The sequence below is a fragment of the Martes martes genome, assembly GCF_963455335.1.
Source record: "Martes martes genome assembly, chromosome: 7".
NCBI classification, from domain to species: domain Eukaryota; kingdom Metazoa; phylum Chordata; class Mammalia; order Carnivora; family Mustelidae; genus Martes; species Martes martes.
Window position 1 is genome coordinate 63,965,255 of NC_137894.1, and position 71,518 is coordinate 64,036,772.

General features: G+C 44.6%; 1 protein-coding gene across 3 annotated transcripts; it reads left to right on the top strand.

The window, feature by feature from the left end:
• The first annotated feature begins 348 nt into the window (after positions 1–348).
• On the top strand, positions 349–50,774 carry SQOR (sulfide quinone oxidoreductase). 3 transcript variants are annotated; one of them, XM_080808947.1, is made up of 10 exons: positions 349–715; positions 21,789–22,039; positions 25,381–25,551; positions 32,516–32,569; positions 34,663–34,857; positions 37,327–37,536; positions 43,302–43,485; positions 48,621–48,688; positions 48,983–49,161; positions 50,455–50,774. In XM_080808947.1, the coding sequence occupies exons 2-10, from the start codon at positions 21,806–21,808 to the stop codon at positions 50,510–50,512; spliced, it is 1,353 nt and encodes a 450-aa protein (XP_080665073.1). In that variant the 5' UTR covers positions 349–715; positions 21,789–21,805; the 3' UTR covers positions 50,513–50,774. The 3 variants fall into 3 exon arrangements, with proteins under 3 accessions (XP_080665073.1, XP_080665074.1, XP_080665075.1); XM_080808948.1 differs by having other exon boundaries at positions 608–994; XM_080808949.1 differs by lacking the exon at positions 349–715 and adding an exon at positions 15,921–16,059.
• The last annotated feature ends 20,744 nt before the right edge of the window (positions 50,775–71,518 follow it).

Below are 71,518 nucleotides of genomic sequence, written 5' to 3' on the forward strand. Positions count from 1 at the left end.
ATGGAAGATGGTGTGAAGGCCAGTGCTGAAGCCAGCTGGCCCCAGCCTGCTCCCCGAGCTAAGAGAGAGGCTCCATCCAGTCTTTACCAAAGCGAGTCGTTGGGCTGCTCTGGGCCAGGGTGGCCTTATCTGTTAAGTGTGCGCAGGGGTCGCTGTTTTCCTGGGACGCGCTGGGAACCAGGCAGAAGCACGCCCAGGAGGACTTAACCCAAACTGCCGGACCTTTATCCAGAGCCCGGCCTCCCCTTCGCCCCTCCCAGTTACGCGGCGCCGGCCGGCAGAAGGGGTGGGGCAGGAGGGCGCGGGGGGAAGGGGAGGCGGGAGTAACAGGTGGCCTCCGTGCCCTTCGCTGACTACCGTGAGGACGCCAGCCGCCCTCCGGAGTGCGCGAGGGGTAGGGGGCAGCGTGTCCGCAGCGTCCCGGGCCGGCTGGACCCGCGTCCCTGGCTCTGTCCTCCGGTCGCACTCAAAGCCCTGGTGCCCTTTGCACTTGGCCTCGGTCTCGGGCTGGGGCGCCAGGCGGGGCAGCGGCTGGACCTTTCCGGACCTTTCCTGGGGGAAGCCCCGCTGTCCCCGCCCCTAGCATCCGCCCGGAGGCCGGGCGGGCAGGCAGGAGGGCGGGCGGGCGGAGCCCCAGCGGAGGCGGTGAGCCCGGGCAGGGAGCAGCCCCTCTTGCTGTGCCAACACTGTGGCCGGAAGCTCCGCTCGCCCCTGGGTAAGAGGCCATCTCGGGCCGTGGGCCAGGGGAGGGGGCCGGGCGGGGACAGATCACCCCGGAGGCTGGTTGGTGGCCCAGCTCTGCCCACGCAGCCGGGACTGTGCGCGGACCGTCGCTTCACGCTCCTTCCCCACCCGCGACGCCCGCAGCTCTTGCTGCCCTTGCCTGGAACTTGGCTGTGGGGACTCGTGCTTCCTTCCCGGAGTGTCGGGTTTCGGGGGCGCGGAGACGCCAACCTGCGAGCGGCGGTTGGAAACCCAAGGATCCGTGGTCTTGGTGCGTGGGAATTTCTTGGCGGCTTGGTCTGCGGGGATTGGTGACGCCCTCCACTTGTTGAATATGTCACTTAGCGCTGTCGCGGCACACAGTGCCCGGTCTCAGGGATCCGAGGTTGACATCAGCTCGCAGCGGAGACACTTTATCCACCGACGCCGAGCGTCGGACTGAGGGGGACGCTCAAGGAATCAGCTTTGGCTGGAACAAGATAGCATTTAGGTCACGTACTGAACGGGAATTGGTGGAAAGGAGAGAGAATTGTGGCTTTTACCGTTTGCTCTTCATCTCTCTGTTAAATATGAAAATCCCAGCCTCCTTCTTGCTCAAAGACGCAGTGAGAAGAGCCTCTGCATCTGCCTGGGCTTATTTGCTGTAATGCGGGGTTCTGACCCGTTTCTGTGCCATGTAGCCCTTCGGCAGGCCGTTCCGGGGAGAGTAAGGATGCTTCTCAGAACAATACTTTTAAAGCTATAAAACAAAAGTATTGTAAAGGGAACTATTTCCAAAGCACTTATCAAAATATTAAAAGAATTTATAATGTAGTAATATATGTGCTTTAAAGAAAACCTAATGCGTTAAAGATCTAGCAGCAGGTCTAGCTACCATAATTTTGGAATAGTGATGAGCATAAACTATTTCAAGATATAGGCAACACCTGTGATATAAGAAAACACCTGTGTGTTTTTGTTTTTTTTTTTAGATTTTATTTATTTATTTGACAGAGATCACAAGTAGGCAGAAAGGCAGGCAGAGAGAGGAAGAGAAGCAGGCTCCCTGCTGAGCAGAGAGCCGGATGGGATGCGTGGCTGGATCCCAGGACCCTGAGATCTTGACCTGAGCGGAAGGCAGAGGCCCAACCCACTGAGCCACCCAGGCGCGCCCTGGGTTTTGTTTTGTTTTGTTTTTAAGATTTTATTTATTTTTGAGGGAGAGAGACAGAGAACACAAGAGAGAAAGAGAGAGCACACAAGCCAGGTGGAGGGGTAGAGGGAGAAGCAGACTTCCCACTGAGCATGGAGCCAGAGGCAGGGATCCATCTGGGGATCATGACCTGAGCCAGAGGCTGATGCCTACCTGACAGTGCCACCCAGGTGCCCTACCACCTGTGATTTCTGTTGGCAATCATAGGTACCACTGATATTGCTGTGGTTTTTTGCCTACATGTATAACTGAAGAAAATGTTAAATTTTAGCTAGAGATTAGTGAAAATAAAGATGTGATTTTTTTTTTTCCATTCAAGTTGACAGGCCTCAGGTTAAGATCCCTGCAGAGTGCAAAGAGCACTCCCGGAGGTCAGGTGACATGGCTATGTCTTGACACTTGCTTTGACTGGCAGCTTGACCTTGGCTTTTGAACTTCTTTCCACCTTAGCTTTTTCATTGCACGGTGGAGATTATTGTGTCTTCCCATCTGTTTAAGTACTTAGCACCACACCTGGCACAGAGATGTGAAATAAATACCATTTATTAGAACCTGTCTCCCTCACACTTATGGCCATCATGGTTGGTATGCCCAGCCCTGGTATATGGAAGGTACTCAGTAAACATTTATTGAATGAATAAGCAGGTTGGAGGGGGTTGCTTGTGATTACATCTAAAAAACCGAAAATTCATTGAGGAGACAGCTGGTGGTTTGAGATATGACTATTCAAAATTTGGGTGGCTTTTTTTTTTTTTTATAGGCTAAACAAATATATAAACACATCTGGAGCTGAGTGCTTGGGATGTCAGTCAGGGCTGATCGATCATGTGAGTGGGTCTGTGCAGCTGGTGTTCTGCCCGAGAAAATGATTTTGAATGTTGTTGGGAAACCCGCATTCCTCTGCAGAACAGTTCTCTTGCATCTTTACTGTGTCTAAACTTGTTAATCCCGTATGTTGTAACACAGGAAATGTCTAATAGGGAATGGAGACAGACCCATGATGAGGCATTTCTGGGCATAGATGCACATTTCTTTTTCCTCTTTTCTTCTTAACTTTCCCTGCCCTACCACCCACTACATAAGTCTGACCCTGAAGACTTGGTAAATAGCAGTAGTGGTGGGAAGAAGTTGCTAGAAGCTGCCCGGATTAGGCCTGAAGCCAACTAATTGCTTCTTTTTCTTTTCTTTTCTTTTTTTTTTTTTTAAGATCTTATTTATTTACTTAAGAGAGAGAGAGCCTACGAGCAGGGAAAGGGTAGAGGGAGAAAGATAAGCAGATTCCTAATGCAGTGCGGAGCCCGAGGTGGGGGGCTCCATCCCAGGACCCAAAGATCATGATCTGAGCCAAAGTCTCAAAGCTTAATCGACTGAGCCACCCCGCTGCTTCCTAACTAGTTGCTTCTTAATTCCCAGCCTTTAAAGTCTATGTAATCCAGCAAATGTGGATGGTAACAGGAAGAAGAAAAGTCAGTCTAGCCAGCCAGCCTTGAGGTTTACTTTGTAAACGTGCTAAATTGGGGACTGGAAGATGGGGAGAGAACTTTGAAAGGAATAGGAAATTTAGAACACACTGGGGCTAACTCTGGTGTTATGGACTGAATTGTGTCTGCTCAAAATTCCTATGTTGAAGCCCTAACCCCCAGGGCCTTGGCATATGACTGTATTTGGAGATAGAGCCCTTAAAAAAATTAAGATTAAATGAGGTCATAGGGTGGGACCTAATCCAATATGACTGATGTTCTTACAAAAGGAAGAGATACCAGGGGCAGGCCTGGTTATATCTTTGGGATTCTGTGCTTCAATAATTCACAGCTGGGATCAATCTCAGGCGTTAGAAGAAAAAATATTCCCATTTGAGTCCTGCTTGTGAACCTCCCTTTCCCTTTCCCCCCTTCATTTGGAAGATCACAGTGTTTTGTAAAGGAAGGGACTTTTGGAGACTCCCAGTCCAATCCTTTATCCATTGCTGAAGAAAGCAGGGCCCAGAATGGTTCAGGATGAGCCCTGCCTGGCACTGCCTGGAATGTGGACCCACTCTTCTGACTCCCTGACTCCTGACACACCCTCAAACAGAGCTTCACCAGGATGAGGAACTGCGTCATTGGGTTAGACATAGGACAGACACCAGCTTAGGCGACTTGGCACACCTGTTACCTAGCCTACCCCTCGTTCTGTTCTAACCATTAAAGGATTGAGTTTGGCGTCTCTTCAGTCATGTTCAAACAACAGATATATAACTTGTAATTAAAGAGTCTTTTCTTATTGTGTTAAGACCTCACACACTGGATTCCAGGGACTAATACACCTGGTTAATTGGCCAGTCCTTGTTTATAATGAAATTCTACCCTTCAGAGCCTTCTTGTATGGGAGACTGAGCAGGAGGCCCAGCACTCCTGAGCCTGTTGAGTAATTTTATTGTGACCATTTATCAGATTCAGCCTAAGCTGACCCTGCTGTGTGACCGGGAGCAAATTAATCTCACATCAGGCCTCCTTCTCCAGTGTGTCCTGTTCTACAGTCTGGGGATGGGCACACACACATAGGCATATGCAGACGTTGAAAGGAAGCCTGCAGTATACTTGACTAGAGGCCAACTGTGAATGATGGACTTGAAGGAAAGCTAAAGGGTGATTATTCATACACCAGAACACGTGTGGCCACACTCCCATTGGCTAACTCAAGCAGGGAAGCAAGGCATTCCCCCACCTGCCAATAGCTCAATCAAAACCTCTAACTTTCCGTTGAAATAATCCAGTTGACAGACTTATTTCTTCCTTGTCTGAAGTCAGAGTGCAAGCATTTTCCTTTTGTAAGTGGAATTTTTATTTTCTGCAAATATATGGCTTGGTGAAATTGTCAATCCCTCATTATAAGGCTTTCTTGATTATAAAATGAGTATAGGCAAGGGAAACTGGTAGGAAATTCCTTAGCAGCCAAGGGGACTGCTGTTTTGTGGCCAGCTCCTCACTGATAACTCTGTCAGTCACTCTTCAAAGACATTTCTTACGCTTTGTTCTTAGAGTTAGGGAACTAATGAGCCCCAATGTGGCTCTGACCCCTGAGTCATGAGGGAGCAGTACATGATATTTGTTTCCTGGATGATTTTCTCTTGGTCCACAACCAGAGCATTTGCTGCACGGCTTAATACTTAATGTTAAAATATTAAAATATTTAATTTTTATAGCAGCTCTGGAGAGTTCTGCTGTGGCCCTGCAGGCCTAAACGAAGATTGCTCCATTTTGTTTATTTGCTAGCAATATAGTAATCCAGTTCGCAAACACACAGGTGGTGACAGCGCTGCCATTACTCAAGGGGACGTGTGCCAAGAGGAAGGGCGCAGCTGACATTGGTCTTCACAGAACACTGCTCCCTGCCCTTTTCGAGGTGTGGTTTCCTTCTCTCCCACCCTGCTTTGGACCTTGACTGTGCTCTGAGTAATCTAGCACTGTTACTTACAGCCTCTCTTCATTAGAGCCACCCGAGCAGGGTCATTGCTCAATTCTTCCTCCTCGGTCCCCTATAGCCCGTGTGTCACACAAAGTCCACTCAGCCTGTGTTTCGTATCTGCGCCTTCAGCTCTGTTTGCATTGTCTCTTCCGGGCCCTCGCTGGTGCCTGAGTTTCTGAAGCAGCCACTTAGTGGGGGCTTGTATTCCCGGTCTCTTCTAGTAAAACAGACAGATTGTACAGTTTCGTGGTGGTCCCAATAGCATCTAGCATGACGCTCCGCACAGAGCACACACTCTGAAATGCTGAACTCAACCGAATTGCTCCGGTTCATCCTCGGTGCTTCCCACAGGGCATCTCCGTTGTTGAGAACTTCCAAGGGCTCTCATTGCCATTTGTGGGGAGCATGAGCTCAAATGCTGGCTAGGGCGGGGCGGGTGACACAGATGAGCAACCAAGACTGGGTGGAGCTGGGGTGAACTGGAACCGGTGACTGCTCAGCTCCAGGTGAGTGTCGGCACGTGAGAATGTGGGCCTGGTGCTATCAGGCCTAGACTCTGGAGTTTTGTGGGGGTGGGGGGGGATTAGCTCCGGTCTGCGTTTGGCCTGCAGACTGCTGCTCTGTGACCTGTGACCCCTAGATGGGATTGCAGTCATCTGGGGTTAAGCTCCCAGCCTGATCTTCAGTGCCATATGCTTCTCCAATCTTATTTCTTCCCAGGGGACACCTGTCAGCCGCAGGCTGCCCTCCTCCTCTCCACAGTTACATAATGCTCGTTCTAGGTGATTTTCCTTCCCCTGCCCGATTGCCCTGTTTCCTGCTTCATGTACTTCCTTTCTCTTCTGCTTCTTGGGTGTCAACTTTGACTTCCCCCAGGGTGCCCTTCCCACCTCTAACTCAATTCATTCCCTTTCCTCCACCTCATTCTTATCTGAATCTTTATTTGCATTTCTAATGCGAGTACCTGATCAGGCCCTTATCACTCACACCTAGACCACTGCACTTGTCTCCAAAACCAACTTCCGAGACTGGTTTGATTCTCCCCTTATTTAAATTGCTTCCTGAGGGGCGCCTGGGTGGTTTGTCAGTTGGGCATCCACTTTTGATTTCCGCTCAGGTCTTGATCCCAGGGTTGTGGGACTGAGCCCTGCGACAGATTCTGCGCTGAGCACGGAGTCTGCTTGTCCCTCCCTCCCTCCCTCTGCTCCTCCCCCTGCTTGCACGCTCTCAAATAAATAAGTAAATAATAAAATCTTAAAAAAAAAAAATTGCCCCCTGAGACCAGGTTCATTTTCTCAAAACTATTCCCTCGATTCTGTTACTTCTCAAAGGTGATTTTTCGGTAGAAAACCTCAGTTCCCTAGTGTGACCCTTCGGAATTGGACTATAATATTTCTTTCTTGTCTACTCTTCTACTCCTCTGAACAGCAGCCAAATCTGGTTGGTCTTCCATTGCCCAGACAGGTTCTGGGCCTTTCCGCCTTATCAGCCAGGGTCTCTGGGAAACAGTCGGCACATTCAAACATTTTATTAAGAAGGGTTTAATATAGTAACTGTTTACAAAGGTGTGGGCAAGGTTAAGAGAAACCAGTGGGAGTGGTGAAGTGATTGTATTGGTTCGAGGCCTGAAAAAGCAGAGGGTGTGATTACCAGAACCCTGAGAGGGGCACCTGGGTGGCTCAGTCGGTTCTCAGGCCGTGATCTCAGGGTCCTGGGGTTCAGCACCGCATAGGGGGGGTTCCTGCTCAGTGGGGCATCTGCTTCTCCCTCTCTCCTTCTGCTCATGCTCACTCTCTCCCTGTCTCTTTCTCAAATACATAAAATCTTGAAAACAAAAAACCCCGAGGAAAGAGCTGAGCTGTAGCTGAGAGCCTCCCCATAGGAATTAAGGCTTTGGGTGGAGCAGGCCAGTTGATATCAACTTCCCAGGTCAGCTCTCAGGGCTCAGCACAGGGCAGAGAAGGCTGGAGTGAGAGGCGCTCTTTGATTCATTGATTTGAGCTCTTCCCTTCCCTAACATGTCCACTTGCCAACTCCTGCCTGCTCCTGCTCAGATTCTGTTTCACCATGTTTTCATAGATTACTTTTTCATCAAAACTCCTAAGGTGTTCGGCTCCTTTTGACTACACTGCACTTTGTTCTGTCACTAAAGGGTGAAGTGGGAAGTGTGCACAGCATTCTTACTAGCTCAAGAAGGGACACATCCTAGAACTTTGTGTTTTCCTCCACACTCGGTAGATTTTTGGGGAATGAATTAACTCCCATAGATCTGTTCATGTTTAGTTCATGTTTCAAAGCAAATATGACTGCTGTGGACTGAGTGTTTGTGCTCCCTCCAAAATTCATCTTTGAACTCCTATGCCCCAAAGGTGATGGTATTAGTTGGTGGGATCTTTGGGAGGTGATGAAGTCACAGGCCTTCATGAATGGGATTATTGCCTATACAAAAGAGGGTCCAGGGAGATCCAGAGCCAATTCTAACAGGTGAGGACACAGGAAAAAAGGCCCTCACATTGATGAGGGAGCAGAAGGCTGGCTGAGGACAAAGCAAAAGGCTGACACCTCTCAATCTCCCCCTCACCCCAAGCAAAAGGCTGACACCTTGCTATCTCCCCCATCCCCCCACCACTCCTGGGTGGGACACATGTGACATTCTTTAGGAATCTCCCAACTATCTTGATGTTAATGGCTTGTTAAAAGGGAAAGACAACCTTGATCAACGTTGCAAGATCTCAGGTATCCGGTATCTGGTACATTGTAGGCCCTCTTTAGCATATGAAAGTTCTGTTGACACCTCCCTTTCCCTTACCTTCCCCCAACCACAGGGTACAGAACCTGCCATCCCTCACAACCCCGGGCAACAGCAATTCCTGCCCACGGGTCCTGTCCCCATTCTTTAATAAACCACCATTTTGCACCAGAGATGTCTCAAGAATTCTTTCTTGGCCATTGGCTCCAGATCTCATCCCACCGAACCTCACCTGTGCTCTAGAACTTCATCAACATGACTATGCTGGTGCCTTGATCCTGGACTTCCCAGCCTCCAGAACTGTAAGGAATAAATTCCTGTTTATAGGCTACTGTGTCTATGGTATTTTCTAGTAGGCTGGATGGGCTAAGACGATTACTGAGATCCCTCATTGTGGCAGGCACTGTGCTAGGTGCTGAGACTAACACAGTGAGTGTGTCACATGGGGTCCTTGCACAGACAGAACTTACTTTCCAGGGGGAATGGAGTACATGGTGCTCCCTTGTCCCCCTCCCATGATTATACCCCCCCTGAAATACCCTGATCTCAGCCATGGCCCAACGTCCAGTCCGGCTCACACTGCTCTAGTTTCCAGATCAAGCCAGTTCTATACATTGTGTTTACCTTCCTTGCCTTTCTTGAAACTTTCTTGTGGCCATTCAGTTATTTGCTGGCATTTTGATGCATCTCTTTTCCCAGAGAGATTGAAACCTCTTGGTGCTTTTGGACTCTGGTTCTAGACTCTGGTCATGTCTATCCCCACTGGACTGTTCTGGTCATTCCCTGGGATGGTCAGGATAGCGGGTGGTAGCAGGCAGAAAACCTCTGTGGGCTGCCAAGAGCATAGCACCAAACTCTCTGGCTGTCTCTGTAGGAACAGCTGCCAAAAAATGGGCTACCTTTATTTTCTACACCTCCACCGTCTCTGGGTTAGTGGAAGGAGTGTTAGGGTTGACTTTTAAAAATCTGGGTTTAGGGGTGGCTGGGTGGCTCAGTGGGTTAAGCCACTGCCTTCTGCTCAGATCATGATCTCAGGGTCCTGGGATCGAGCCCCACATCGGGCTCTCTGCTCAGCAGGGAGCCTGCTTCCCCCCCACCACTCTGCCTGCTGTTCTGCCTGCTTGTGATCTCTGTCTCTATGTCAAATAAAATCTTTAAAAAAAAATCGGGATTTATATCCAAGCTATTAGATTTAACTAGAATGTCACTTAACACCCCTGAACCTCAGTTTCAGCAACAATAGATTGGAATAACAATACCTAACTAATGCGATTGTTGTGAAGCTTGAGTAAGGTGATGCATCAGTTTCCGACTGCTGCTCTAACAGATTACCATGGACTTAGTGACTTAAAGGATACAGATTTCTGTTCCTACAGTACAGTAGTTCAGAAGTCCAGCATGGGTCTCACTAGAAGATCAAAGCACCAGCAGAGCCACGTTCTTTTCAGAAGCTCCAAGGGAAAACCTAGTTTTGTTTTTGTTTTTCCCTTTTTCTTTTCCAGCTTCTAGATGCTGCCCACATCTTTGGCTCATGGACCCCTTCCTCCATCTTCATAGCCAGCAGCTTGGTATCTCTCTCACCTTTCTTCCAGAGTCACGCCTGCCCTCTGGCCACAGCTGGGAAAGGTTCTTCACTTTTGAGGATTCATCCCATTCATACGTGGGCCCACCTGAATCATGCAGGCTACTTTCCCCATCTCAAGGTCCTTACCTTAATCACACCAGCAAAGTCCCCTTAGCTTGCAATGTAACATACTCATAGGTTTCTGGGAGAAGGACATCTTTGGGCAGGGGCGTTATTCTGCCCGCCACACTGTTCATACTCTGGCTCCCAAAGATTCCTTCTTATCCCATATACAAAAGATCTTCACTCCAAGGTCCCCGAAGAGGTCTCCTCTCAGAATATTGACTAAGGCACAAAATCGAATTTGAGTCTCATCAGCTCCAAAGTCTTTGTTTCATCTTCTGGATAATCTAAATTATGTATAAGCGAGGCCACAGTTGCTGTTGATCCCGTGGGCCTGTGAAACTAGAGAAACAACTCATCTGCTCCCAAAACAGTGGTAGTATAGGTGTAGGACGAAAGTTACGTAGACTCTGGTTCAAAAAGGAAAAAAAGTGGAAGGAAATAAAGGAGTCACTGGTCCCAAGAAATTTTAAAATCCTGTTGGACAAATTCCATTAGATTTCAAGACCTAGGAGTAATCCTTGATGGCTCTCGGCTCCAGCCTCTGGGCTGTCCTTGCTTGTCATGAAACGTAGCAAGTGTTTGCCACTTGGTAGTCCCAGTTCATTCTGGTTGAGGACTTCTTCCCTCAGTTTATCTCTTTTCTTTCACATTTTCCTAAAAGCAGCAAGAAGAAATCTGGCTATACCTTCAACACTTTGCTTGGACATATCCTCAGCTAAATGTTCAATTTCTCCTTTTCTACAGAATTCTACTTTCCACATAACCATAGGGCACAATTATGTTACAATTCTGCTCCTCTAGCACAAGGATCTCTTTTCTCCAGTGTTCAATAACTTGTTCCTCATTTCATTTTAAACCCTCACCAGCAGAGCCTTTAATGCTTGTATGTCTATAGATTGTCTGTTCGTGATGATTTCTGTGTTCTCTGAGGTGATTTATTTTTCTTCCGCACTGTGCTCCTCACTTCCTCCTGAACCTTCCCCAATATGGTTGCTGATAGTCGTCATACTTTTACAGTGTGTTCAAGACAATCTAGACTTTTCTGTTATGCTCTTCAATGTTCTTTCAGCCTCCTTCCATTACCCCACTCTGGCATGGCCCAAAGTAGAGAGAAAATGGGGAGGAAATACCTCAACTACTCTTTATGTTCTCTTGGCTGACACTTACACCAGACTAAACTGACCAGAAGGCAAAGGGCAAGGGAGTCCAGTGATGTTGTCAGCAGCTGAGGACCTGAGCTGTGCAGAAATGGGTGTGGAGTGGATGGAGGGGGAGAAGGGGAAATGAAGACTGAAACAAAAGTTTCCAAAAAAGGGTCGCCTGTGTGGCTCAAGTTGGTTAAGCATCTGCCTTTAGCTCAGGTCCTGGGGGTCCTGGGATCTAGCCCTGGTCAGACTCCCTGCTCAGGGGAAGTCAGCTTCTCCCACTCACTTTGCCCCTCCCCTCCTCTTTCCTCTATCCCTCCTCTCCTCCCCCCTCCTCTCCCCTCCATCTCTCCCCTTTACCCCTCCCCTTCCCTCTACTTTTCCCTTCCCCTCTCCTGACATGCTCTCTCTTTAAAATAAATAAAAAATCTTTAAAAAAGAAGTTTTGAAAAATGTTTAAATATTCAAACCATTGACCTGATTTTTGTTATGCTAAGGTGTTGTGCTAAGAACTTTTTTTCTTTAATCTTACTCACGGATGATGTAAATGTCCACTTAAATTTTCTCCTAGCTTTTTTATGGCTTATTTTAAACATTCCAATGTTCAAATTGGACCTTATAATATTTAAAAAACTTTCCCCTGAAATTTGCCTCACCTTATTCTTGGCCTACATTAGCATTTGTTGGCAAATCTGCTCTTCTTCCCTTAGCACCTAAAGCTAATAGATGGAGAATGGGAGCAGGAATGGGTTGGGGAAATTTCTGTCCATCCGCACAGGTCCTTGTGTGTAGCAGAGACTCAGTGAATACTGGTAGAAATACTCTTAGCAGCATGTGGACTTTTTTTTTTTTTTTTTTTTAATTTTTTTTTTTTTATTTATTTATTTGACAGATGGAGATCACAGAGAGGCAGGCAGAGAGAGAGGAGGAAGCAGGCTCCCTGCTGAGCAGAGAGCCCGATGCGGGGCTCGATCCCAGGACCCTGGGATCATGACCTGAGCCGAAGGCAGAGGCTTTAACCCACTGAGCCACCCAGGCGCCCCAGCATGTGGACTTAATGTAACTCTGTTCTTTCCATAAAGATACACTTACACATTTAGCCCAGCTAAATATAATTTAATTTGCAGATCTTTTGTGCAGATTTTGGGTTGTGCACATTTAGCCACAGTATGATTGCAACACGTTTAGCATAGGTATAAATACGCACATGTATTTATATCCTGTAGGAAACTCGTTCCTGAAACGCCTTTCTGAGCACCTCTGACTGATGACACTTCCCATTTACCAAGGTTAAGTGGATAAAAAGGAGGTGAAAACACTTTCCTTGGTGGATAAGATAGCTCATTTAGGTAGAGCAGGTAATAAGAGTATGACAAAGGAAAGGAAGGTCCAGCACTCTAGTCTTCCAGAGTAATTATCAGATTAAGAAAATCACATTGTATCTGTTATTTAGTTGTAAAACTTTGGTCCAGTCACCCACATAATTCTAGTGTTCCACAGTCATATGTAATTAGATTGCTTTTTAAATATATTTTTTTAAGATTTTATTTATTTATTTGACAGACAGACATCCCAGGTAGGCAGAGAGGCAGGCGGAGAGAGAGGAAGGGAAGCAGGCTCCCTGCTGAGCAGAGAGCCAGACTCGGGGCTCGATCCCAACACCCTGGGACCCTGGGACCCTGGGATCATGACCTGAGCCGAAGGCAGAGGCTTTAACCCACTGAGCCACCCAGGTGCCCCTAGATTGCTTTTTAAATGCCTGCCACCTGACTGTTGAGTGGAGATGTAAGGAGAAGGAGCAGAGGAAAAAATTGGCTAAACATACAGAATCTTCCATCATGTCCCGAGAGGACTATGAGGCAGCTTTTATTCAGGGACAGGAGCATGTTTTACCACATCTGGCCAGATGGGGAGGCACCTGGGGGAAAACTGAGGGGAAGACATGGGCAAAGCCTATACTGGAGTTACTGTGAGGCAAGGGGAAGGGGCTGACCAGGTTTGGGGTTGACTAATTTGAATAATTTTAGTGGGCTTTGGGGTATAGGGGCTACCCCAGTTGTCTCATGTCTGGCCCCAGGATAATTAGGTCATCGGAATATTGCCTTTTGGTGTGTGAAAGCCAGAATGGAGGAAGTGGTTGGAAGTATGGTGGACAGTTTGGTTTACATAACAGAGGTGTGCTCCCAGACAAGTTATTTACTCTCTCTAGGGGTTAGCTAGCCCTAGAGGGACAGTCTCACTAGGATTACCAAGGCTCCCATATGTCAAACAATCATAAAATACAATTAAAAACATTATGAATATAGTAGGACTCAACATCTCCAGGAAGGCTTCATGAAGTGTCTAGTCCAGTGCCATTGATAATTTCCATAGAAATGACTGCATCCTTCATTTGCATGTAGATTAAGATGAGATCATATTAAGGAGCCATAGGATTTATGAGACAATGTTTGGCATTTTCTTGAGATCCCAAAATGATACTAATCCAGTCATAGTAACGATTTCCACTTCCTGAGATTTTTCTGGAGTTGGACTTGCCCTTTTATAGGTTACGTCAGACAGTAGGACAGTTAATTCGTGCCCGGACATTTGGTCAGACAGTATCCTGGGGCGGTCTATGAAGATGTCTCTGGAGGAATCTGTAAGGCAGATGGCTCTTCCAGTGTGGGTGGCCTCATCCAGTCAGTTGAGGGTCTGAAGAGAACAAAAAGGTTCACCCTCCCGCCAAGAGAGAATCCTTCCTGCCTGACTGCCTTGATCCGGGACAGTAGTTTTCTCCTGCCCACACACTCAGACTGCAACATGAGCTCTTCCTGAGTCTCGAGCCTGCCGACTTTTGGACAAAAACCGCACCATTGGCTCTCCTAGGTCTCCCTCTTGCTGACTGCTGCTCTCGGGACTTGTCAGCCTCTATAGCTGTGCGAGCAAATTCCCGGGAGTATTCTCCATGTGCCAGGGAAAGTGACGATGTCTGCTTTCCTTCTCTCCCTCCCTCTTTACCGTCTCTTCTGGTTGAATCCTGTTTTTATTTTTTTTAATTATTATTTATTTTATCATTTACTTAATTTCTTTATTTCTTTTTTCTTATTGTCCGTGTGTCCCTTGAGAATATAGCCAGTCTTCCTGTAGTCTTACTTTTTTCCGTTGTAAAATGAAGATAATGTGTCTACCTCCAGGGCCCAGCACAGTGCCCAGCACATAAAAATCTGCCGTAGGACAGTGAGGAACCAGTTTCACAGGATCTAGGTTCCGATTGTCCAAACAAGCCATATTATGTTGGGAAGGGGTGGGAGGGAGATTGACAAAACTCAGGACAGGTAGAAGGAGAGAGACATGGGTGGGTGGGCAAAGTGCTTTAAAGGAGTGCTGTGGGTACTAAAGGTGAATTTCTCCAGAAGCACATGAAGTTGAAGCTTCAGGCCAGGTCTCTTGTCCAGGTCCTCATGGGGGCAGGGAGTTCTAGTGGGGGTGGGGGGTTGTTGGGGTGTGGGGGTGGGGTGGGGCAGCCAAGTTGCAACCAGGAAGTATTTCTATGCTTGTATTGCAGATAAACTGCCTGAAGGAGCTGTCAGAAGAAAGAGTCATGAATCACCAAGAATCCAGACAGTTATTGTGATTTCTTTTCTCACTCAAAGTTAATAATAACTATGATATCTAATTTTGTGTTTGTAATTTCGGTCCCTACATGTATAGGCTCTGATGACCGTAAAACCTGGATCTATCCTTGCCTAGAGTCCCGCCTCTCTGGGAGATGATGTGTGGGGCCCCTAGGGGTTGTAGGACTCTTCTGCCCTTCTAGGTCCAGCCCAGCCCTGAAGAGAGGCTGTCCCAGATCTCGAGCTGGGTAATGGTCCTCTGACTTACTAGCTCCTGTGAATGTCTGCATTGCTGCTCCAGGGGCCATTCAGAAAAAGTTGCTGTTCCCGTAAAGGACTCATTGTGGCTCCAGTCTTGCTGCTGACTCATTGTGTGACCTTTGGAAGATCACCTTGCCTTTCTGAGCCTTGGTTTGCCCGTCTGTAAAGTGGTATCAGTACCTCCAGGCGGGCTCAGGTGTGGGCCCGGTGAGTTGCACAGCTCTGTGCACACAGGAGGGAAGTATGATTGTAATTGTGTTGCTATTCCTTGCATGTCTGTTATCTTGCTATTACTTGAAATATGCCCGCCCACAACTGAGCATTTCAGTGACTAAAGAGCTGCCCACTCTAACACATTGTTTTTTGTTTTTTGCTATTTCTTTCTTTTTTTTTTTTATTGTGGACACTTTCACTACAGTGGAGAATGCCCTTATATATCCATAGTTGGCTTCAAATTATTATCCACTCATGGTCAGTCTTGTGTTTTCTAAGCTTCTACCTACTCCACTTGTAGTATTTTCAAGCAAGTTCCAAATCATTTCAATTTTAAGAATCTCAGTATGTATTTCTAAAAGATAAGCGCTCTTCAAAAATTATATTAGTGCTGTTATTGTATCTCACCCCTCCCCAAGAAATGTAATTTTTTTTTCTTTCAATTTGTAGATTCTCTCCCACTCCTCTCCAGAGGGCAGAAGTTACTTTAAATTTGAATATCAATACAATTTAGCCAGTAGGCATTTTCCTCCAATTCTCTCTTAGGTCCAACACTGTGAGAACTCAGTTGAGGAGTCAGTTTGAATTAAACTCTCCTGCTTAAATTAGTGATGTAACCTCAGGAAAGTCCTCCAGCCTTATACTAAACGTCATTTTTTTCATCTGTAAAATGGGGATGCTACCATCCCTTTTACAAAGTGATTTTAAGGAGTCCCTGAGAGAAAGTGAAGTAGAACTAGTAAATGCTCAGTAAATGTAGCTATTATCATTGTGACAGTTTCTCCCTACTTTTTCCTATCAAATCCTATCTTCTGGAAGTAATTCGGTTGAGCTGTAACTAATGACAGCCACAGGGCCGATTTAAGTAAATAAGCCTAGAAAGCCCAAGGGGGAGGAGCAAGTGGAGGAGGAGGAGCCTTTCTGGAGTCTCATCACTGGGGCACTAGGGGACAGCCCCACCTGGGCTGAGTGGACAAGGCTCACTTGTGCCTCAGAGACTGGGACCTGCAGGGATTCAGACCGTCGGGATAGAGCAGCTCAGAGTAAGCCTGGCCCGGGGAAGCCGGCGGAGAGGCAGGGTGGGAGGAACAGAGGGAGTGGCCAGAGCTGGAGGCTATTCCTTATCTCTTTTCCGTTTTGATTTTGGAGGTGTTCTACGCAGCTGACAAGTTAAAAGTTGGCTTTGTGGTTACTGAAACCTGAAGCAAGGAGGGCCCTGCCCGGTGTAGGCTTGAGGTAAAACAGCTGTGAACCGTACAGAGACCCACTGTTTCTGCTAGAGCAGAAGTCGCTGAAAGGTTAACTGCAAGTCTGGCTGGCCTGGTGGAGCTTTCAGTAAGAGTGCCCTGAGTAGGAGCGCCTGGGTGGCTCAGTCGTTAAGCGTTTCAGCTCTGGACATGATCCCACGGTCCTGGGGTCGAGCCCTGCATCCCGGCTGTGGGGCTCCCTGATCGTGGGGGTGTTTCCACACAGGTGCTGGGTGCTGCCTTTGCAGGAAGGGCCAGCAGTGGAAAAGTGAGGGGTCCCAAAGACATGTCTGGCCCCTGGCGGGAGCCAGCTGCCAATGATGTAAGTAGGAGATGCCTAGGCTATGTTCTTTCAGTCAGTAGGGATTTCATTTGCCAGTTAGACTACAGATAGAGCAAAGCATTTATTTATTTATTAAGATTTTATTTATTTGACAGAGATCACAAGTAGCTAGAGAAGCAGGCAGAGAGAGAGAGAGGAGGAAGCAGGCTCCCTGCAGAGCAGAGAGCCCAATATGGGCTCCATCCCAGGACCCTGAGATTATGACCTGGACCAAAGGCAGAGGCTTTAACCCACTGAGCCACCCAGGTGCCCCTTTTAAAAAAAAATTTTTTTTTTTTTTTGAGCAAAGCATTTATTTTGATACCTTGCAGGAGGCTCTCAATGGATGTAGGATTAACTGAAGAATTTTTATTTAACTTAGAATCATGAAATCATTTAATTATAAAATGTATTACATGCACTTGTTAAATGCAAGTTAAATTTGCCTTATTTATTTTTTAAATGAGTGTGTTTCACCTTGTAAGAAAGTAGAGATAAAGTGGCTGCATTCTTCTGTATCATTGGTAGTTAATTCTTTTTTCCTCCCTAGGTGTGGGAGGGGCAGAGAGAGAAGGAGAGGGGGAGAGAGAGAGAGAGATGGAGAGACTCCTAAGCAGTTTCCACACCTAGCACGGAGATCACAGGGCTCCATCTCCCAACCGGGAGGTCATGACCTGAGCCTGAAATCCAGAGTCCATGCTTAACTGACTGAGCCACCCAGGTGTCCCTCGTTGGTAGTTCTTATTTCTTAACTGAATAAGTAAATATGTTTTAGATAATCTTCTTGAGAGACTAAGAAATCATATTAGATTTATGCTTCCTCGTTATTTGGTTGCAGAAATATTCCGTTTCTTTTCTGCTGGCTTCAGGGTCAAGTTTGGTCTTTCTTTTCTGTTTGCCTTCTGGTTAAGGTTGTGTGACTGCTGCTTCCTTTCATTGTTGTTGCGGTTTTTTGTTTTTTGTTTGTTTTTCTTTTTTTGGTGTTGCTATAGACTTGGGTTTAGATAATGTCAGAGATTCTTATCGGTTCCTGCATGATATTCTCTGACACCACTTCTAATATTCTAACACCAAATGTATGGTTTTTCCAACATTAGCCAGGTCTCTGGCACCAAGTGGGTGTCCAGCAATTAAATTCTGGCGGTAACTCCCGGAATTATATCAGGTTAAGGGCTCAGCCCCACAAGGCTGCCCCCACTTCAGGTGTCGTCTATAAATGCGGTCCCAGGTTACCCACACTTTTACCTAGCTGACTACATATTTGGGGGTTCCCATGACCCCCCTTTAGGTTTGGTAATTCACTAGAATGACACACAGAAAACACTACTCATGCTTACCAGTTTATTACAACTTAAATTTTACCAGTTATAAACTTACCATTTTATTACAACATACTTAAAGTTTATTACAACTCGGAAATAGCCACATTGACGAGAGCATATGTATGGGGGTCGGGGTGGAGGTACAGCGCTTCCCCTTCCTAGCATGTGTCACGAACTCAGAAGCTCTCGGCATCTTCTTCAGGAGTTTTTATTGAAGTCAATCCTCAGGACACAGTTTGATGACTGTGACTATTGGAGTTGAGAGGACTTTGTGTTTAAAAATACTGAATCCAGAAACAGGCTATGGGTAGCTGCTGAAATAGAACAGAACTAGCTATTTTGGCAGAATGAGGGAAATATTTGCATAAACTCTTCCTCTTCCAAGAGAAAAACTGTGGTGCATTAGGCTGGAAGGGGGACTAGGAGGTTAAATAACCATAGATGGAGCAGCTAGAAACCAGAAACTTAGCCAGGCCTCCTCCTAGATCATTATTACTTAACCCTCTCCAAGGGGGTTTAAGATGTAGCCTCAAGACCATGAAAAAATGGTTTCCCTTTTCTGGGAAGTGAAGAGTTTTGTGGTGATTCTGTTATTTTGTGAAAAATAGGAAAAAGGCAGGAAGTGATAGGTATCTGTTCACCATAAAATAACTTCTTTCCCAGGGCCCCGGGTGGCTCAGTTGGTTAAGCTTCCAACTCTTTTTTTTCTTTTTCTTTAAAGATTTTGTTTATTTATTTAAGAGAGAGAGAGTCCACATGAGTCAGGGGAGGAGCAGAGGGAGGGGAAGCGGATTTCCCACGGAGCAGGAGCCAGATGTGGGACTCTCACCCAGGACCCCGGGATTGTGACCTGAGCTGAAGGCAAACGCCTAACCAGCTGAGCCACGAAAGCGCCCAAAGCTTCCAACTCTTGATTTCAGCTCAGGTCATGATCTCATGGTCTTGGGATCAAGCCCCACATCGGTCTCCATGCTCAGTGGGGAGTCTGCTTGAGATTCTCCCTCTCCCTCTCACCACTGGCATGCTTGCTCTCTCTCTCTCTCTCTCTCTCAAATAAATAAATAAATCTTTAAAAAAAAGTCTTCTCTCCCCATGAAACAGCAACATCCTACATGGTGATTTTCCTCAAATCATTTTAAAAAAATTGATTTTCAAAATGTAAAATCTAGAGTTCATTAACAAAATCTTGAGAAAAGCATGTACAAAGAAGAAGAAAAATGAATTATAGTTATACCAAAACATTAATAGTTAGGTGTCAGTACCATAAAAAGGAATGGTGAGTGTGGAAAATATATCTGGATTTTTTTTTTTCATTTAACATTATCACATAGTCAGTGTTTTGCTGTTGTTGATAAAGATCACACAGATAGTAGAGTACAGTGGTTTAGAGTAGAGGCTCTGGCACCAAAGTGCCTGGATTCAGTTCACAGCCCATCACTGATGGGCTGTATGAGCTTGAAGTCACTGAACTGCTCCCTGGCTCGATTTTATCATCTGTAAAATGGGGAAGATAATGGCATCTAACTCACAGATTGAAGGCTTTTGTAAAAGACTTCATACATGTTACTTGTCAAAATAAAGATTTTATTGTAACATTAATTTATGTATATAGGTGAGATTTTATAAAACAGAAAAGCAGAAGAACTCAAAATCACCCATTATCATGTATAATGGTACTTAACCTTTCCCCCGATGTTCTGACACTCAGAACCTCTATTCCTGCCCCTTCATACCATGTTAAATTGAATCAGTCATGAATTAGCAGTGGTTTAAACAGTCTGGGACCTGAGCCTTCCCTGGCCAGAGTGCAGCCTGTGGGTTTTCTGTAACCAGGATGAAATCAGACCAGTCCACAAACCAGTTAACTGAAGGTTCACCATATTAGGAATGAGTATGTGAAAAGTATCTTTGTAAAGAATTTTTTCCTTCAGCGTTAGAGGTTTTTTCCTTAGCTTGGAATCCCAGAAATGGAAACACAGTGTCACCGGATGAGAAATGTTGTTTTCTAGAAGGGTTGCACTGATTTTAAACTTGTAGCTACAATTTATGAGCTAGCCCCACTTACTGTAGGCGCCCAAATCCCCCACGCCCCCCTCCCCACCTCCCCTTGGACCTCAGAGTAGAGATATTGAGGAAGTTGTTGGGTTTGCCAAAACTCTGCAATGGTTAATTCTTTTTTTTTTTTTTTAAGATTTTATTTATTTATTTGACAGAGAGAGATCATAAGTAGGAAGAGAGGCAGGCAGAGAGAGAGAGAGAGAGAGAGAGAGAGAGAAGCAGGCTCCCCGTCGAGCAGAAAGCCCGATGCGGGGCTCGATCCCAGGACCCTGAGATCATGACCTGAGCCGAAGGCAGAGGCTTTAACCCACTGAGCCACCCAGGTGCCCCTGCAATGGTTAATTCTAATCAAAATCAGCACTCACCTCCTCCTCCTTCCCACTAGTTCATTCTTCCCTCCTCCAGGACCTTTCTTACTTCCTTTCACATCCTTTTCCCATCTTGGCTTTGTGTAATCCCCTCGTGTAGCCTTTCTCTTCTTTAGTTAGAGGGAAAAATCATATAATTGAAGTGTTCCCATGAAGAAGTTCATGACCTTAGGGGTGCCTGGGTAGCTCAGTGGGTTAAAGCCTCTGCCTTCGGCTTGGGCCATGATCCCAGGGTCCCAGGGTCCTGGGATCGAGCCCCGCTTCAGGCTCTCTGCTCAGCAGGGAGCCTGCTTCCCTTCCTCTCTCTCTGCCTGCTGCTCTGTCTACTTGTGATCTCTGTCTTTCAAATAAATAAATAAAATCTTAAAAAAAAAAAAGAGAAGTTCTTGACTTTAGCAACTAGAAGTGTTATCCCCCAGCTGGGTACTCTCATTTTAGTAAAGGGTTCTTGGAGCATTGTCGAACCCGAAGGACTGAACTTGATGGTGAAATTTGGGGCAGTGGAATACCCAGAGAGGGTGATATTTTGAGTCTGTGCCCTTCAAGTTATGCAAATAGAGGGTGTGCAAAGTGTGAGACCCGTTCTGTGGATGGGGTGAAGCCAGGCCCAGTTTCCGAGAGGCCCTTACTTCCTCTCTGGCAAAGCACTAACTGCTCAGCGCAGAAACAGGTGAAGTGGGTGTCTGGGAGGAACTGTGAAGGGAAGATTGTTTATTGAATTGGACATAATAAAAGACTGGTCAGCAGCACGTGCGGATTCTGTACATAAAACATAACTTTACGATACCAGGCAGGGCTCCTTTTATGGCTTTTTTATCTTCTGGTTGAAGTTGCCAAGGGTGTGGAGGACTTTTGCTGACGTGTGGTCAGTGATGTGATTACATGGCATGTCTGCTGGGAAGCAGAGCCGGGAGGCCTCTGAGGGTGGCCAATGCCCCAGTTACCTTGGTCTGAACTCTGAGTTGCAGAAGGTGGGTGTCTTAGGAATTCCCCAAGGTCTTAGGTGTGCTTTATGGCAAGGAATTGTACAGGTATCTCTCTGTGGACTCCTACATCTTTGAGGGACTAAAAAGTCAAAGAAACAGTTACAGAGTATGTCTGAGGAAAAATGGGGGGCAGGCAGATAAACCACAGGACGCCCTAGAGTTATGGATGGACAAGGATAAGTATAGGCAAATTATTAGAGCTTAAAAGGTGAGGCCTACCTAGTTCAGACAAAGTCTGAGGTGTCCTGAAAGGAGGATGAGAGAAATGGAAAGCTTAGCCCAATGTTAGCTCTCAGTGGTGTTCCCAGGAGACTTTTGACCACAGCCAGATGGGAAAATGGTCTTGAGAGCAGATGGCGGGAACCAACTACAGCTGGTCAGATGCCAGCCTCCCCTTCCTCCCTGAAAGAAAATGCTTTGGTCCCATAGTGGTCACTCCTTACTCCTAGCCTTATCTGTTCCTTTCTAGCCTGATCCAGCCTGAAGATGACCCCACTGGCTGCGGTGGCGTCTGGCCCTCGAGCCCAGCTCTTTGCCTGCTCCCTCAGGCTGGGCACTCAGCAGACTAGCCTCCTTCAGCTGCACACAAGGTCCAGCCTTGCTGCCAAGAACCACTACGAAGTGCTGGTGCTGGGTGGGGGCAGCGGTGGAATCAGTATGGCCGCCCGCATGAAGAGGAGAGTGGGTGCGGAGAATGTCGCCATTGTTGAGCCCAGTGAGGTAAGTCTCCCCTTTTTGAATCCCTGTGCCTGTGTGTGGGTGTGCGTGTGTGTTAGAGGCTAGGGTGTGGATGGCTGTCAGGCCCTGTTGCTGTCATGTGTCCGCGTTAGTGCTTCTCCTTCTGTGCACAAAGGATTGGGAGAAGGTGGGGAGAGGGAGAATGGGAGAGGACAGATCTCTAGGCTTTCATGTTCTCTGTATTAGTTTCTTAGGGCTGCCATAACAAATTATCACAAACTGTGTGGCTTAAAACAATAGATTTATTTATTTTAAGATTTTATTTATTTATTTGAGAGAGACACAGCGAGAGAGGGAACACAAGCAGGGGGAGTGGGAGAGGCAGAAGCAGGCCTTCCGCCGAGCAGGGAGCCCGATGCGGGACTCGATCCCAGGACCCTGGGATCATGGCCTGAGCTGAAGGCAGATGCCTAACGACTGAACCACCCGGGTGCCCCAGTAGATTTATTCTTTCACAGTTCTGGAGGCTAGAAGTTCAATGCGAAGGTATCAGCAAGGCCATTCTCCCTCTGAAGGCTGTGAAGAGGAGAGGGAATCTGTCCCATACTTTTCTCCTAGCTTTGGTGGTTGTGGACAGTCTTTGGTGTTCCTTGGCTTATAGCTGGCATCACTCCAATCTCTGCCTCTCTCTTCACATGGCCTGCTTTCTGTGTGTCTCTAGTGTCTTCAGTGACCTTCTTATAAGGACACCAGTCCTTGGATTTAGGGCCAACTCTAATGCAGCATGACCTCATCTTAACTTGATTGCATCGGTGAAAACCCTATTTCCAAATAAGATCATATTCACAGGTACTGGGGTGAGGACTTTAGCATATCTTTTGGGGAGAGACAGTTCAACCCAAAAAGGTCTCCCAGTTCCAAGCTAGTGTCCAGAGGGAGATCAGTGGCCATTACACTTTCCTTTCTCTGTTCTAGTATGGAGAACAGGTGATGAGTTGAGTGTCAGGGAGGCCTCTGGGAAAGGTGTTAGTGGGATTCATAAATTGAAGAACCAGGGATTATAAACAGATTATAAAGCAGAAAAAGGTAGAGGTGCCAGGGAGGAAGCTGGAAAGTTTGTGTAAGGCTCTATTTCATGCAAAACATTTTAAGATGATCCAGTAGCTTCATAAAAAATATTCCAGATTTTTGGTGTTTTGACTAATGTTTTGTGAGGAGCTGGGTGTACACGAGTTGGGAGCAGTGTCCTTGGGAGGGAAGCAAAATGGATCCAGTGCCTGTTTGATGGGGAGGGCAGGTCAAGAAAAGCTCATTCCTTTTCAAGAAGTCTGCCGGCCCCGGTGAGGTGTCCCGGGTATGCCTGTAGTTTCACATGGGTATGCTGCGATCTGAGAGGGTGTGTTCTCAACCATTTCCTATTTAAAGTGACTAATTCAGGGTCAGCATTTTATTTTTTTTAATTTTAATTTTATTTTATTTAAAAAAAATTTTTTTTTTTTTTTTATGTTGACAGGTAGAGATCACAAGTAGGCAGAGAGGCAGGCGGAAAGAGAGGAGGAAGCAGGCTCCCCGCTGAGTAGAGAGCCAGATGCAGGCCAATCCTGGGACCCTGGGATCATGACCCAAGCAGAAAGCAGACGCTTTAACCCACTGAGTCACCCAGGCGCCCCTATTTTTTTAATTTTTAATTTTTTAAAATTAAATTTTTAAAAAGATTTTATTTGTCAGAGAGAGGGAAATAGAGAGAGAGCATGAGCAGTAGGGAAGGATTGAGGGAGAGGGAGAAGCATGCTCCTCGCTGAGCAAGGAGCCAGACACAGGGCTCGATCCCAGGACCCTGGGATCATGACCTGAGCGAAAAACAGCTGCTTAACCCACTGAGCCACCCAGGTGCCCCAGTGTTTTAAATTACACTGGTCTGAGAGCTCCATCAGGGGCCTGTGGTGTGTTGTAGCTAACCCATGGGCACGTGTCCCACTGGGGCTAGTCTTGGTAACGACGGCTCTCTGAGGCACTGGGCACAATTCAGGAGGCTGGAGTCATGGCTGTCCTCCCCCGTGAGGAGGTGCAGGATGGAAGTCTTTCAGGGGTGCTGTGAGGGGCTCGGGTCTTTGATACTTTCTCTCCTGTGTCTGGTTTAGCGATTGGTGGAGCCAGTGCTTGTTTGTATTCTAAAAAAGAATCTGAGGTTGTGTTTTTATTCCTTTTTCTGTTCAAGATGGATTCGAAATCAGTGAGTTCTCACCACTGGAGACCTCTGCCTTCGTTCTCTTTGAGCACCTCCATTACTGGCTGTTCGGAGATTGCAAAGGCATTTTTCGTATCCTCTTTAGCATCTCTGTGGCTGGCAATTCTGTCCAGCCAGTTTGAGGCATTTTGCCATGTTGAGAGTTCCTGATCCCCCAGGCCACTGCATGAGTGTACCGGGATTCTCAGACACGGTTAGATCAATCTGCCCTTGGCCCATGAGCCTAGAACTTTCAAAACTAGCTTAGTTCAAGTGAGGACCATCTGAAACAAGATAACTCTAGAAAAATAGTGGAAATTTGGCATCGGGGGTAGGATCTGGTGCCTACTATCTTCGGGTATAAAACCCCTGAGATGGGCACCCTAGGTGGCTCAGTGGGTTAAACGTCTGCCTTCAGCTCAGGTCATGATCTCAGGGTCCTGGGATTGAGCCCCACATCTCTGCTCAGCAGAGAGCCTGCTTCCCCCTCTATCTCTGCCTGCTACTCTGCCTACTTGTGATCTCTCTCTCTCTCTGTCAATTAAATAAATAAAATCTTAAAAAAAAAAATAAAACCCCTGAGAAAGGAGAGGAGATACTAGGGCCAATAGGGAGTGTCTACAGTCCTCCATGGGCTTGGGAAGCACCGCTGGAAGTTCAAGAAGTTTTGAGACTCTTCAAAAGTGGTTGTAAACTTCCCAGACTTGCCACAGTCTCCAGATGTTTCTAAGGAACCACATTCAGGCTGCCAGGCTTAATTTTTCTTTATGTCAGTGCACATAAATGTATCCATAATATATGTGTGTGTGTGTGTGTGTGTGTGTGTGTGTGTGTGTGTGTGTGTATGTGTATAATATAACATGTATATGTTAAGCATCAAATCAACTTTGAGCAACAAATAATAAAATAGTCACAAAAGATAATTGATGGCTTTTTTGGGATGATCTTGGCAGAATTCTTGTGTTAGGTTAAACTCCCTTCAGAGTTTTAACATAATGGGAGATGCCAGTAGGTGGCTCGGGGGAGACTAACCTTCTAAGGCTTTTCTATGGGATGCTTCAAGGGGTAGGAGGGATAATTGAAAGTCTAGCTTGTGTACCTTTCACTATGACCCTTTTCATCTCAAATCGAAACTAATCTCCAAATACTTTCTCAGAGGCATTTCTACCAGCCAATCTGGACACTGGTGGGTGCTGGAGCCAAGCAGCTATCCGCATCGGGCCGTCCTACCGCAAGTGTGATACCCTCTGGCGTAGAATGGATCAAAGCTCGAGTGGTTGAGCTGAACCCAGACAAGAACTGTGTCCACACAGACAGTGGCAAGGAGGTAAGTGTCGGGGTCCTTTGGCTTTTGTTAGTCAAGCTCGTGTTCATGGACAGCCATTAGCAAACGGGACCACCACATGGAGAGCAACATATATGCATGTGTGTGCATGGGTGTGTGTGTTTGTGTTGATAGTACACGAGGTGGGAAGGGGTGTGGTGGGTGAAGGGTGGGCTAGATGGAAGGAGCGAGTGACAAATAAATGAACAACTAAGACACAGATTTGTGGAACTGTTGCTCGGTTGCTTGGTACAGTATCTTGCATCTGAATATTTATTCAACAGATACTATCACCATATGTTCAAATAGCAGCACCTCCCTCCTTTTACCTGAAACAGCTGCTTCTCGCTGTCAGTTGACCTCGGGAGGAAGACATTTGGAAAATATCCTTTCCTGTTACACCAGGGGTGCTATGCTGGAGTTGTAAGGGACCATGGCAGTCCTGACGGTGAGAGGGCTAAGGAAGATTTCTGTTCCTGGAGTTTGAGACTCTGAAGTGTCAGTACCACTTAGAAGTCTGCTCCTAAAACTCAGAGATCAAAGCCGCTGTAAGGATGAGAGCAGGATGGTGAGGTGACAGACTCGGAAGTCCTCTGCAGGGTTCTGTCCTCTGGTCTGCCCCTGAGCCAAGCATCCCGGTAGGCGTTGTCACAGAACTGTGGAATCTGAGAGTTGTTGGGGATCTGAAAGGTTTCCAAGTCCAATCCCTTCCTCTAAACGGGGACTCATTGGCTGCAGGGAGTTGTAACCCTTCCTGGGGTCATGGATCTTTCTGAGTACCAGATAAAAAGCCTTATCTAGAAAATGCATATACATACCAGATTTAAAAAAATAAAAGAGAGAGAGAGAGAGCATGCGCATGTGCGTATACACACTGGGGGAGCTGCAGAGGAAGAGGGACAGAGTCCTGTGCAGACTCCCTACTGAGTGTGGAGTCCACTTGGGGCTCCATCTCAGGATTCTGAGATGATTAAATTTTGCATTAAATTTCATTGAGTTTAGAGAGTCTTTTTTTTTTTTTAATATTTTATTTATTTGAGAGAGAGAGCGCATAGTCAGGGGGTTTCCTTATCCCCTCCAGCCCATCTGTCTGTCTTTCTCTCTCTCTCTCTGTCTTTTTCTAGATTTTATCTTTGGGTACATCTGGGTGGCTCAGTCAGTTAAGCATCTGCGTTTGGTTCACGTCATGATCCCAGGATCCTGGGATTGAGCCCAGCATCAGGCTCCCTGCTCAGCTGGAACCTACCTCTCCTTCATCTCCCTGCTCATGCTCTCTTCTCACGGTCTCTCTCTTAAATAAAATAAAATCTTAAAAAGGAAGATTTTATTTATTTATTTGAAACAGAAAGGGAGAGCACACAACAAACAGGGGGAACAGCAGAGAGAGAAGGAAGCTCCCAGCTGAGTGGGGAACCTGATGCAGGGCTCGATCCCAGGACCCTGAGATTATGACCTGAGCCGAAGGCAGATGCTTAACCAACTGAGCCACCCAGGCGTTCCTCCTTCTTTCTTTTCTAAAGTAAGCTCTAGGGGTGCCTGGATGCTTCCTAGTCTTGATCTCAGCTTAGGTCATGATCTTAGGGTTGTGAGATCAAGCCCCAGGTTTGGCTCTGAGCTGAGTGTAGAGCCTGCTTGAGATTCTCTCTCCCTCTGCTAGCTCCCCACAATGCATGCTCCCTCTCTCTCAAAAAAAAAAAAAAAAAAGTAAGCTCTATGCCCAGTGTGGGTCAAACTCATGACTCAGAGATCAAGAATTGCATGCTCTGGCTCTGACAGAGCCAGCCCGGTGCCCCATTAAGTGTCTTCTATGAACAATACAGTTTTAGACATACACAAGTGAACAAGAACAAACATCCTTACTTTCCTGGTTTTAATTTTAAGTGGGGGAGGGCATACAATAACCGGTAGACATAATAAGTAAATGATACAGTATGTTAGAAGATGATGAGTATTAATGAAAAGAAGTAGAGCACAGTAATTGGAAGTGGGCCATTTGTGGGGAGGGATTGCATTTAAAATGGGTTGGTATTGACACGTCCAGGAGTTCTCTGACAACAAGCGATCAGTCTCCATTTTTTAACAGACGGGTCATGTGAAAGTTCTGCCTCAGCAGAGCCAGAACCCACCCTTTCTGTAGCCTCTTTCATATTCTCTTGGGCCCCCAGGGCATTTTGGGGCTTAATGCCTTTCTTGTTCCTTGCTTTGTCCTATATGTAGCGTGGCCAAGAGTATTACTCAGTTTCTGTGGAGGAATCCTTCAACTATTTGAAGGTGGTGCTTCTCATCTGGGTAAATCTAGTCTTCAGGTAGATTTGTGCTCTGTCCCCACTTTGCTCAGCACTTTCTCCTGTCCTCCAGCAGGGTCTCCACTGCCCTCGCCATTCTCTTTGCCCTGCTATGGACATCATCTGTGGACATCAGTGCTCCATGAAAGAGGTTGCCCAGAAGAGGAGGCAGGTTTACAGAACAGCCCAGAACAGAGTGACACTATTCTCTCCCACAACTGGATATAGCCTAAATTAGCATTTGCCTTTTTACCAACCATTAGCATAGTGCTGATTCATGCTGGGCTTGAGGTCACTTCAGACTTCTGTTTTTTTTTTTTTTTTTTCACATGACCCAGTGTCAGGTCACGCTTTCTCCATCCATATCTAATATATGGATATATGTAATAGATTAGAATCTATATAATAGATGAGGATATATATAATAGATTTATATATATATATATATAGCTTATATATATATATATATATAAAACTTACAAATGATGTCTCTCTGTTGATGGACTTATTTTCTCCAGAATCTCCAGGAGATCAGACAGTATTAAACAGAAGGCTGAGGTTCGGGGCTCATTTCCTTTGCCAGTCCACTGCTCCTGGGTCCAGGATACCTGTCTCTGACCACATATATCACCTCTTTGGTATAGCAGTGCTTGCCTCCTTGATTAGACCCCTTCACATTCCACATAGAGCTTAGAGCCCTCTGTGGTTGGGTTCATGCACATCTCAAGAATCATAAACTTGTATCATCTCTTGAGAAAGAGAGGCACTGGTAGGTGTTCTCACTTCTGAACTTGCTTAGACCTCTAGGGCTCAGACTATTAGGAAAGTTGCAATGTCTTGTTTTAGGGCTAGAGAAGAAGTTGGTATAAACTGGCAGGACTTTCTTCCAAGGTTTTATTAAGCAAAAGTCTCCTATAGCCAGATCTCAGAAATGTGCATATAACAACTCATGGGGGATGTCATCTTGTTGTTGTTGTTTTTTTTTTTTTAAGATTTTATTTATTTATTTGACAAACAGTTCACAAGTAGGCAGAGAAGCAGGCAGAGAGAGAGGAGGAAGCAGCCTCCCTGGTGAGCAGAGAGCCCGATGTGGGACTTGATCCTAGGACCCTGGGATCATGACCTGAGCCGAAGGCAGAGGCTTTAACCCACTGAGCCACCCAGGCGCCCAGCATTTTGTTGGTTTTATTGATCTTCCCAACTTGCCTGGATCTTGTGGATTTACAATTCTGTCATCCAGTTAGTATTTTTTTTCCTAGCCATTATCCATGATGGCTTCACTTAAGTTCAAGGTTTTAATTTGATAACATGTCCCTAGAGAGCTTTTTCTAGCTTGCAAAAATTAATCAACATTGTTTAGTAAATATTTTTTGCTAACATTTTACCAAAATTATTCCATTATTAGTTTACACATTAGTATTTCTTCAAGACTGAGTTGAAGTCTTTGCTGAAATTTAGACGCAGTATGTCTCTGACTCTTCCCTGATGCAGGGGTCTGTTTGTCTGGAATGTATCCCATAGGCTGTGTGGACTGGCCCTTGTCCTTCTCCAGACCTAACCTGGTTCTGGTTCCTTCTCCCTCTCTCTCATAGTTTCTGCTCCAGCACATTTCCCTCTCATTTCCTCAAAAGCCTCAGGTTCCTTCTTCCCCAGGACATTTGCACATGCTGAGTTTAATCTCTTTTCCTAGCTAACTCCTACTCATCTCTACCTTAGATATACCCCTACAGGAAAGCTTTCCCTGACTTACTTGACTAGGTCAGATTCCCCCTTAACCTGCTATCACAGCATTCTGTGATGTAGTAGTTATTTCTATGATTATCTGATAATCCCTATCTCACCCACTAGACTGAGTTCTTGGAGGGGTGGGAATAGTATCTTTCTGGTTCAATGTTATATGTCCAGAACCTAGCACAGTATGTCACATAGGAGATGCTCAGTAAATATTTGTGAGCAAATTGTGTCTCAGTTTCTTTACCTGTATAAAATGGAACTAATAAGGAGTGCCTGGGTGGCTCCGTTGCTTAAGCATCTGACTCTTGATTTCGGCTCAGATCATGATCTCAGGGTCGTGAGATCGAACCTGCACTGGGCTCTGCGCTGAGTGCAGAGCCTGCTTGTCCCTCTCCCTCTGCTCCTACTCCCTCCCTCCCTCTCTCCTCTCTTTCTCTCTCTAAAATGAATAAATAAAATCTAAAAAAAAAAAAAAATGGTAATAATACCACCTACCTCATTGAGTTGTTTTGAAGACTAAATGAATTAAAACATGCAAAAGACTCAGAACAGTCTCCTGCAGAGTGAATGCTCAAGGGATGAGATATTTTTTAAAGAACACAGGAGAAAAAAAAGAAAAAGAAAATATTTATTAGGTATCCGCTGTGTGCTGGCCTAGTTCTTGACCCCTGACTGACTGAGAGCAGTTTGCACTCTGTGAACCTATTTGGTGCTCTTTTTCCAAATCACCAGGAGACATTTATTTGGTAGATGAGTCTGGAATTTCACCATGGAGAAAATCCTGTTTACGAGACTGTTAGTATCAGAGTTTACCGCCCCCACTTCCCTGTAGAAGATGAGAATAGGTGTCCGTATTGAGCCTTCTGGCAATGTCTGCACTGTTGCCTATAATTGCTCAAAAGTCTTGTCTACAAGTTTTTGCAGTTCCTTGGAATTTAAATCATCTGGCCTGGAAACTTGAATTTACTCAGAAGGCTTAAGGCTTTCTTTTTGTTCTTTGTTCTCTTAGGGTTTATTCTCCCTTAATGATTTTTTTTTCCATAATGTTAAGCTTGTCTGTTACCAGTCCTTAAAAATAATCAATATTATACTGTAATTAAACAATCAGGGCACATACAAACCAAAGGTTTTTCTTGTTGTTCATGTTTTGCCTATAAGTCATCACCCCTAGATCCCATGTCCCATCTGACCTCACTGACCTTGAAGACTCAGCATAGCTCAGTCAGGTAGTTAATGGGCCTGGTACACTGCTATGGAACAAGGAATTTTCAGGGTACAGCGCTCTATGGATAGGCACATCATACAGAGGAAGATGTGTATGTTCTTGTGTGCTTTGATAAATTACATATTTCACAAACAACTGAAATCATCCATCCATCCATCCAAGAAACAGGACTGAGTTCCTCACTTTAATTTCAGGAATATAAAGAATAAGACATAACCTTTATCGTCTGGGGTATTCAGTGTAGTGAGGGAAGATATTATTCCTATATAATGCAACCAGTTCTATAAAGCATCATATACACTAAGGAAGCTCCCAGAAGGGGCCAGCGGGGAGGGAAATTGAATCGTTGGGAGGCCTCATGGTGGAGGTGACCTTGGAGCTGAGCCTCCTGGATCCCAGGGCAGGACCTCTGCAGAAACTTGCTGCCCTCGGTTCCTCAGCCTGAGCTGAGCACTCTCGGTCTTCGAGTCCTCTCTCTTCAACTGTGACCTACCCATCTTACTGCTCTGCTTCTCCTTGGAGTACAAGAATTCATTACAACCCATTTCGCGTTTGCTGGGCTCCTGACTTGCATCACGATCCTTCTCCATCTCCAGTTTTCTAGGCAAGTCCTGTTTCTTTATATCCCTCTTGCTTATACTTTCTGGCCTCAGCTTTCTTCCTTTTGATCTTAAACCCACATCTCCCGTCATGATACATATGGATACTTTTGCCTTTGGCATGGGTGATCACAATATATTAATTAACTAATATATGTGCTGCCGAAGCGAGCACTATTAACTAATTAAAAGGTTTTATTTATTTATTTAAAAGATTTTATTTATTTATTTGACAGAGAAAGAGAGAGAGCACATGCACAAGCAGGGTGGGGGTGGCAGGAAGTGGGAGAGGGAGAAGCAGACTCCCCACTGAGCAGGGAGCTTAACGTGGGACTCGATCCCAGGACATCAGGATCATGACCTGAGCCGAAGGCAGGCGCTTAACCGACTGAGCCACCGAGATGCCCCACAATACCCTTATTTATTTATTTATTTAAGATTTTATTTATTTATTTGACAGACAGAGATCACAAGTAGGCAGAGAGGCAGGCAGAGAGAGAGGAGGAAGCAGGCTCCCCGCTGAGCAGAGAGCCCGATGCGGGGCTCGATCCCAGGACCCTGAGATCATGACCTGAGCTGAAGGCAGAGGCTTAACCCACTGAGCCACCCAGGTGCCCCCACAATACCCATATTTAAAGAGGGGATTTTAAATCACATCCTTTTCCATGACCCTCATTATAGCAGTTTCTCACAATATCGATCCAATCCATATGGCAGGTCAGATTTGCCGGGGATTCACAGTTGACTCCACACATTTTAAAATTGATTGTCTTTTAAGATTAGGAAGTGCTTCTCTCACCCCTCAGCGTGAGGAGGTGTTAACAGAAGCACCACACAAACAGTCTGCTTCTTTGTATCCCTCTTCACTGTGTAAAAACACAGGAGTCTCAAGCTCTCTGGGGGCCAGGCAGGCTATTCAATGCTTGTGAAGCACTAAGGTGTGAGAAACAGACTGGCAGACATGATGGCAGATAGGAGCACGCCTCCCTCCCTGTGCCCTGCCCATCACCCACAGCCTCAAGGCGTCCACAATAGAAACAGAGGCATGGGGCTGGGGCTGAAGTTAGCCCTTGGGCTGCCACTTCTGGGATCCTGGTCTAAAATACTATTGTTTTGTGTTGCAGATTTCCTACAAATACCTCATTATTGCTCTCGGGATTCAGCTGGACTATGAGAAGGTACGATTTTAAACTACTTCTGTGTAGCACTGGCCTCCTTATGCCAAGATCAAATGCCGCATTTAGTTGCTTTGTATTCATTTTGGCAGGAAAGGGTGCTAAGGGATCCTCTTTTAGCTTTTCTTTTCTCAGCGGTCTTTTTATGGTTTTTTAAAAAATCTTTACGATTTTGTCAACGATGATGATATGTTTTAGCTTTAAGCTTTAATCCAAGTTTAGCATGTCCATACCCTAACGGCAATTCTTGTAAAACAGCAGGCTTTTCCAGACTCACAAGAAAACCACCTTGCTGTGTAGAACTGAGTTGCCTCTTTCTCCCTTCAGTTCCACGGGGTGTCTGCACCGTGATGTCCTGCTCCCTGGCCTGGTCAGCCAAAGGGGGAGTCAGATCTCTCTTTCTCTGACTGTCCCTGCCTCCTCTGCTCCGGAGTTCCTGGGGAAGCAACTTGAGGATGAGAGGTCGTAAAGTGCCCTTTGTGACCAGTCTTCTAAAACGAACCTGGTTACCGCTTTATGGCACCTTTTTCCTTAACAACAGCCTCTTCAAACTAGAGACAAGTAATGAAGGACATAAGAGATCAGCTGTTTGTTTATCCCTTGGATAGTGCATTTTGCTTTAGGAACCAGGAAGTATGGAGGGCGTGAGAGGAGACCCTGAGGCTGGGGTCCAGAGTCTCAGCATCTGGTTCTGTGTGGGTCTCTCAACCTCGCTCTTCTTCAGTTCCTTCATCTGTGTCTAGGATCCAGGATGATTTCCCCACCTGCCTCAGAGGCCTGCAGCGAGTAACTATCCACTGTTAGCATGGGCTGAGACTTCAGAAACATTAAAATATGAGGAGACTCTATAAAAATAACAATAGTGAGAATTATTGCTATTGAAATTGCTGCTATTACAACTACTTAAACTGTAGCAGGAGATAATGGTCAGTAATCAGAGGAATAGCCGCTTTTCACACTGAGCCTCATGGAGGAGATCCTAGCACTGTTTCCTTGACAGCTGAGGGGTACATGTCACATGGTCGCCCTACAGTCTGGAGAACAGCCTGGGAGGTCCTGAAGGACCAGCCCACCCTCATCACTGGTTTTTGATGGTTTTCTGTGCTCTTGCTGGAAGAACTGGTGCTCGATACTCAGCCATCTTCACAGCACTCTATGAACCTTCTAACAGCCAAGTCAAGTGTCCAGTTAATCTCACTGGCAGGAACACAGACACTTTGTGGGGCACTTACCGCATGGGTGCCATTTTTCTAAGCACTTTCTGTGTGTGGTCTCATATCCTTCTGCCAACAGCCCTCTGGAGCAGTTAGTTTTACACCCATTTTACAGATGATGAACATAAACTCGGTGTACATTAGAACCATCCAGAGAGCCAGACAGAGTTCTGGGCTTGCCCCTGATTTTCTGAATTAGTAGGTCTGGGTGGGGACTGATCATTTGCATTTCTAGCAAGTTCCCAGGAACTGCCCTTGAGACCCACTGTCTTAGGGATATTCTGCATTTACCCAGGGTCATAACACTTGTAAGTGGAAAATCTGGGACTCAAGCCAGATCGTTGTGGTTCCCAAGTCCATGTTTTTAATGGCCAGCCTTTACTGCCTTTACCAAGAGTTTGATTTGGTACAACCTGATAAAGGGTAGTTTAAGTTTGTGATTATTGACAATATGGCCCTTGGTTCTGCCTGTCCTTCTTCCCAGTAAGCCAACTGATTCTCCAAAAAGGAAGCGTGCCTGGCTTCTTGTCCTCACCTTGATGGTGGGAAGAGATACGTTCAAACCATGCTCCCAAGGCCAGCAAGGCAAAGGCCTGCCCGTGGGCCGAGTCCATTCTGCGGTTCGGCTCCTGACTCCGGGCACCACAGTCTTGATCTTAGCAGGTCCCTCGCCCTCCTGCCTACTCCAGTGTGTGTGAGTCCTGGGGGCTCACGATTGCACTGAAATATTGGTTATTGAAATGGCAGAGAACGAAGGCTCTAAACAAGAGTTTTGTGCTTAGAAAATTTACACCTGTGAATTTGCGGTTTTGTTAATAAATAATTGTTTTGTAAAAAAAAAAAAAAAGAAAAGAAATAATTGTTTTGTGTGCTTTCCTGCAGATCAAAGGCTTACCTGAAGGTTTTGACCATCCCAAAATAGGATCCAATTATTCAGTGAAGACGGTGGAGAAGACATGGAAAGCTCTGCAGGAATTCAAGGAGGGCAATGCCATCTTTACCTTCCCAAATACCCCTGTAAAATGTGCTGGAGCACCCCAGAAGATCATGTATTTGTCAGAAGCCTATTTCCGGAAGGTATGCTTCCTCCCCAGGGATAGAGACAGGGAGGGCAGACGGTGCTGATCCAGTAATGCCAGAATTCCATTTTATCCATGTCAAAATATCTTTTTTATTTATAAATTTTTATTATGTATGCACCAAATTACATAATTGGGAGTTTATAAAATAGAAAAAAGGGAGTCACTATAATCCAATTACTTTAATATAGCTGCTGTTAATCAATTTGACATGTCCTTCTATTTTTTCCCTATACATTCTTTTTTTAAGAGAGAGAGAAAGAGAGAGCGTGCACGCAAGCATGGAGCGGGGAGGGGCAGATGGAGAGGGAGAGAGAGAGAATCTTAGGCAGGCTACATGCCCAGAGTGGAGCCCAATGCAGGGCTTGATCTCAGGACCCTGAGATCAAGAGTTGGAGCCTTAAGTGACTGAGCTACCCAGGTGCCCCAATTTTTTTTTTAACATGCTTTTAATCATGCCATACAAATTTTGATGTGCTACTTGTTATTAAATAATCTTTGTAACATACTTTTAATGTGTATATAGACATCTACTGGGGAGATACATTAGAGATTGTTTAAATTTTTCCATATAGCTGAACAATTGTTGGTTCACATAACAATATCCTCAGGGCGCCTGGGTGGCTCAATGGGTTAAGTGGCTGCCTTTTGGCTCAGGTCATGATCCCAGGATCCTGGGATCGAGCCCTGCATCAGGCTCCCTGCTTAGTGGAGAGCCAGCTTCTCCCTCTCCCTCTGCCTGCTGCTCTGCCTACTTGTGCTCTCTCTTTCCTCCCTCTGTCAGACATATAAATAAATAAATCTTAAAAAAAAAAGAAAGAAACAGTATCTTCCATTGCTCCCACTCAGGTTCAAGGTTATGAATATTTTTTGGCTCTTGATAAACATCTTAGAAAACACAGTAGGCAAAATGCCAATTCTAAAGGCAAAAAAAAAAAAAAAAAATGTTGACCTAGAACTTCAGACTTTGGTGGAAAGGGCTGTTTCGGTGGGGACACTCCACATGCCTCTAGCATGTCCGAGCCCGTGTCCGCAGCTTGAGTCCATCTGGCCTGAAGCCACGGGAAGCTGCTCTTGGCCTCCTGCCCTTGTGTGGGATGTCACATTTGGTTTATTGCAGTGTGGTTTGACCTGAGGCAATGGCAGGATTCAGAGCAGCCTGTGGTTCTGTAAAGGGGCAGGTGAGAGAAGGGGAGGAGTAGCTGGGACAGAAGAGCCGCCTGAGCGTAATGCTTGGAACCCACCCTGGGAAGCCTTCACCTGAGTTACGCAAACCTGTGCCAACCACCCCGGGGAATTAAGGAACAGTTCGAGTCATTGTTTCTGTTTCTAAGAAATGTCATTCTGGGTCATGAGAATTACTGGATGGCACAGGCTTTTGAGGTTTCTACCCACCTAACTTCTTTCCAATAGTGTGATCCAGGGGCGCCTGGGTGGCTTAGTCCATTAGGCATCTGACTCTTGATTTTGGCTCAGGTCATGATTGCAGGGTCATGATCTCAGGGTCATGAGATCAAGCGCAATGTTGAGCTTCACATCGGACTCCGTGTTTGGCGTGGAGTCTGGTTGAGATTCTCTCTCTCCCTCTCCCCTGCGCCTCCCCAGCCTCTTTCTTTCTCTCAAGATGAACAGACAAACAAACAGTGTGCTCCAGATGAACAAATCCCAAAAGGAGCTGAACAAAGAAAAAGAGAGACTAGCTGCTTCTTCCCACCTGGACTTCTCTTTGCAAAACTCTTTTCTATCAAGTCTTAGATGGTCAAGAGGAAGTTTCTCTTTCAGGCCCTGTGAGATCTTAGGCATTTGGGAAAATACCAGCCTCTAAAACATATGAACAATACAAGCATGTACGAGCCAATGGGATGGGAACTTTGGTCACTGCTGTTCCCTCAGCACCTAGAACAGTACCAGCCACCTCTAGGACCTCATTAAATACTAACTGAGTGATGAACAAATGAGTATATCAGTAAACAATTCAGCTTGTCTTTCCCTGGACTTGACTTCATCTCTGGCCTTCACATGGACGGCACCCTTGACTCAAATATGCACTTAGTTCCTGTGTCACTGACAGAAAATAAGGAGATAGTGAATTGGTTCACACCTTGCCCCACCAGTGTATAGTGATGGAGAAAGCTGGTGAGCTCTCTTCTGAGGGTTTTAATTCTTTTAATTCTTGTCTAGGGTTTTTTTTTTTTTTTTTTAAGATTTTTTACTTATTTATTTGACAGACAGAGATCACAAGTAGGCAGAGAGGGAGGCAGAGAGGGAAGGGGAAGCAGGCTCCCCGCTGAGCAGAAAACCCATTGCAGGGCTCCATCCCAGGACCCTGGGATCATGACTTGAGCTGAAGGCAGAGGCTTTAACCAACTGAGCCACCCAGGCGCCCCTCTTGTCTAGGTTTAAAAAAAAAAGGTGGCTGAAGTAATGCTTTGATGTTGGTTGTTTCTGTTCTTTCCATTTTTTCCAGACAGGGAAGCGATCCAAGGCCAATATCATTTTCAACACTTCTCTTGGAACCATTTTTGGGGTTAAGAAGTACGCAGCTGCCCTGCAGGAGATCATCCAGGAGAGGAACCTCACCGTTAACTATAAGCAAAACCTCATCGAAGTCCGAGCTGATAGACAGGAGGCTGTTTTTGAGAATCTGGACAAACCTGGAGAGACCCAAGTGATCTCAGTGAGTGGGGGAGTGAAGCTCGTCAGCTCCACACACCTCTGGATGCTGGTTATAATGATCGCACCAGGGCAGCAGGAGGGGAGGAGGTGGATCAGAATGGATGGGAAGAAGAAAGGGGTAAGAGGTGGTGTCCCTGGGAGCTGAGGAGCGTTTACCTACTGGTATCAGGTGCCTTTTGATCCTGTTTTGTATCTCCATTCTTCTTCCCCTGAGTCACTTGAAGTAGTCAAAAATATTTGATGACTTCAGGTCTTACCCAGAGTTCAGGAAGGGCTTCCTTCAATGGAGGATTTGGTGATTGTCTTGTTTTATGGAGAAATAGCCCTGCCTGTGGGTTGTTCGCAACGGATGGGGGTGTCTTTAAACATCTTTCACCTGTGCACAAAAGGAGGCACTTCAGAATCCTTGCAAGATCTTGCGGAACCAGGCCCTAATATGGGAAGATGGAGCCTCCGTGTATGGGCTTGGATTCTGTGTGTGTTCCTTCTTCCCTGTCGCGGGAGGAGTCCTTCTGCAGAGGTGTATGAGGCTGAAGAGCAAGATGTAAAGGCATCTGGAGAAGCATCTGTGGGAGAGTCATTTGTTTACAGCACTCTGGCAAGAGCCATTAGCAATGAGAAAACGGCTCACAGTGACATTTTATTCATTCCGCAGCTTTAGAGGAATGAAGAGTTCCATTAAAAAAAGGAATTTTGAAGTGAGCCAACAACGAATCTTCTAAACATCAAAACTTCACATCTTAAGCTTTTTAGTGCAGGCTTTTTCTAAAATGTATTGCACACATCTTTCCTTTCTTAAGTGGTGTGTATTGACTCTCATTTAAGGTGTTACTAATGACTCAAGGTCATAATTTTAAACTTTTATTTGCAAATAATCTTAAACTTAGAGAAGCTGCAAACATAAAACCAGGACAAAGAAAACTGTGTGCTGCGTAGCTTTTACCTTGATTCATTTATTATTGGGTTTTGCCCTATTGGCTTTATCATTTGACCTCTCTCTCTCCTAATATAATATAATATAATATAATATATTTTCAAAGCCTCTAAAGGTGAGTTATATACTTCATATAGCATGGCCCTTTACCCAAATACTTTACTGTAAATCTTTTAAGAGAGCCCTATTCTTTTACATAACCACAGTACAGTTATCAATTCAGGTAACTTAGCATAGGCACAGTATTTTAGTCTATCATTTATATTCGGTTTTGTTGATTGACCTAGTAGCATTTATAGTGTTTTTCTCCCTCCAGGGCAGAACCCGGTCCACAGTCAGGTATTGCCTGTAATTGGGATGTCTCTTGAGCATCCTTTGATCTGGAACATTTCCATGGCCTTCCTTGGTTGGTATTTTGGAATAATACCGCCTCCCACTGCTTCAATTTTTAATAGAGTGCTCCTCATTTTGGGTTTGCTTATGTTTTCTTGTGATCAGTTTCAGGCTGTGCATTTTAGACTGAAGTACTGCATAAGTGATGTCATGTCTTTCTAGGGTATCACGTTTGAGAGCACGCAATGGTCAACTGCCCCTCATTGATGATGTTCATTTGGATCAACAGTCAAGAGATGGCCCAATTTCTCTACTGTTTAATTATTATAAATTATTATAATTCATTTTCCCCTCTTGCTACTAATAAGAAGTTTGTGGGGAGGGGCACCTGGGTGGCTCAGTGGGTTAAGCCTCTGCCTTCAGCTCAGGTCATGGTCTTGGGGTCCTGGGATAGAGCCCTGCATCTGGCTCCCTGCTCAGCGGGGGGCCTGCTTCCTCCTCACTCTCTGCCTGCCTCTCCACCTACTTATGATCTCTGTCAAAAAAATAAATAAAATCTTAAAAAAAAAAAGTTTGTGGGGAAACACCTTAAGGTTAAGCAAACACCATACTCCCTCCTCATTAAGTTTCCCACTGGATTTACCATCCACTGATCATTTTTGCCTAATCCAGTCTTTACTATGGCAGTGGAAAATGGTGTTTTTTTCCAAGTAAGCATTTTCTCTACCTTTAACAGTAGGCTGTTAGCATTCTGTCTGCAAAAGCCCTCCCTTCTCTCTTAATTCATTAGTTATTGGTATGAACTCATGAATTTTGTTTTTACCTCCAATGGTTTATAATTCCTTACCGTCCATAATTATTTTGGTGCTCACATTGTCCAGATTTGGTCAGTAAAAGCCCTTTCAATTCGGCGATGGCCTTGTGACTTGTTGCTGCCATATTTTTGAGCACTTTCTTGCTTTCCGGTGTCACAGGATGTCCCAGTCTCATCTGATAACTGCTTGCTACAGCTCAGGGTCCTAATTTTGAATAGTTTTTTTTTTTTTTTAAAGATTTTATATATTTATTTGAAAGGGAGAGAGAGAGAATGAGAGAGACAGAGCATGAGAGGAGAGAGGTCAGCAGGAGAAGCAGACTCCCTGCTGAGCAGGGAGCCCGATATGGGACTCGATCCCGGGACTCCAGGATCATGAGCTGAGTTGAAGGCAGTTGCTTAACCAACTGAGCCACACAGGCGCCCCTTTGAATAGCTTTTATATAGTTATGCTCCTAGGGCCTACTGGGGCTAGTTATCACCTTCTAAAAGGGTCTCAGACAACTCTGTTACCTGATTTTGTATGTGTCCTTTTTTTAGTTTTCCAGTTTTCTTCTTTCCTGGCTGTCAGGTAGTTTTAAGTAACTTCAGAAGGTTCCCTCCAGCTTCAGCTCATCTAAGCTGCTGCTGCTCATTCTTTATTGACTGGAAAATGAGATAGCCAAATTTGTTCAATTCTGTGTAAAGGAAAGTGAATGGGCTGCAAGTCAGGGTCCCCAGCATAGTTATATGAGCAAAGTGTATGCCTTTGAGTGCATGAACTTAATTTTGTTATTCGTGGTTTTTACTCCAGTTCTCAGCTGTGCTCTGGATTGTTGAAGTTGTGGATGGGGACTTGGATAAATAAATGGTTCTTCTTCTTCTTTTTTTTAAAGATTTTATTTATTTATTTGACAGACGGAGATCACAAGTAGGCAGAGAGAGAGGAGGAAGCAGGCTCCCTGCTGAGCAGAGAGCCCGATGCTGGGCTCAGTCCCAGGACCCTGGGATCATGACCTGAGCTGAAGGCAGAGGCTTTAACTCACTGAGCCACCCAGGCGCCCCTAAATGGTTATTCTTCTAAAGGGTTTATAAAGAAGAAGGATATTTGGTCCCCTTTGAGTGATAGGATTTCAGGTCAGATTTTCTTTCCAAACCCAACCCCACTCTTAAACTAGGGATTTCAAAAAATCTGCTAAAAGGTGTTGAAGTAGTGCTCCCAGCCCTGACTGCACATGGAAATTACCTGGGGAGCTTTTAAATGTCCTGATGGCTAAGTCTAACCCCCATAGATTTTAATTAATTAGTTGGGGGGGTGAAATGATGATTGGGAGTTTCAAAATTTCCTCTGATAATTCTCATGTACAAGCAGGATTGAGAATCAACACTGTAAAGAATTAAAAAAAAAGAGAGAAAAGAAAAAGAAAGGCTATAGTCTAAATTGTTCAATGGTCAGTGATAATGTATTTCTTTATAGATAAGCAAATGGAAGGTGAAATGGCTTGTCCATATAATGACATTCTGTTTTTCTTTTTCTTTTTTTTTTTTTTTAAAGATTTTATTATTTGTCAGAGAGAGAGAGAGTGAGCACAAGCAGGCAGGAAGAGAAACAGGCTTCCCACTGAGCAGGGAGCCCAATGTGGGGCTCCATGCAGGGCTCTTTGTGGGGTGAAGGCAGACGTTTAACAACTGAGCCACCCAGGCGCCCCCTGTTTTTCATTGTAAACAAACCTGTTCCTTCAGGCCAGAGCTTCTAAGACCTACAGGTTTCGTGTGTCAGAATCTCTATTTTTGTTTGAGATTTTGTCAGAGTGTGGAGTCCTGGGCCTCACTCAGACCCACTGCACTAGGCTCTGGGGGTGGTGGGCCCCAGGAACCTGCATTTCCCACAAGCCTCCCAAATGCTGCTTCTCAACATGAAAGTTTCAAAACTGCTATTCTGAATAGATTATTTATAGTAATGAAGGAGAACCAAGTTCTTCATTATACATGGTTTGTGGAAATAACGTATGAAGAACAAGCTACGGCTAAATGACAATGTTAATTTTCAATACATCTGTAAAGCAGACCTTAGTATATCTTTTGTAGGATGTCAGCTCAAATAAAACTTCATGCCTTGGGGCGCCTGGGTAGCTCAGGGGGTTAAGCCTCTGCCTTCGGCTCAGGTCATGATCTCAGGGTCCTGGGATCGAGCCCCACATCGGGCTCTCTGCTCAGCGGGGAGCTTGCTCCCCCTCCCCCTTCTGCCTGCCTCTCTGCCTACTTGTGATCTCTGTCAAATAAATAAAATCTTAAAAAAAAACAAAAACAAAAACAAAAAAATAAAAACTTCATGCCTTTATGATGATTATATGGAAACGTTTAACTTTCCTTCTAGCAAAGATGTATGGAATTCATGTGTACTTGTGAAATTTAAGCACATTGTTACCAATGGATTGAGATGACTCTGGTAAGATTTCTCCCTCAGCTAAAAAAAAAAAAAAGTAGTTCTGGTTAACTATAGAAAAACAGACCCAGCCTTAGTAATTCGGTGGATGATGGCTGTGGCCCATTTCATACATTATCCTGCAGTCATGTGCTCTGTTTCCATGGTCATTAGGAGAGCCAGGCTCAGGGGCCTGTGCCAATGAAGAACCACTCAAGATCCCCTTGCAAAGGAGCACTGGCCATTTACAGCACTGTTCTGCCTTAGGGCTAATTACACTTCTAACCATCTTAGAGTGGGAATAAAGACAAGCCACCTCCTTAACTCCTTCTGCTGTCCATGATTGCCACCCACCAATGAGGGCATGGACCTCCTTATGGAAGACAGGACCTATGGACTGTCACAAAGCTGGGATTGTCTTAAGAGGCTAAAGTTTGCACCTTAATGAAATGTTTTGGGACTCTTAAATCAGGTTGAAATCACTAGATAGAGTATATAAATAATAATAATAAAAAGACTGAAAAGGATAAACTACAGAAATATTATATAAACAAACAAAAAGGTATTACATAAATTAAAAAAATTAAATGAGCCATCTAAATTGATCACGGTGGGTTAGAGCAGTGCTGCCAAGGGTGAAGTTGACATAGGATTTTTTGAGGGGGGGAATCCACCCTGTCCCCTACACTGTTCAGTAAACCCTTCACTGAATCAGATCCCTCTCTCCTCCAAAATGCTAGTGAATATTCTCACAACCCTTTATTTCACCTTAAATTGGCATTCTGCTGGTTTCCTTTATGGATTTTGGGTGTCCACCGGTATTTGGGAAGGGTGCTCCCTTACCAGCTCTGCACACAGTTTTTACAGGTTTTGGGGACTCTGAGCACCTTTTTGCAAAATAAAACCGAAGTACCAGACTTTGCAAGTAGACAGCCAAGGATCAGGGAGAGAGCAACTGAGAACCACCACCTTTTTTTTAGGAATAACAGACACATCGGGGTTAATGAGGTTCATTCTGGTGTTTCTGATTCCCCCATCCCTCCTGCCCAGAAGGATCACGTCAGTTCTCTACGGGGAGACCACATCAGGCAAGAGAATAGTTAGCTGTTTTATCAGGACACTGCCTGGGAGCATTTAAGACCTTGGAGAAGGTGTGGATTAGTGAAAACGTGAAGTAGGTAGTGCACAGTTCAGTGTCTGGGTAAGGGAGGTCAGGGACAACTGTCGAGGCTGGAGAAATACTGGAAAAAACACCAATGTGGATGCTTTCCTTCTTTGTAGTATGAAATGCTTCATGTAACACCACCCATGAGTTCGCCAGATGTCCTCAAGACGAGTCCTGTGGCTGATGCTGCCGGCTGGGTGGACGTCGATAAAGAAACTCTTCAACACAAGAAATACCCCAATGTCTTCGGCATCGGGGATTGCACCAACCTTCCCACGTCAAAGACCGCAGCCGCAGTGGGTAAGAGAATGAGCTAGGTTTCTTACTCTCTCAGAATGATGTCACCCTGAAGTCACTGTCATCACAAAAACCAAAGCTTGGCACAAATGGCATTTCATTAATAATGAACTTTCCGTGGCCTAGAAATGACTTCAGCCTCCCTGACACAGAAGCAGGTTGTCTGTGAACTTAGCATCCTATGAGGAAAAAAGAGCCACCTGACCTCATCTGCCTTTGTTTGGGTCCAAGAAGTGGTTTGCTGGGCAGGGGGCATTTGGGAGAGGGCACCATTTTTCCAGATCTCTGGAATTCCATTACTTCTCAACCTGCCACACTCCTCTACTTGGCCTCTTTTTTGCCTGTGACATGAGGCAGGTTGGCTATTTTTCTTTAGCTTGAAACACCGTAAAGCTGGGGAAGTGTTTGTTTCCACAGAAAACACATGCAAGTCAATGAAAGCTTGCAGACCAGAAAATTGTTCTCGTAGGACAAATACAGTGGAGCATGCCATCATTGGTGCATGATGAAGGCCTCAGCCTGGAAAACTAAATTCTTTCCCTCCATGTTCTGCACTAGCAGTGTTGAGGAGAATTGGCTTTTAGATGCTGTCCTGTCTAGACAAGAACTGTCTTCTCCGGGTGCTGTAAAACACAGACATTCCCGCAGCTGGGATGAGAGTATTTTGTGTGAATTGCACACCCATGGAACAGGTTGGCTGTTACTTTCACTACTGCAACACACGAAGGGCTTTCTGGGAAACCCGCTCAATGTCTTTATCATTATTATTAATCATTGCCCCCCCAACCCTTGATTTCAAAAATCTCAAACCGTGAAAAATTGGGAAGTACAATGAATATTCTGATAGCCTTTAGATATTAACCAACAGTCATCTTTTGTAACATTGGCTTGATTACTCTATGTACAGTTTTTTGGCGAGTCATCTGGAAGTGGGTTTTGACGTAGTAATACCTCACCCTCAAGTACGTCAACCTATATCTCTTTAAGAACAAGGACTTTCTCTTCTATATCCGTAAGACATTGATCATGTCGAAGGAATCGAACACTGTATTGTCTCATATATAATCATCTCATATCCAGTTCAGATTTCTCCAGTTTTCATAAAAATGGCCTTTATTACCCCCACATCACCCCCCTTAAATCCATGAGCCAGTTAAGGGCTATACACTGCATTGGATGTCCTGTCTTTTTGGTTTCCTTTAATCTAGAATAAACCTTCTGACTTTTTTTTTTTTTTCACTTTTATGACACTGGCATTTTGAAGAGTCGAGATTGGTTGTCTTGTAGAACATCCCATAATTTAGAATTGTCTGGTGGTGCTCGCTTTGGCAGCACATATACTAGAATTGTCTGGTGGTCTTCTTAAAATTAAATTCAGGTGACCCTCCACACGTGAGACTGTGTTCCTCCTGCTGCCTCCCCTTAGGGGCCCGCCATGTTAGCTTGTCTTGTCCTTGATGAAGCTAGATTTCATCACTGGGTAAAGGGGTGCCTGTCAGTTCTCTCTACTATAAAGATATCTTTTCTCTTTGTGATTTACAGGCAGACTGTGTGACGATCCTCTCAATTTACATTTCTTTTAATGTAACCTGCTGAATTTATGTGTGGAGAATGCCTGTGGGTACACGTGGGGCACAGATTACCCAGTGTGTGGCCTACTTCAGACACATTCCATTCGCTGTTCTGAAGAGATAATATTAAGTATGATTATACAAAAAGTTATAAGTGGAAAATTTGCTGCTTCTGTGTTCCCCCTAACCACATAGAGAGTGTCCCCATTGTTTTTACATGTTTTCTTTTTTCCAGTCTGTATGCTTTTGTATGGTTGCTCCCGAATTCGTTTAATGAGTCTATTCTTTAATTTATATTTATGTTGTTTCCAGTCAATTTGCATTTCAAACAGCGTGAATGTTTTCATTCATTCATGTTAAATGCATATATATATATATATATATATATATATATATATATATGTCACTGCACATTTTAGCGATGAAATGACTATAGTCCCAGTGTTCCCTAAGTGGATCCACATTGCTCAGTAGATTCCCTTCCCCGGGTGTCCTGAGTAGCCCTAGCAAGGCTTCCACTTGTTCCATAACCCATCCTTGGCTTACTTGCCACCCAGCCAGGTGTCGAACCTCATTCCAGACCACTGTGCTACTCTGAGTGAGACCCCATGTTGCCACATTGAATCTAGCTTCCCCGTCGCTCAGGCCTCTTTCTCTGAAGATTGTCCCTTCATTACCCACACCACAGTCAAGACTGGGATGTGATATTTATCAAAAGTTAACAGAAGGTTTGGGAATAACAGAAGGGGATTATAATACAGGGAAAACCTACAACTCACATACACTTTCATGCTCACACACCTTAAACCTGGATATCAGATACTTCACAGTGTGACTGCTTCCTGGGTCCCAGCCTCTCTGCAGGTGGTACCTGCTGGGCCCTGTTTCTCCTCATCTGGTGGCCTGATGCCCTGGTGCAGAGGCCTCCTTGGGTCTTCTCAGTAAAGATTCCAAACTCTTTGTGGCCTTCAAAGGGGAACAAAGTTTTCCAAAATGGAAATAGGATCTTTAGATATGTTAAAACAATGAGGACAGCCAGTTTATATATTAGAGAGAGAAAGAGAGAGAGAGAGAGAGAGAGCAAGCAGGGGGAGGGGCAGAGGGAGAGAGAGAACGTCAAGCAAACTCCTCACTGAGCACAGAGTGTGACACGGGGCTCCATCTCACGACCTTGAGATCATCACCTGAGCTGAAATCAAGAGTCAGATGCTTGGGGCACATGGGTGGCTCATTTGCTAAGCATCTGCCTTTGGCTCAGGTCATGATCCCAGGGTCCTGGGATCAACCCCCACATTGGGCTCCCTGCTCTGTGGAGAGCCTGTTTATCCCTCTTCCTCTGCCTGCCCACCCCCCGCCATGCTTGCTATCTCTCTCAAATAAATAAATAAAATCTTAAAAAAAAAAAAAGATTCAGATGCTTAACCGATTGATCCACCCAGACACCCCAGCCAGTTTATATTTTTAAGCAGAATTATTTACTCCTCATTTTTTTGAACTTCCACATTTTGGAAAAACATTTATTTCTCTTTTGATTTGGGCATCAGCAAACTATACTCTGCTGGACAGATGCAATGTGCTGCCTGTTTTTGTAGGAATGATTTCTGTCGTTTATCATTTATAATCAGTTTGATGATGGGGGTACTGAGGGTAAGAAAAAGAATTCCATTCTTCTCACTAGTAGACCTGTATTACAAAAAAATATTTTTATATTTTGGATGTTGTTAATAATTTTTGTCTTGTTTTCTCTTGTTATATAATATCTTTGATATTTGCCTCTTGTCCTCTGGGCCCACAAGGTGTAAAGTTTTTCTTTATTGTATTTTTTTAGAGAAGGAGTGGGGGACAGAGGGAGAGGGAGAGAGAAAATCCTAAGCAGGCTCCATGCCCAGCATGGAGCCCGATGAGGGGGCTCCATCTCAAGACCCTGAGATCATGACCTGAGCCAAAATCAAGAGTTGGACACTTAACCGACTGAGCCACACAGGCACCCCTATAAAATTCTCCTTTACAGAAAAAGTTTGTTGACTCCTGACTTTGGGGATTGCAAAACAACTGCTTTAATGAACATTTTACAGCATAAACATAACCCATCTTTCCTCAAAAGTAAATCTAGTTTTCTACCTCTAGAGACACAAACTGCCTTATATTTTTATTTTTTTAAGATTTTATTTGTTTATTTGACAGAGATCACAAGTAGGCAGAGAGGCAGGCAGAGAGACAGAGGGGGAAGGAGGCTCCCCACGGAGCAGACAGCCCGATGTGGGGCTTGATCCCAGGACCCTGGCATCATGACTGAGCCGAAGGCAGAGGCTTTAACCCACTGAGCCACCCAGGTGCCCCTGCCTTATATTTTTAAAAGGGCAGCTTGATTATTCAGCATTGAACACAGACTGGGATTAGAGGATATTAAGAAATTATTACTAGTATTTCAGGTGTAAAAATGCTATTGTGTTTATACCTTAAAAGTTCCTCATTTTGGGGCGCCTGGGTGGCTCAGTTGGTTAAGCCACTGCATTCAGCTCGGGTCATGATCCCAGAGTCCTGGGATTGAGTCCCATATCCAGCTTCCCCACTTGGCGGGGAGCCTGCTTCTTTCTCCCTCTCCCTCTACCTGCCGCTTCCCCTGCTTGTGCTCTCTCGCTCTCACTGTCAAATAAATAAATAAAATCTTTTATTTTTTATTTTTTTAGATTTTATTTATTTATTTATTTGACAGACGGAGATCACAAGTAGGCAGAGAGGCAGGCAGAGAGAAAGGGGGGAGCAGGCTCCCTGCTGAGCAGAGAGCCCAATGCGGGGCTCAATCCCAGGACTCTGAGATCATGACTTGAGCCGAAGGCAGAGGCTTAAACCACTGAGCCACGCAGGTGCCCCAATAAATAAAATCTTTTAAAAAAATAATAAAATTTCCTCATTTTTCAGAGATATACACAGAAATATTTATGGGTGAATTGATATGATTGTTTGCTCTGAAAATACTCTAGAAAAAAAACAGTAGCATCTGATAGGATAGATGAAATAAGAATGGTAGAGTTTGAATATTTTCATAATAGAACAGGCAGTCTCCCATTCTTGCCATCAAAAACCAAAAACATCCGTCTGCCTGTCTGACTGTCTGCATCTGGTCCAGCCTCTGCCAGGGCATTCCAGGACAAAGGAAAACTCACTGTTTGGCCCAATTGAATATATCTGAGGCCGTCTGAACAAGGACAGAGGGACATCTGAATAGGCTAGGGGATTCTGAACACAGAGGCCAAGTTGACAACCATTGGCCCCTAGGAGAAGGGGAACTGGGTTTGGGGTAGGGCCATTGTTACACTTCTTTTGTTCAGATAGGACTGGCTCTTGAGTTTCAAACTTACAGAGGCGTCTGTGTGGGCCTTTGATGTATTAAAGAACCCCTTTTGGTAGCCAGAACTTTGAGTGGTAAGGTGAGCCATGTTCCAGTTAAAAATCTAGAGGGATAGGGAATAGAGGCTTCTTAACTTGTTGGTATTTATCTGCAACTTAGTTTTCTTAGAAAACCTAGATGCTTATATTTTTCTGACTTTTCCATTTCTCTCCTAGCTGCCCAGTCAGGAATACTTGACAGAACAATTTCTCTGATTATGAAGAATCAAAAACCAATGAAAAAGGTTTGTATGCCTTATAAGAAGCGCTAGCTCAATTAACATCTCTTCTGTGTGAAAGCAGTGTTTTCCCACAATTCTGCCACTTTCTTAATTGGTTTCTTTCAAACGGGCACTTTAATTTTTGCCTTTAGTATGTATTTTTGTTAGATAATTTACATTTTTCACTGTACAAAAAATGAAAATACACAAAAAAGGAAGAAAAATTGTCACTCTCTAGAGTAAATAATATATTCTCAAGTATTTCTGTCATACCATGAAAAAAGTCACTTTCCAACTTGGTCTCACATGCAAATTTAGTACGATGGCTACACCTCGTGTCCACTGGTGACTGGCTACAACCGTGTGATTCTTGCGGAGTTCGACTACAATGCTCAGCCGCTGGAAACCTTCCCGTTTGACCAGAGCAGAGAACGACTTACCATGTACCTCATGAAGGCTGACCTGATGCCTTTCCTCTATTGGAATATGATGCTGAGGTAAGGTCATCATTTAGGGTAGAGACACACCTCACCGACTTGTGCAGGGTGGTTGTTTCAAGGAGGACTTCAAGCTGTAGGAGCCATCAGGACCCAGAGCAGAACTGGAAGATGGCGTCTGCTTTGTTGTGTTTTCTCATGGATGAGTGATGGCGGCCTAGGGTCTGCTCACCTCAGACATACTTGGTGGGAAAGAGGCCGCTCTGGGCGAAAGAAAGGAATCATTCCACATCTGCCAGCCACAGGGGGAGGCAGCCTCTTCCCTTCTACATTAGTGGCAGTGACCGAATCTTCTGTTTTCCATGCCCTCTCTCTCTCTTGGTGCTAGATTAATAGTAATAATAGTAGTAGTAGTAGTAGTAAATCACTTCATGTGTCAAATACAGTTTCATCTGCCACCTTTGGTTTTTATTGTATTCCAGGAAAAAGAAAACCTAGTGATTAAGAGCATAGCTTTGGAGTCAGACTTGTGTCTGAGTCCTGCTTCTTCCATTCACTAGCTGAGTGTCCTAGGGCAAGTTGCTTAAACACTCTGTTTAAGTTTCTTTATGTTTTCTTTTTTATGTTTAAGTTTCTTATCTACAAAATGAAAGGAACATTGCCTACCTCACAGGATGAGGATTAATGAGATGACACATAGACGGCTACATAGTAGGCATTCAGTAAATAAATAGGATAATAAAAATTAATAGTTCTTCTTTGTCCCAAAAGTGACAATCTCATTTCACTTGTCTAAACCCTTAAGAGATGGTTAAATCAGGATATGTACACCAGTGGTTTTCAACCAGGGGTGATTTTGCCCCTGAGGCGACATTTGGCAATATTGGGAGACGTATTTGATTGTCACAACTGGAGGGGATGCTTAGGAGCATCTAGTGAGCAAAAGCCAGAGATGTTGCTAAACATCCTAAAATGCACAAGACAGTCCCATAGCAAAGAAATATCTGGTCCAAAATGTCAGCAGGGCCAAGGCTGAGAAACCCTGACCTATACTTAATTTACGAGCAAACGAGCGTAGAGAGGATTGCAGTTCGCCTGAAGCAAAGACTTCATACCAGTTTGCTGAATTGAGTCTGCGTGTCGAGGCTCACACAGCAAGTCTGTGTTAAAGCCAGGATCCAAAGTAGGTTGTCCCCTCCTGGTCATGGGATCTTTCTACTTCACTAGACAAACGTTGCTTTCCGTGCGGAGAAGCGTGCTTCCGGAGCAACCTGGCCTCCCTTTCAACTTCCTGCTGCTGAAGTCTCCCTTATCTTTTCTGATGCAAATAATCTTCTCCATCATTTCTTCCAGGGGTTACTGGGGAGGACCAGCTTTTCTGAGGAAGGTGTTCCATCTGGGTATGAGTTAAGGAGGGCTCAACCCTTGCTCTCCTTGGATGACTTCTGAACCCAAATCACAGTCGCTGATTGACCAAGAGCAGCAGGAAGAACTTAAAACCTAACCCTGTGCAAAGACTTAAATTGCTGGATCATGGTGACCAAATGCCTCCCTTTTCAGTGCCTCTGGATAGCCACCATCTGGTCTGCCCCGGATGAGTTTGATTCTTTGGAAATATTCAAATGAGAGGATAGATTTCTATTTTTTAAATAAAAGCTTGCCATTGATTGAGATACCGTGAGACAATTTTATCTTGACTGGTGGAATGAAAAGTTACAGCCGTTGGGAGCCAGAGTTGGTGGCGGAAGCTTACCTGTTGCCTACTTATAAGTGTCCCACGGACAGCTGGCACAATTTCCCCAGAGCCTGTTTGGATTCAAAGAAAAGTCACTCCAGGGAAAATACTATTTCAAACGCTGTGTGTGAGACAGCTCTGAATACATGTTGCGTAGACCTCCTCTTCGGGGGCCTGGTGGCTGCTGCCCGTTAGATCTTTACAACCATTCAGAGTTCAAACCTGAACGGTTACCTAGTTTAGGTAACAATGTTACTTACCTAGGACTGCTAAGTCTTTCTGATCTCCTGGAGTTCTGCTGATGACTGGAGAAACTCCTCAGGCTCTCAGTCATTCATTCAACAAATATATACCGAACACACACTACCTACCACGCATGATTTTGGCCCGGGAGACGCAGTGGTGAACCAGACAGAGTGTGCTCTGCCCAGACTTCTGAGGTTTATGGGATAGTTTCCTCCTCCTTTTCCTGGGATGTGGGGGGGCTTGCTGGTTGAAGCCTTGGTTGGTTTGGAAAGTAGACTTTCTTCAGTGGCTCCCGTTCCAGGAGGGAACAGTGCACCACTCCACCAGTGGACCCCTGATGATAGGAGTGGAAGGAAGATGTTTTCTGTGGTAGCCACATATCTGGCTTGTCTGCAGTATTCCTTTCTAACATCTGTTATCCTAGCAGAGCTATTAACAGTGCCCCCTTTCATTCCAAAATGTCCTGTTTAGACAATGTATTGACCATTCTCATGGGTGCACTCACTGCCTCCCACCCCACCTTAGGCCTGGAAAGGGAGAGCAAAGGAGCTCATCACCTCCTGCACGTTCACGAGGTGCTTGAGAAGCAGGCGGGGGTGGGATTGTTCTGCCCTTTACTCTTGACTCCCTTCTGAGGTGGCTGCAGGCTGGCTCCTGGTGGGCTGCCCATTCTGGCAGGCGTGTGAAATCAGGGAGAGCTGGGTGCTGTTCACCTCCCATGACCTTCTTCTGTAAGATCCAAGAGGGCCTGGGAAGAGCCAGCCATTACTTTCTCCCTGGATGTGGACAAAGTGCTGGTGAAGCCGGTTTCTGCAATTTTAGGGATGGGCTGGGATTCTCAGAATGGCTGAGGATGCCATTGGCTTGAGGTCAAATCAATTTGAAACCCTTTGCAGGGTGAACCAGAGAGCCACCTGGGTCCACTTACAATCATGCATTCTGAATAAAGCTCCAAGCGTCAGGGAATTGCTTCTGGATTCGCATGATGCTGGGCAGAATTCATTGCCAACGCTGGAGGGGGTGGTAACCGCTATTGGCCAGAATTCCAGAAAAGCTTGGTCTTCGAAACCTTACCTCCTTAACCACAAATGTAGGGTTGGCCAAGGGAGAGACCTTCCCTTGGGACTGCCTCCAGTTACTGGATCAGGTAGTGGAAGAGGGGGTAAGACCAGGATAGAGGTGAGGGTGGGTGGTTTCTCCAGTGGTGGGGTCTCTGGCGGAGTGAGGTTGCAGGTCCTGCCCTGTGCGGAGCTCTGTCTCACTCAGAGGCTGATGCCTTCAGAATACCGAAGGGACACTAGGCTGGAACTATTGATTTGAGCAATCTCTCCTTTGTCCCCTCCCCTTGTCCCAGGAGCTTCTTCCCGTGAGTTGAAATTCCTGCCTTGGCATTAGCCCTGGGCGAGCTATGGGTGTAATAACAGAGCTGGGATGGCAGCTAAGGGACCCCTGGGGTCCAGGGAGGGAAGTAGCACTTGTCGTCAAGGGGGACATGGTTTCAGATTTAGTAGATTTTTTTGCCGTTAAAAACATTTTTAGTGTTTTTTCTTATGTCAAACTTAAAAAAAAAAAAGGTTTAATTTATTTATTTGAGAGAGAGTAAGAGCAAGCTTGAGAGAGAGAACACAAAGGAAGAGGGAGAAGTAGATTCTCCACTGAGCAGGGAGCCCGATGATGCGGGACTCGATCCCAGGACCCTGAGATCATGACCTGAGGTGAAGGCAGAGGCTTAACTAACTGACTGAGCCACCCAGGCATCCTCTATGTCTGACTCTTCTAGAAAATGTAGAGAACAGAGATAAACAAAAAATAAAAAATGAAAAAAAAAATTACTCCAAATCCATCCCCCAGTTATAGCAACTAATAAGTCTTGGTGTCTTTTTCTCTGTTGACCTAACTATCACATGTCAACTTTTTGAAAACAAACAAAAAATCACACTGCAAGTACTATTTGTATTTTATACTTCCTATGTGTTGAAGACCCAGAGGTTGGTTGTAGAGAGTAGATTGGCTAGTAATTAGTTATATGAGGAGCACAGATCCTTTGTATTGGCTAAGAGAATTGCTAATTAATTAATGTAACACATGTATGTTTCATACCTAGTAGAGAATTGGGGTATAGTCAGTACTAGATACTTTCCTCACTAATCCTGCAACAATATTACAAACAAAATTATCAAAGACGTGGAATTTTTTTTTTTTTTTAGGAAGGTAGCTTTTGTAATCCAACATTTAAGAGTAGATTCTCTGATTGTTTTAATGCACTGGATAACTCCAGGGTGATTTTGAAGGAAAGTCCCCTGTTCACGCCCTAAGACCCCACTTGGAGCTTTCAGTCAGGATGAACTCACTGTGATCATCTCAGGCAAGGAAAGGAACAAGAGAAATGCTTTGGATAACCTGAAGTTTTTGTTATTTATTTATTTATTTATTTTTTAAATCTTTTTTTTTTTTTTTTAAGGTTTTATTTATTTATTTATTTGTCAGAGAGAGAGAGAGCACAGGCAGACAGAGTGGCAGGCAGAGGCAGAGGGAGAAGCAGGCTCCCTGCCGAACAAGGAGCCCGATGCGGGACTCGATCCCAGGACGCTGGGATCATGACCTGAGCTGAGGGCAGCCGCTTAACCAACTGAGCCACCCAGGCGCCCCTTTGTTATTTATTTAAAGATTTTATTTATTTGAAAGAGAGAGACAGACAGGGAGAGAGAGTGAGCGGTGGAGGTGGGGAGGAGCAGAGGGAGCAGCAGATTCCCTGCCGAGCAGGGAGCCTGATGTAGGACTCCATCTGAGGACCCTGAGATCATGAGAGGAGCTGAAGGCAGATGCTAAATGGACTGAGCTATCAGGCACCCCAAGCTGAAGCTTTTTTTTTTTTTTTAATTTTAAGATTTTACTTATCTGAGAGAGAGCAAGAGCAGAAGGTGGAGGAGCAGAGGGAGAAGCAGACTCCCCACTGAGCAGGGAGCCTGATGTGGGGCTTGATCCCAGGACTCTAAGATCATGACCTGAGCTGAAGGCAGAGGCTTTAACCCACTGAGCAACCCAGGTGCCCCCCAAGCTGAAGCTTTTTGAGTGGATTAATGAAAACCAGGTCTCTCTAGTTAGGTTAACTGCCAAGTAGCTAAGGAGAATGCTTGTCTGTAATAAGCAGGAGAAAGTCAAGGTTAATACTTTGCAACAGAGAGGTAGAAAGATCACAAGAGACAGTTGAGAAAGATGGATGGTGAAATACTGGACAGTTTTCTCCCTCAATATTGATTTTTAAATTAACTCCCTTGGAGTAGAACACACGTCAAAAACCCTGAATTAAGTGATAGCTTTCCATATTTGCCTGTAGTAGAACTGTGACTGCATCCCTCAGGTACAATTTGGGGCCCTGTCTAGGCCAACAGGGGGCAGAAGCTGCAGACAGGCAGGACCTGCGGTGGTTGTGCTGGTACCCGCTGGCTTCAGATCTTGAAGGGCAGCCCAACGGAACACAGGACTTGGAACTGCAGACCTGGATTCCAGTCCTGGCTCTCCCATTCACCAGTGTGTCAGCATTCAACTCAGGCTTTTAAACCACCACCTTGGGGCCTGAAGAGCGGGTGGTAACACCTACTTCACAGAATTGAGGTAAGCAAATGAATCAAGGTGTAGCTTTCAGCAGTTCGGCACAGAGACTGAAGATTATGTTGTTAACGGTGGTCGTTGAACAAAGCACTCAAATACAATGTCCCCTCAGACTAGGAATACCTGCCTGCCTGGGAGAAACGGGGTCCTGACAGGGGACTTCAACATCCTTGTCCTAACTGGAAGCCAGGCGGATTGTGTGACTCAATAGTACATCTCCCTGGCTCATTTCAACAGACTTTCAGAGTTGGAAAGTTCCCAGTGACGCAGATTAGCCAATGCACAGTCATAGTTTAGAGCACAGATCTGGATCGAGCCTGAGTCTCACTGGGCTGTGAGATCTAGGGGAAATTCTCCAGGCCCTGTTCTCTTGCCTATGAAGTGGGGACTGTAGTAGTGTTTACCTTCCTGGGTTATTGTGAGGACTCTTACCTAGTGCTCAGCAAATAGTAAGCACTGCTACAGGTGTAAGTTGTTAATTGCCTCAAGTCAATAAAAAAGTGGACTGGCTGCTTCCTAGTGATTTGTAATGAGATATCCCATAGAAACAGATGGGTGCCTTTACGGGAGGGGTCCTGTGGGCAGCTGCTCTGACCTATGTTGTGTTGAGTCCGGCTAGTTTAGATCTTAGAAGGCCCTTTGCATTCAATCTCTCTTGATCTCAATCAACCTCTCTCTCCAGGGATTTAATAACTGTGAGAATTCATTATTATTCACTCCCACAAACATTTTGGAAGTGTCTAATATATACAAGACCCTGGGGATTCAGAGATGAAAGTCTTTGTCCTAAGTGAGCTCTGTTTAATTACTTAGGTCAAGTGCCAAGAGAGATGTCCCATTTGTATGGGCTCATAGAATTCAGAACATGCCACTGACTTATATTAGTCATTCAGGGAAAATGTCCAGAAGAAGGTAAAGTCCCTGTATTAGTTAAGACTCATTTGGTTGCAAGTGACAGAAATCTAACCCAAATAGGCCTAAGCAAAAAAGAACTTAATGGCTCATGTAACAAGGAAATCCAAGGGTAGACTTCAGGCTTGGCTAGATCTAGAGTCAAATAATGTAGTTAAGGTACTTCTCTTTCCATCTCCCAATTCTTTTTCCCTGAGTCCATCTTCCATGGCAGACAAGCTTTCTCAGAGTGGCTGGGAACGAGAACTATATTCACGTCCTCCCAGCCTTGCTTCCCTGGAGGAAAAAGAGGAACTTTGCTTTTTAAATATCCATTAACCAGTTCTGGGGAAGGATTATGACTATCACATAATAAACAAATGTGTTTCCCCTATCATTCAGATAGGGGATTTATCTTCTTCTGTTCTGTGCTGTATTAACAGTACCTAGAAGAGTATGATTTAGAATAGCACATATGTTCTAGAACAGCACAAAGTAAGTTCTTAGTAAATATTTGCTAAGTAACTGAACTAACCAGCTATATTTTGGCCATGTGTGCGCTCCATGTCTAGGGGAGCAGGGTTTTCTATCAACAGGAAATTGGTAGAAAAATATTTTGAGCACCCCAAACCATTAACACCTCTATGGTCCTGAAACATGGGCGAGACTTTCCCAGAAGGGTGGAAGCTTCCCAGGCATAGGGAACAAGTGTGTAAAGGGATGGAGGTGGGAAAAGGAGGGAACTGTAGATAATTTGGTATGGATAGAATATTGGACCATAGGAAGACCGTGTAGAAAATGGGCTTATAGAGGATCTTGGGCTGGGATATTTTTTTTTCTTTTTCTTTTTTTGGGCTATTTTTTGAAATTGAGGTATGATTGACATACAATACCATATTAGTTCAGGTGTATAATATAATGATTTGATATTTGTATATATTGCAAAATGATCACCGCAATAAATGTAGTTAACATCTTGTCAGCATACGTAGTTACAGAAATATGTGTGTGTGTGATGAGAACTTTAAAAACTTACTTTCTTAGTAACTTTCACATATACAATATGGTAGTATTAACTATAGTCACTATGCTGTACATTACATCCCCACGACTTATTTATTTCACAACTGGAAGTTTGTTCCTTTGGATCCCCTCTACCCATTTCACCCACTTCCCACTCTCGACCTCTGGTGACCATCCATCTGTTCTTTGTATCTATGAGCTTGTTTATTGGTTTTTGGTTTGTTTTCATTTTAGATTCCACACATAAGTGAGATCATATGGTATTTGTCTTTGTCTGTTCTCACCTAGCATAATGCCCTCAAGGTTTATCTGTGTTGTCACAAATGGCAAGATTTTATTCTTTTTTGTGGTTTGATAATTTTCCATTGTGTGTATGTGTGTGTGTATGTGTGTGTGTGTGTGTGTGTGTGTACATGATCTTTATCAATTCATCTATCAATGGACAATTAGGGGGCTTCCATAGTTTGGCGATTGTAAATGATGTTGCAATAAACATAAAGGTGCATATATATTTTTTGAATTAGTGTTTTTGTTTTCTTGGAGCTAGAAACCCCATAGTGGAATTGCTGGATCATGTGGTATTTCTATTTTCAATTTTTTGAGGAGCCACCATACTGTTTTCCACAGTGGCTGCACCAATTTACATTCCTACCAACAATGCACAAGGCCTCCCTTTGCTCCACATCCTCACTGACACTTGTTACTGTCTTTCGATAACTAGACATTCTGGGTATCGTGAGCTAATACCGCATCATGGTTTTAATCTGCATTTCCCTGATGATGATTAGCCAGGTTGAGCATCTTTTCATGTGTCTGCTGGATATTTGTATGTCTTCTTTAAAAGAATATTTATTCAGATCCTCTGTCCATTTTCATTTATTTGTTTACTTATTTAAGTCTTTTATTTATTTAATCTCTACACCCCTTGTGGGACTCAAACTCACAACCCCAAGATCAAGAGCTGCATGCCCCCCTGACTGAGCCGGCCAGGTACAGCGTCCCCCTCCCCCTGCCATTTTTAAATTTTTTTTTCCTCTTTTTATTGCTATTGAGTTATATGAGTTCTTTATGTATCTTGGATATTAACTCCTTATCATATGTATGATTTGCAAGTAACTTCTCCCATTCAGTAGGGTGCTTTTCATTTTGTGGATGGTTTCCTTTGCTGTACAGAAGCTTTTTAGTCTGTTGTCCCACTTGTTATTTTTGTTTCTGTTGCCTTTGCTTTTCATGTCAAATCCAAAAAAATCACACTAACACTGATGTCAAGGAGCTTACTGCCTATGTTTTCTTCTAGTTTTATGGTTTCAGGTCTAACACTGAAGACTTTCATCCATTTTTGAGTTCATTTTTGTATTCTTTTGCCTTATGGCTGTACAGTTTTCCCAATACCAGTTAGTGAAGAGACTGTTCTTTCCCCCATTGTATATTCTTGACTCCTTTGTTGTAATTTAACTGACCATATATGTATGGGTTTATTTCTGGGCTATTTTGTTCCATTGGTGTCTCCTTTTATGCCAATGACATCTTGTTTGAATTACATTGGCATTTTTGGTAATATAGTGTGAAATCAGTGACCATGATGCCTCCAGCTTTGTTCTTTCTTGTCAAGATTGCTTTGGTTATTCAGGATGTTTTTTTGTGTTTCCATACAAATTTTAGGATTGTTTGTTAGTTCTGTGAAAGGGCGGGGATTTATGTTGCTTTCTGTTCCTCCAGTTCCATTCTTACCTTCTGCGCCCTGTCCTCTGCCCTGGGAGACTGACAGCTTGGGCAGTGTGGAGATTGTCTCCTGCTGTCTAGTGTTTGGTTGTTGGCGACAACAGTGGAGGTTGTTGGTAGAGGTGAGAGAGAGAGACCAGAGCTCCAGCTGGGGCTGGCCCCCTCTCTGCAGGATGTCTTGGCCCCATGATGAGGTAATAACAGAAATTGAGAGTAAGAGTTTATAAACTTTTATAGCAATTTGACAGATATATTTTATATCTGTTGAATCAAATAATAAAAAATTGAGCTTGTATTTTATGTGTTTTCAAATATCACTTTTTCTTCTAATAAATTTTGATTGTATTTTATGAAAGTACTAGTCTGAGACGAATTAGATTAAAAAAAAATCAAATGACATGAAAACTAAAACTCCAAACCTGGTCTTTCTGTACGACTCTTTTTGGGTTCCGATGACCACTCCTGCACCGTCCCTATGGGCCTAATGGTGGAAACAGCCCCAAGATACAAACCCCAAATGACCGTACTGTGCCTGTGGCTCCCCTAATCCAAGCCACCTGTGCAAATAAATAAGCCTAACTTGGCTTGTCATCTGCTCCTTATGGGGACCCTGACACAAGGTTAACTTTTTTTTTTTTTTTTAAAGATTTTATTTATTTGAGAGAGAGACAGGGGGAGAGAGAGCATAAGGGAAAAGGGCAGAGAGAGTGGGAGAAGCACACTCCTTGCTGAGCAGGGAGCCAGACATGGGTCTTGATCCCAGGAACCCAGGATTATGACCTGAGCCAAAGGCAGACATTTAACAGCCTGAGCCACTCAGGTGCCCCCAGACAAAGGAGGCAGAGACATTGAAGTTTACACAGGAATGACAGGGAATTGTAGCAGCATTAGTGATGTATGGATTGAGAAGGCTCCAGATGGAGTGACCAAAGCCAGGGCCAGCTAGCTTCAGTAAGAAATGATGAGGGCTTGAATTAAGGCACTAAGGAAGGAGGGCAGGGGAAAATTCATGGATATTTAGGAAACTGTATCAGTCAAAGAGAAACCACTGTATAAATAGTTCAGGCAGAAAGAAACTAAAGATTACAGAGGTCAGCAAACTTGGATATGTGAGCCAAATCCAGTCCACTGCTTGTTTTTATAAATGAAGTTTTATTGGAACACAGGCATTGCTGTTTCTGTATTGCTTAGGGCTGCTTTTGCCCTACAATGGAAGAGCTGACAGTTGTGACAGAGACTGCATGCGGCCCTCAAAGCCTAGAATATTGACTATCTGGCTCTTCACAGAAAGTTTGCTGACTCTTGGAACATTGGGAAACAAACATCATGGAAAACTGCTGTTGGTTTTCAGGAGGTCAGGAGGCTGAGACATGGCAGCAAATACTGGCTCCATGGCTCTCAGTTGTCTGACACGTTGGAGTAGGTGGTTGCCTGCAGATCTATGCAAGCCTCATGTCTACAAACACACAGGCCACTACCGCCAGAGGGGGGAGGGAGGGTTCTTCTCTTCTGCTTTTCGGTCTGGTGCAAGTGGCCCTCTCTTGCTGGCAGACTCTCAGTGAAACTGGTTGTCTTTTCCCAGGTTTCCTCCTTAATACAGGGGTAAGTATAAAAGGGAGAGGGCACACAAGCCCAGGGCTTTGGGATTACTACCAAGGGGCAAGGGATATGGAGGCTGGGATGACTCTCAGGCTTAGGTGACTGTGATGGATGGTATTGCCACCATGGAGAGGGGTAAGAGCTGAAGAGAAGATTCTGGACAGGAAGGGAGGCACTGCCAGGAGGATAGATTTCCAAACCCTGCCAACTGTGGAGTTGCTGCCATCTGCCCTAGTGGGATTTTACTCAGATCACTTCACTCAGTGATTTTCCTGGAATACTTCTTTTTTTTTTTTTTTTTTGACAGAGATCACAAGTAGGCAGAGAGAGGCGGGGGGAAGCAGGCTCCCCGCTGAGCAGAGAGCCCAATGTGGGGCTTGATCCCAGGACACTGGGATCATGACCCGAGCTGAAGGCAGAGGCTTTAACCCACTGAGCCACCCAGGTGCCCCATACCTGAAATACTTTTGATATTAAAAAAATTGGTATTCCAAACCTGGGATTAATGGATCTTCCCACAGCTGATGAATATCCAGCTTTCAGGCGAAAGCAGTTATAAATCTTCCTTTTGGTAGATTTATGGGGGACCTTCTAGGACTTGGAAAATGTTGGCAATCTCTTTGGCTCAAGCACCCTGTTGGCCTGCAGAGTACAGCGAATGGCAGAGGGAGGCCTGAAGCAAACCAAAGGAGTGAGAAGAAGAGACTGGATGAAGAGGTCGTGAGGCCAAGGATGGAGAGGAGAGAGAGTGGTGCACTTGGGCATGAGGTCTCATTAAAAAGGGGAGAGATCAGGGTGCCTGGGTGGCTCAGTGGGTTAAGCCACTGCCTCTGGCTCAGGTCATGATCCCGGAGTCCTGGGATCAAGTCCCACAAAGGGCTCCCAGCTCTTTGGGGCGTCTGCTTCTCCCTCTGACCTTCTCCCTTCTCATGTTCTCTCTCTCTCTCTCTCAAGTCTCCTTAAAAAAAAAAAAAAAAAAGGCAGGGGCGAGATCATCAATCCCCATATGCGATGATGGGAGGATGTGTGGAGAAGGTGTTGGGACAACTGCTGACCAGCCTTACCCCTCTGCTCCCACCTTGTTTACAATCTCAGTGGTCAGCTAGGGCCCTTCCTCCCAGAATCAATGCCTTACTGTTGATTGGGGACCATTCTTTGAAATTTAACAAGATTGTGGTGGAAAATTCTCCTTACCCTCCTCCTTCCTTATCTGAGCAAATGGAAGCAATGAGACTCAAGGACCTCATTGTGTGCCATTTCGCTCCAGCAAAGCTGATTTTATTAGCTTACTTTCTCCAAATTGGTACCAGTCCGGCTTGTAAATACATCCTTACATCCTACTAATTCACCTTAGGTCTGACTAATTAGTGGCTGTCTTCTAAATGAGGAATGCCTTCTAATGGTTTTTATGTGCAAATACAATACTGTAGGTTTACTGCTTAAACATCAGTAACTGTAAAAACTTAGTAATTTGAATGGTTATGGTTAAGATGAAAGATTTGAATCCAATTTTTAAGTCTAAAATAGGGCTGTCATCTGTGACTAGGAACTATGTGTTCATTGTCAAAAGGCCTGAAAGATTTTCAAGATCATGTAACAAATGAGAAGCAGAACAGGGATCTACCTCAGTCTGTTTTCGGTATCTTGGAAAAATTGGTATCAGGATTACACTGGAAGGCTTCTTAGTGTTCAGCCTTATCATATTTCTGCTCAGAACTCAAAGAAAAAGAAGAAATGCCTCAGTACAAATCCTCTCATTTTCCAAGTAGCAAAAAAAGCAATTTATTGGCTTGTATATCTAGAAATCTGAGAAGGAGATCAGGCATGGCCAGATCCAGAGCCTCAAAGTCCCCCCCCCTCTTGTTTTCAGTTTGCTTTTCTTTGTGCTGGTTTCTTCCTCAAGTGCACCACCTTTGGAGGACAGAGTCATCCCAGGCAGGGGCAGGTTTACCTTGTCCTTAAAGCAACAGTCCCTCTTTTCTGACTGTGGAAATGGGAAAAATCTGGGAAGAGATTTGATGATCCGAACTGGGCTTGTAACTTTTTTAGGAACCAATCATGTGCCCACTCTTGGGGAAGAGGATTGTGTCAGGTCTATGTGAGCCACAGGGACTGAGAATGCGTGTGGGAGGGGAGTGATTCTCCCGTGAGATGCTAGAGGTGAAAACCTAGCTTTATTACAAGGATAACAAGGCAGATACATCCTGTTTTCTATTCCACCATCAATATTAATCTATTCATGCATTCATTCTGCAAATACGGATGTACGAGGCCTGGCCAGCTGCGAGGGTCTTCAGGTGAGTGAGATGGGTTCCGGCCTCTAAGGGAGAGTGAATTCTCAGCAAGGGTTCTCTTGGTCACTTGCAAAACACCCTCCAGACTAGGAAGGGGCAACTGCACCTCCTCCAGGAAGTCCGCTGACACCAGGGGTTCCTGCTGGCACCTGCCGACCATGGCCCTTTTCAGCTTCGTGGGGCTCCTCAGTGGCCTCTGTGAGAACCACGAAGGAACAGCCGGTGGAGAGCGCGCGGGAGAGGGGAGAGCGCGCGTCGCTCTCTCCTTCCGCCCGGGCTGTGGCGCCCCCTGCAGGGCGCCTGGAGTACCTGCGCCGCGGACACCTGCTGGTCTCTGCCGGCGTCATTCCTTCCGGATCCCGTAACAAAGTGGGCCTGGGAACGCTTGGTTTGAAGCGAGGCCTACCTGTGTCTGTTTACCACCTGCACCTGATTAACTGGCCGCCCCGTGAGCGCTGAGTAAAGGAGCCCAAGCCCCGCGTCACGGGAAGCCCCCGCGCGTCTCCCCAGTCCCCCGGCCCAGCACCCGGCCCGCCTCAGGGTCGGCGTCGCGCTCCTTCGCCTCAACGTTTCCTGCTCCGGTGAGTTTGCTCAGCCGCAATCACGGCCCTAGTCCTCACAGAAATCATATCGACTGCTACAGTTTTGAGTGCTTTGAAGTAGACACTCGGCTAGGCGCTGTGCATCCAATTTCTTGTTTAATCTTCACAGTCGCCCTTCGGTAGGGCGTTTCACCCGTGTGTTACCGACGACTGAGGCTTACAGAGAAGCAAGTGGCCCCAGCTCTCCTGGTTAGGCAGCGACAGGGTCAGGCTAGAGCCACAAGAGGGCGCTCCTCATTTTCTATGTTCTAGGGCTTTCGCTTTTCCTGGGGGAACCCACATTATATTTTGACTCCTGTAGAAACCCATGTAAACACCGTATGTATGTATGTATGTATGTATGTATGTATGTATGTATATACACGCACGTGTGCATGCATGCATGCCTGTGTATGTGTGTATGTTTGTGTATGGGTATGTGTATGTGTATGTGTGTTTATGTACATGTATATTTGTATGTGTGTATGTGTATGAGTGTGTGTCATGCATATTTGTTTATGTGTGCACGTGTATGCATGTATGTGTATATGTGTGTATTGGGTGTGCATGCATGTGTATGTGCACGCACGCATGCATATGTTTGTGCACATGTCTGTATTGTGTGTTTATATGTATGTATGTATTGTGTAACACTATTATATGTTTATATGTATGCATGTATGTACTGGAGGGACTGGGAAGCATTAGGGAGCGGGCTGCAGGTATTATGAGCAATTTCTGGAACTGGAAATTATGCTACATCTGTTGTGACAGGAGGCAGAATTTTTGAATTAGGCGTTCTGTACGATTTGGGAAGTTGGTCATCAGTACCATATGGGGTGATACTGTAAAGCTACCAGAGGCCTTTGTGAGTTTTGGCTGGCAAGCCACATCAGGTGCCTGCAAGCTTACACACTTTTCTAGATCTTCCTGTCAGGTTAGTCCTGGGTTCTCTTGCATTGGTAACATTCAGGGTTAAAGTCTGGAGCAGCTGCTTTCCTCTGCCTAAGGTAATCTAATGACACCAGTCTTCCTCCGCCGCCAACCCCCAACCCCACAATTTCCCCTTGCTCTCAAGTTTGGTCTGACTGATGGTTTGCCATGTCTAAGTTGCATTTACTCTTTTTTAAAAAAAATTTGTATGTAAATATCTGTTTTGCACACCTTCCGCTTTGATCAATGATAACACAAAGGAATATATAGATGTATACAATCTGCCCTTAAAAATATTTCTTAATTAGTTTTATTGAAATATAGTTGACACACAATGTTACATTAGTGTCAGGTGTCCAACATAGTGATCTGACAACTCTATACACTTATGCAAGTGTAGCTACCATCTGTTTCATTAAATTACCGTTATTAAAGTGCCATTATTAAAATTATTAGATGTTATCAAATTACCATTGATTATATTCTTTCTGCTACCTTTTGTCCTTGTGACTTAATCATTATATAAGTGGAAACCTGTACCTCACACCCTCCCTTCACCCCCCTTTGCCCATCCCTCCCCCAGCACTCTTTTCTCTGGCAACTACCAGTTTGTTCTCTGAATTTATGGGTCTATTTCTGCATTGTTTGTTCATTTGTTTTGTTTTTTAGATTCCACATGTAAGTGGAATCATATGGTATCTTCCTGTCTCTGTTGGAGTTATTTCACTTAGCACAATACCCTTTAGGTCTAGGACTGTGGTGAGGGAAATCCTTCCAGTGGGCAGATTTGTGAGCAGTACCCTTGTTTGTCCCTTCTGTATGGTGGCCTGAGGTAGTTTACGTGGACTTCTAGGCAGCAGTGAATAATTTGGTTAGGAGACTGGATGGAACAGGTGTGGCAGATCCGAGACCAGGATTCTGGAGAAGCATATGACTGAATCACAAGAGTGAGCACAAAGCATGTAGATCTTTATGTCGGCCATCAGTACCCAGTGGAAGAGTCACTCTGCAACCATGTACACGAAATGACTCATCTGGTAGATGTCTGTCAGCTTATGCCCTTGGTCACCCCAGTGCTCACACAGTGTCTGTGGGTGGTGGAGCTGTAATAGCAGGGACAGAGGCTCTGCAGGGATTGCCTCTGACTGAAGCTGGTCCAGTTACTGTCACTGCCGAATATCCAATGTGTTGGTGGCAGAGCCCAAAAATGAACTCTTAATATGGCACCACTTTTTAAGGAATCTAGCTAGATTTGCTGGCAAGTTGAGGCTATCAGGCCTTTTTTACGCTACAGGGGACCGTGATCCATCCTTTATGGAAGTGATCCCTTCAGATATCTGTTTTCCTTTCTGTGCCTCTGTTGGTATCATCAAAGGTTTATAGAGTGTCTGCTTCTGACAAGGAATCCCATGTAACAGCTTTTCATATCAGGAGCCTCTTTTTTACAGTGAAGGAGGTGTGATAATCAGTGTTTGAGCCAGAATCACCTGGGCCTACCATATGCTGTATTGCATAGGAGCCAAATAGAAGGTTGGAATGGCCTCTGGTGCCTTTTACCTTTCAGCTGGAATCAGCTGGCCACAGATGTCAGCTCTGACATTGAGATAGGGCCTCAAAGGCACCCGGGGACTCTGGATGCTTATGTTTCCATAGAGGAGGCCATAGGCTAGAGGCCAGGTGAGTTGGAGCACAGTTTTGGGAGGGTGTGTTCAGTGGGACACTAGCTGTCTAGGAGCAGGGGCAAGGGAAGAGCTGTAGAAGATGGTGGCAGACAACCAAACAAAACCCAGAGAGAGGTCTCTACATCAGCTGTCTGTGGCTCTGACCAATGCCTCTGAGGGACGATGTGGGACTCTATACTTTAAAAACCCCTAGAGGTGAGCTGGGTGCTCGTGCAGGCTTGGGAACCATGTAAAGGTGGAAAGAGGCTCAAACACGGAGCAGAAAGAGGCAGATGTAAGTCCTGGCTTCACTGCTTGCCCACAGTGACCTCCCTTCATAAAGAGGTACTGGCTTACTCATATATACTCTTTTCTCATTTGTAAAATTGGGCTTTTGCTATCAGTTGGGATAGCAGTGTGTGAACCATTATTAAGTGAGTTAATATATATAAGGCATATAAAGTGGTGTCTGAGAAGCACCAGAGTGGTATGAAAGCATCAGCTACTGGGGAGCCTGGGGGGCTCAGTTACTGAAGTGTCTGCCTTTGGCTCAGGTCATGATCCTCAGGGTCTTGGGATCGAGCCCCACATTTGGTTCTCTGCTTAGTGGGGAGTCTGGTTCTTCCTCTCCCTCTGTGCTCTCTCTTAAATAAATAAATAAAGTCTTAAAAGAAAAAGCATCAGCTATTTTTAACGTGCACAGAAGAGGGACTGAAGAGGGCCAAAGACAGACCTGAATTTTCCCTATTAGCGCTTCCAGAATCCAGCAGTGGGGGCCAGGGCTCCCCTTCCTTTCTTTCTCTTCCCCTACTTTTTATTTGGAAATAATTTCAAACTTACATGCCAACATAAAATAGTGCAAGTAGCACCCATATCCCCTTTACTCAGATTCACCTGTCAGGACACTTTGCTCCAGTTTGTCAATTGTGTTCTTGATCGTTCTTCTCTCTGTAAATATGTGGAGTATTTGTATGGACACATTTATATACATGTACATACATTTATATATGTGTGTATATATGTACACATACACGTATATACATATGCGTATATGTATACATATATATGTATATGTGTGTATGTATAGATATCACATATGCATGCATGTGTGCATTTTTCTGAATAGTTTATGGAAGTTACGTGCATTATGGCCTTTAGCCCTAAATACTGCATTATACTCAATACTAAACTACAATACTAAATCTACCAAATACCGCAATAGGGGTAGTCTCTTGTCTCACAGAACAGTTATCAACCTCACAAAGTTTCACTGATACAGTGTTTTACCTAATCTACTGTTCATATTCCAGTTTTATTAGTTGATGTAATGATGTCCTCCAGAACACTGTCCCCTCTAGTATAGGCTCCAGTGTCATGCCAGGGATTACATGTAGTTGTCATGTCCCCTTAGCTTTATTTAATCTGGAACATGTCCCTAGCCTTTGTTTGTCTCTTATAACATCGACCTTTCCCCCCCAGTTTTATTGAGATATAATTGGCATGGAACATGGTGTAAGTCTTAGATGTACAAAGTGTCGATCTGTTACACTTATAGATTGTGAAATGATGACCACCCTAGCATTGGCTAATACCTGCATTGTGTCTATAATCACCATTTCATTTTGGGGCGAGAACATTTACGAGCTAATCTCTTCGCCACTCTTGAGTATATGATACAATATTATTAACTATAATCACTACGCTGTGCAGTAGACAGAACTTACTCATCTTCTAACTGGTGCAGAGGTAGAAAGCATATATTGAGGGTCGTCAAGCCCATGGGCAGGCATGTTAAGGTCAGGCTGGACCAGCTCCAGAGTGAGTACACAGTCACATCATTTTCCTTTGGGTCCTAAGAGACACCTCTGTTGTCCGCAGAATATTAGGTTGTGGTTGTATAAACAGAGTGTGTAAGTTATGAGTATAATCTTGCTTCTCTCTGGGAAGGTAAACCATCATTTTAATTATTATTTATTTAGCCCAACTCTGAGGTCTCTGAACTGCCATTTCTTCCTAATAATAACTATAATAATAGTATAAAAAACCAGCAACAATAATGATAATTGCCTGTCTCCCTGGGGTACTGTGAAGATAAAATGCGATAATGAACTAAAAAATGCTTTGTAATCCAAAAAGAACCATCATTATACTGTGTGTGGCTCAATATCTATCATTAGCAATGTGTCTTTGGGTGGGCCACCTCCTTGTAACTTGAAGAGAGAGTTTATGTGATATTTTTATTTTGGACAGAGTTTGTAGACACAGACTTAACATTTTCCCCCTCTTTTTTGGGGGGGACACAACTAACTTGTAATGAGAATCTACCATAGGCCAGGTGCTTTCTATATACCATCTTATTATAATTAAAAATAAACCTTGTTATTATATAGAATCATGGTTCTTGCTCTTTTTTATCTGAAGTATTTAAGAGCAAGCTGCAGATATGAAACCTCAGCACCTCTAAATACTACACTGGGTCTTTCCCCCAAATAGTAATTTCCTTAGTAACTACCCTTTCCTTAGTAACTACCCTACAATCCAGTCCTCCAAGTGAAAAAAAAAGGAAAGTCAACACTAATACATTTCCATCCAAGTTTTCCCAGCTGTCCCAATGATGTCATTTTTTCCCTTTCTGGTCTAAGATTGAGCCCAGGCTCACACGTATTTAGCTGTCATGCCTCTTTAGTCTCCTTTAGCCTGGAATGGTTCCTCAGTATTTCCCTGTCTTGCATGACCTAGAAAGATTTACAGAGTAGTGACCTTTCCATTCCGAAGACTGACCTTCAGTCTGGGTCCGGCTGCTGTGTTCCCATGAGCAGACTCGCGCCATACGTTCTTGGCAGGAATTACACGGACAGGATGCTGTGCTCTTGGGCCATCAGACCAGTGAGCATCTGATGGTCACTCTTCCTGTTAATATCTGATGGGATTTATCCTGACCACCTTGTCAGGTTGGTTTCTGCCAGATTTCTCCACCGATAAAGCCACCGTTTCCCCCCCCCTTGTGATTAGTAAATATTTTGTGGGGAGATATTCTGCAATTACGTCAGTATCCTGTTACTCATTAAATCTCTACTCATCCGCCTTAGCAACTATTAATAACTTATGCCGTGATGGTTGCCAAATGGTGATTGCCTATTTCCATCATTCCATTTCCATTTATTAATTGGCATTCTACCTTAAGAAAGAACTTTCTCTTCTTCCCCACTTATTTATTTACCCGTTTTTATCTTTAAGTTTTCATGAACTCTCATTTTATTCAGTAGGCTGTAAACCATCACTATCACTTATTTTAAAGTTCCAAATATCCAAGTTTGGCTAATGGGACCCCCTTCCAGCTGTCTCCTTAGTCCTTTTGACATATCTTCATTAACCTACATGTACTTCCTTACTTTCTGACACAGCAGAATATTCCAGATTCATCTTGGACTTGTACTCATTTATTTATTGATATCTTTAAGGTCTTATAGATTCTCACTTTATTCAATGGTTGTAACCCATCACTACCCCATTATTTATTTCACAGTAACTGCTCCTTTCACCTCTAATCTGTCTCCCTTCAGAGTCATCCTATACTTTCACCAGATCAATCTTCTAAAATCTTAGCTTAGCCTACTGTCATTATCTTTTGAACAACTGGCAGCTTTGAAGAAGCAGAAAAAAAATCGAAGTTTCCCACCTGGCGTTCAAGACACCCCATACTCCATCCTCATCATCCCTGGTATCTAATTTCCCATGATCTTCCTCATTTGCTTCTCAGTGGGTGTCCTAAGCACCTCCCCTCCTCCTATTCTTTTCCCCACTCCTTCCTCCCTCCCCTCCTACCTTCCATATTTATCTAGAAGCTACAATGTGCCAGGTGTGGTACTGAGAATACAGAGTGAATGAAACAAAGTTCTTGTCGTTGTGTAGCTTATCATGGAGACAGAAAGTAATCACAGGAATACATATACATCACGTGATAATAAATGTTGTGAGAACAAAGCAGGATACTGAGATAGAGTGGATTTTGTGTGAGGGAAGGTGTGTCTTCTCCCTGCCCGTGTGTGTGCAGCCTGAGTGCTATTTTATGTAGAGCTCATCTAGTACTGACTTTGCTTGTGTTGTTCCTTCTGTTTCACATGCTATCTCCTGTTGACATTTGAGCTTGAATTTGAAGAAGTGAGATTTTTTTTCCCCTTTGCATGAAGTTTTCCCAAACACAGTGACCTTTCCTCTTCTGAGCAAATAAAACTTGGTAGAAAACATGGATCTGTATATTAGAGGATATTATATTAAAGTGATAAAATTAGGCTCAGTAGTATAAATGGCACACGTTTTTGAGGTTAAGAGCTAATCTTGTCTGTATATTTGTTTTTCCTTCTTCTATCCCCTCTCTCCCTGTACCATTAGGAGATGCTTAATCAGTTTAAATTAAAACATAAATAAAAGAATCAGCGAAAATGGACTCAAAAGAGGGGAAGGATGGTGAGACTTTCAGGAGTTAATGGGTAGGTGACTGTAGCAGCCCTTTCCAGAATGCTGAGCTGTGATCACATCCAGTTCTAGCCTTTGTTGGTTTGAAGACTCGGAGTCTCTTCTACTAGGGTTTTATTTTCTAAATTTCAGAGATGGCAGATGATTGAATGTTTCACATCAGATTTCAACGTCAGCTGCTCTTGACGTTTATTTCTGATTGATTTTACTTCCTGGTAAATTCTTGCAACAGACCTCAGGGAGAAAAATCACAATGTCAGAATTCATTGTTATTAGCCTAAAGCAAGCAAGCAAGCAGATAGCCAAGTCTGTAATCAATTAAGCCAAACTCCTCCACGTTATTGGAGTTTTCTATTTTTTTCTACCCTTAAATAAACATAGTATCTGCCAAATTTAAAGTTTAGGCTAGATACTTTCTGCTCTGAATCCCTGAAGTGTTTCCCAGGTTGTTTCTGCTTTTCCAACGCTGCTTTTCAAGAGGGCTACGATGAATTGCACGGATAGTGCTGTAGGTGGCACTGTGTATCTAGTGCATGGTGGTCCTCGTGTCTCCAAGAGGTTCGTTTAGAGATGGCGTCTGGCATCTTTTTAGTTAAACTTGATCTATCCGCTCAGCTTCTGTGGAGCAAGTCTGAGAAACAGATTAGCCGATTTCTGACCCTAAACGGAAGGTCAGCCGTTATGTGCTCAAATGGAGCGTTCACCCCAGCCTGGATCACGTCCTGCACTGGGCTTTGGAATTACGCCCCCAGGCTATGAAAATGACCCTGAGGTGTTTCTTTGGAGCCTCTGCCTAGCAGCCTTTTCTGGGCTTTGTGCGTGGAAGCAGAGACTACAGCAGAGTCACATTCTACATTAGAGTCACATTCTAATCCCATGAGGATAGAGGAGTTGGGTTGGACATAACTCATCAGCTTCTTTTTGAGCAGCAAGGCTGCTTGGTGTTGGAGGAGGCAATGCTCAATTTCTGAATCCAGTATTGCCCTTGAAAGTGGGCACCTACTTGAATGAGGCCTTTGTTGCTCCTACCCTGCTCCCAAGTCTTGGAGCTTGTTGTTGTTGTTAAAAACCTTCGTGACCGAATATTCCGGAATCTCCGTCTCAGACGTCGTTTGTGCTCTGTGATTATGTACCGCTCAGCACTAAGAACAGGGTGCCGAGTAGATCATTTGTCAGCTAAGCTGTGGGATCTCAAATTCTTTAATTAAGCTTGCGGGTTTCAGGGTTCAGAAAATGAATTCATGTTTTACTTTTATAGAATATGAACATGTAGAACTGAGAGAATTGGAAAGCACCTTAGAACAGTATTCTGATTCCCTAAACACATTGACTAAAGGCATGTCTAACTTGGAGTGTCCCTTATATTTTCTTGCATCGAAGGAATGAGATGTCACTCCCTGTCACATTTCTGTAATGAAGTTATTAAAGTTGAATTTGATTATTTTTTTTTCCTGTTTATTGTTTTCTGATGACCTCTCTTCTTACTTGTGACCAGTAGATGGCTCTGTGGTGTTCCTTGGATTGACACACGTTTGTTTGGTGCAGCTAAATATATGAGGTTAATTCACTTCTGCCCTGGCCGGTGGGGAAATCTTGGGCTGTGTGATTCAGCCCCACAGGTGAGGAGAAGGGCGGTTGAAGGCT

What these genes read in the sequence shown, in the direction of transcription:
- SQOR (XM_080808947.1), top strand. Translation starts at nt 21,806, where the DNA reads ATGACCCCACTGGCTGCGGTGGCGTCTGGCCCTCGAGCCCAGCTCTTT. An exon ending in ACACAGACAGTGGCAAGGAG is followed by an intron (nt 25,552 to 32,515) that starts GTAAGTGTCGGG and finishes TTTGTGTTGCAG; the next exon opens with ATTTCCTACAAATACCTCAT. An exon ending in TTCAGCTGGACTATGAGAAG is followed by an intron (nt 32,570 to 34,662) that starts GTACGATTTTAA and finishes GCTTTCCTGCAG; the next exon opens with ATCAAAGGCTTACCTGAAGG.